General features: G+C 37.4%; 2 protein-coding genes, 1 non-coding gene and 1 pseudogene across 5 annotated transcripts; 3 read left to right on the top strand and 1 right to left on the bottom strand.

The window, feature by feature from the left end:
• Nucleotides 1-29,416: 29,416 nt before the first annotated feature.
• On the top strand, nt 29,417-30,349 carry LOC130957204 (protein FAR-RED IMPAIRED RESPONSE 1-like). The gene has a single exon (XM_057884077.1). The coding sequence runs from the start codon at nt 29,417-29,419 to the stop codon at nt 30,347-30,349; it is 933 nt and encodes a 310-aa protein (XP_057740060.1).
• Nucleotides 30,350-32,424: 2,075 nt separating this feature from the next.
• On the top strand, nt 32,425-39,154 carry LOC130954599 (uncharacterized). Of its 3 annotated transcripts, XM_057881357.1 has the most exons (11): nt 32,425-33,225; nt 36,540-36,678; nt 36,777-36,864; nt 37,020-37,551; nt 37,667-37,773; nt 37,875-37,962; nt 38,050-38,139; nt 38,379-38,468; nt 38,632-38,756; nt 38,856-38,925; nt 39,010-39,152. In XM_057881357.1, exons 5-11 carry the CDS (start codon nt 37,700-37,702, stop codon nt 39,097-39,099), a joined length of 627 nt encoding a protein of 208 aa, XP_057737340.1. In that variant the 5' UTR covers nt 32,425-33,225; nt 36,540-36,678; nt 36,777-36,864; nt 37,020-37,551; nt 37,667-37,699; the 3' UTR covers nt 39,100-39,152. The 3 variants fall into 3 exon arrangements, with proteins under 3 accessions (XP_057737340.1, XP_057737339.1, XP_057737341.1); XM_057881356.1 differs by lacking the exon at nt 32,425-33,225 and having other exon boundaries at nt 36,118-36,678; nt 39,010-39,154; XM_057881358.1 differs by lacking the exons at nt 32,425-33,225; nt 36,540-36,678; nt 36,777-36,864 and having other exon boundaries at nt 36,935-37,551.
• Nucleotides 39,155-43,655: 4,501 nt separating this feature from the next.
• Nucleotides 43,656-44,339, top strand: LOC130957202 (fasciclin-like arabinogalactan protein 11; annotated as a pseudogene).
• An 11,461-nt stretch (nt 44,340-55,800) lies between these two features.
• On the bottom strand, nt 55,801-55,908 carry LOC130959333 (small nucleolar RNA R71). Its single transcript, XR_009078422.1, has one exon. It is a non-coding gene; the product is annotated as a small nucleolar RNA R71 (small nucleolar RNA).
• Between the last annotated feature and the right edge of the window lie 16,181 nt (nt 55,909-72,089).

The raw sequence follows: 72,089 nt of genomic DNA, 5'->3' as shown, positions 1-72,089 counted from the left end.
AAGAAAAATCCAACTAAAAGTATGGAATCTACCATCTAAAGTATCTAAAATATCCAAAATCATCCAAAACATCTAAAATCCAAAATAAGCAGTAAAGGTATCCAAAACGAACCAAAATAGTAAGAGTATCCAAAATAAACTCAAAATGCATCAAATATATACAAAGGTATGCAAAGTAAGATAACTAAGAAAGTGGCCAAAATGTTCACCGGTCCTCTAATGATGCTACCGGTGACCTCCCCACACTTAAGATCGAGCATCGTCCTCGATGCTAAACCGGAGGATCAGGGGAAGGTACAACGGTAGGTGTTGACTCTGTCTGAGACTGTGGGACCGGCTCCTCATGGGGCTGCTGAATCTCTGTGGCGTCAGGAATAGCTGGAGGTGCATCCTGCTGAGTCGGCTCATCAACATCCTCCTCCTAATGATCTTGCTCATCGAAGGCTGGAGAGTCTGGGAGCAGAGGTAACTCGGTGCCCAGGAAGATGAGTGCCTGATCCATCCGATCCAGTAGGCGCATAATCTGGCGCTTTTCGCGCTCCAAAAACCGAAACAAGCGCTGAACCAGTAGGTAAGTCGGCTCAGGTGCTGAAGAAGGGGCTGTCGAAGAAGATGGAGCTGCTGCTGTCGAGGCTGAAGGTCCAGCCGTCCCTACAACTGCTCTAGCCCTAGATCGGCTTCTAGCCGGGGGCTTCTCGTGCACCCAACCACCCCAAGGAATAGTAACCTCCTTGTCATCATCATCTGGGGGTGGTGGTATCACATCATCATCCAACCAGGAGACCTCAGCTAAGGCGGCCATACTGGTAACCAAGGTGGGAAACGGGAGTAGGCCACGAATATGTGCTCGCCACATACACTGCCGAATAAGTCGAGGAAAATAAACATCCTTGCCCTCCATAACACAACCGATCAAAAGTAGCATCTCCATAGGGATCTCAGAAAAGTGAGTGGTGGGTAAGACATAGTGGGCAAATATCATCTGCCAAGTCTTGGCCTTTCTAGTCAGATGAGCAAATAGCATCCCCTTAGGCTTAGTGTTGTTCGCATCCATGACCCAAGGAGCATCTGGTATAGCAATCACGCGCCGAAGCGCCTCATAGTCAAAGGTCATGCTATGAATAGCTATCTCAGCCTGCTGATGAGCGCAGGTGCCATCAGTAAGATGTCGGCACTGCAATGCCTCCTCTATGGCTGACTCAGTGATCATAACCTCTCTACCCCTCAATTGAACTGAATCTAAAGTAGGACGGAAGAAGTTGCAATAGAATTCCTTAACCCAAGAAATGTTGATATCTCCCAAATCTCTATCAACAAAGTCCATACCCAACTCTAGGATGCGACTAGTAATGGCTCGTCTCACATCATTGGGAAGGACAATCTTCTTCTCAGTATTCAGTTCCATCGTCCGATACTTGGGAAGGCGAAGCTCATAGTAAAGATTGGGAAACTTTGTTGGATCGGTAGAAGGTAGCAACTGATTTTCCTTTTCTTCGTCATTCAACGGATTCTTAGCATAATTCTTGTAAATGGAGGAAATAGAGGGTGTAGAATGCTTTCTTTTCTTGGAGGTAGTGGCTATGGCTTTTCCTTTATCTGACATCCTAAAAAGTATGATAGAATATAAACAATGAAGCACTTAGCACGAAGCAAAGAAAGCATGTTCAGGATATCGATTGGCTAATAAACAATCATGATGTGAACTGAACTTGAAAAAAATTGGTAAACAAGTAAGCATAAGTGAACAAGTAAACCAAGAATGCAATGTTCACTAAAGTTAACAAGTCTTACTCATTAAGCAATAATATCATCATACTTTTGAAAGAATGGTTAAAGAGGGTTAAATGTGAGTAGAAGTTAAATGGTTAAAGAAATTAGTAAGTTAGAAAGGTGGATTAGTGGTATGATGATATTTAGGCTCAATAAAAGAAGAGTTGTGGTCAGACATAGAAGTCATGTTCACAATGATTGGTGCAAATCCCGGAAGTCAAAAGGGAAACGAAAATTAGCCCAAATTTGCAATAAAGACTAAAATAGATTTCTTGAAAATTGGGCAGCATCCCAGCTTAAAATTGGACGTTCCCGGATAGCAAAGTAGCACAAATAGCATAGTTACAACATCATTCAAGCATAACAGTAATGGGATAGCATTCAGCAACGCAAAGCAACCCAAAATCAGCATACAACGCCCAAGTAAATAAACAACAAATCATGCACAAACGGAGCACTTATCAGGCCTAGAATCCTCTATCCAGACCTAGCTACCTAACCGCAATTATTTCTATCTAACCTAACATGCAAAATTTCAATTCTAACTAACTGCAGAAGCTAACAGTGATGAAAACTAATGATCATAGAGTTGAAGCATGGAACCTGGGAGCAGAGTTAAAATGGAGGTAGGGCAGGGAAGTGTGGAAGCAGAGGGATTAAACTGGGTAGAACGCTGCCGCGGAGGGTGGCGATCACGGCGGAGCAATGGTGGTGCTCGGTGGAGCAGAGGGCAGAGTTAATGGAGAAGGAGAGATGAGAGATGGAGGGAAATGAGAGAATGAGAGCGAGTGAGAAAGGGTGAATAGAGTTAGTGCTGTGGTGGCGGCGAATGCGGCCGCTGATGGTGGCTGAAGGGAAAGGGGAGGGGGTTGGGAGGAGAAAGAGGCGAGGAGGAAGGGAGATAAGAGGTGCGCGACAGCGCAGTACTCTTCGCGCACTAGGGTTATCCCCTTTTTCGAATTGATACGAGCGCGCACTGTGCGCGTCCGCGTACATTGATAAAATTAGGGACCTACGCGTGCGCATACAGCGCGCTCAAGCGTGGATGGGGAAACTATGCAGAAGCGCGTGCATGTACGGCGCGCGAACGCGTACATGGAGTTGGGCTGGAGGCTTAGAGTGGGCGCAGTGCGCGCCCAACTCTCTGGACAAAGGCCTGGAATGGTGGCATCAGCTAGGGGACGCGCACGCGGCATGTGCGCATTCGCGTTCGTCGGTGGTGTAACATTAAGCGCGCAAGCGCGATGCGTGCGCTCGCGTCCCTTCTTCCTTTTGTAGATGGGCGCGCATGCGGCGAGTGCGCGTCCGCGCGAGATGAGTTGGGCTGGGGCTTAAAGTTGGCCCAGATCCAGCGCAACTCTCTGGATATTGGTTCAGAAGTTGCAGCAGCAGATCGACGCGGACGCGGCAGGTGTGCATCCGCGTGTACTTCCTTGTTCTCGTGATCGGTGCACACGCACGTAGTGCGCGTCAGCGTGGGTTGTGTTGGGCTCAGGGCATAGTGTTTGCCCAAGAGAGGCCCAACTCTCTGGAGTTTGGGTGATGATGCACTTACTCAGGGACGCGTGCGCGTACATCGTGTGCGCGCGTCTAACCCCCTTTTTTTTATATTGCCCTTTAAGCAGAAAAATTGTGCTCAGGTGCTCCCTATACTGCTCACAACTCTTTATTCAATCAACCATCATACAATTCACAAAAATGCAATTTGATATTATTCATCTACTACTAAACACAACATACATGTGACTATGCTAACAATTAAGTTGTACAAACAAATTAATATGAAACATCTACCTACAATGGCAACTCAAATCACTTTATTAAGCAAAATTAAAAGAGAGTGGAAAGAGTTTACCATGGTGGGGTGTCTCCCACCTAGCACTTTTATTTTAAGTCCTTAAGTTGGACATGTTGAGAGACTCATTGTCATGGTGGCTTGTGCTTGTACTAGTCTTGGAACTCCCACCAATTCTTGGTTCTCCATTGTGCCTGATAAACCCATATTTCATGGTTTATCTTGTGCTCAATTGAGTGGTTTTTATAAACTCTTTACCCACTTATTCATAGTATTTGCATGGTTTTACATTTGCCTTCCTAATTATGTGCTTTGATTGAAAACATGTTTCTTTGGACTTGTATTTGCTTATTATTAATCCTCTCTTATTACCATTAGATGCCTTGATGTGTGTGTTAAGTATTTTCAGAGATTACAAGGCAGGAATGACTCAGAGGATGGAAAGGAAGCATGCAAAAGTGGAAGGAATGCAAGAAGTTGGAGAAACTGCTAAGCTGTCCAGCCTGACCTCTTCGCACTCAAACGGTTATAACTTTAGCTACAGAGGTCCAAACGACGCGGTTCCAGTTGCGTTGGAAAGCTAACGTCCGGGGGCTTCGATTTGATATATAATATACCATAGTGGCCCTGAGGCTAGGCGACGCGACCGTGTGCTCCATGCGGCCGCGTCGCAGTGACAGAAATCCAGCGTGGTTGAATTCGAGACCAGCGAATTCTGGGCTGTTTCTGACCCAGTTCTCGGCCCAGAAAACACAGATTAGAGGCTATAAAGTAGAGGAATGCACCCATTCATAGGGATGCCCTTCATAATTCTCTTTCTATTATTTTTAGATGTAGTTTTCAGAGGGAGAGAGGTTCTCTCCTCTCTCTCTTAGGATTTAGGATTTCTCTTAGTTTTAGGAGTAGCTCTCAATCCCAGGTTCTTTATTTTTATTTATTCCAATTTAATTTAAGAATTCTTCCATGTTACAGATTACTCTTTTAATTTAATGTTATTTGAGATATTTCAGATTGATGATTGCTGTCTTTTATTTATATAAATAATTTGGATTTTCCTATTGCCCAATTGGCTTATTAATATTGTTAGTTTTAGATTTTACTGCTTTGAATGAATTGAAGGTATTCCAGATATTTATGATTTTAATTTAGCTTTTTACATTCTTGGCTTTGGTTAAATAATTGGTAACTCTTGAGTTATTAAACTCATTGTTGATTGAAAATTGGAATTCATCCACTTAACTTACCTTCATAGTTAGAGGTTAATAAGGTGGGGGAAGAATCCAATTCTCATCACAGTTGATAAGGATAACTAGGATAGGACCTCCAGTTCTCCATACCTTGCCAAGAGTTTATTTTACATTTATTTATTTATTTTTATTGCTTTGAAAATATGCTTGTGCCCATTGCCTAAATTCTCAAAACCCCCAATTTACAATCTCCATAGCCAATAATAAGAACATACCTCCCTGCAATTCTTTGAAAAGACGACCCGAGGTTTAAATACTCGGTTAACAGTTTTTAAGGGGTTTGTTACTTGTGACAACCAAAACGTTTGTACGAAGGGATTTTTGTCGGTTTAGAGACTATATCTACAACGCGACTATTTTTATGACATTCTTTACCGGCAAAGAGGATCTAATCAACCCTTTAGGCAACAACACCATCCTAGATATCATGGACAAAGACCAGGCTACAATGCATCCCAAGCTGATGGATATGGTGGACCACCTTGTAGCTACCAACAAGCCCCTTCTATGCTCAGAGATCATCCTTTCAACACAACCTCAACCCACCACACTCACAAGCCCCTTTCCGCCATTCACCTCCATATGACCCTAACCCACATCCACCATACCAACCACCTTATGAACCAAATGAACCATACATAGATCCACCCCAAACCTCCATGGAGAAAGCACTTGTCGATCTAAACTCTACTATACAAGCTCTCTTCACCCAAATCAGACCACCAAATACCTTCAACAATCAACCCTCAAGCTCTAGTGCACTTCCTTGTCAACCACAGAATAATCTCTCCATCCCATCACCACCATCCATGGAAGAGCACCCACATCCATCAATCCAAGAGCAAGATGATCCCTGTAAAACCTGGTTAATTAACGGCTAATTAACCCATAAATGAGAATTTATTCTAGAAAGCCTAAAATGTGATTTTTATGGCTAAATGTGATAGAGGAGACTGAGACGAGAATTTCGGTACCAATTTTATAGAAATCGAACCAAGATTGGACCGAACGGGCCAAACCGGGCCAACGGACCCAAAGTGGGCCCTTGGCCCAACATAACTAAACCAAAACCCTAGTTTTCAGCACTCTCTCTCCTCACACAACACCAAACACGCTGAAAAGAGAGGAAATGGGGGAAGAACACTCTCTCAAACCTCTATCTCTCACTTGATCTTCAAACCACCATAACTTTTGATCTAGAGCTCCGATTGCCGCTCCGTTTGCGACCACGCGTTCACCGCGGAGAGCTCTACAAAACCCATACAATTAATCTTGAGATAAGCCACGTGTTTCTGTTCGAAATTCCAGCCCTTAATTTCGAGTTTCATGGGTAAAATGTTGAGATTTTGGGTTCTTTGATGTTATAGGACCCAACTCTCTTGAAGGAGAAGGTTAATCTTGTCTCCTTGAACCTTGGGTGTGGTAAGACTTTCAACCCTAGTGTAATTTGTGATTTTATGATGTTTGGGTTTTGAGATGTTGTGTATGGGTATGATGGTTGTGGCTTAGGTTGTGTATGTGTGGATATTGGAGCCTGATTGGTGACTTTGAAAAGCTTGGAAAGGGTTTGGTGGTGAAAAATCTGTTCTTGGAGGTGTTGAGGCCTTGAGAGCTTGTGAATAAGTGGTTTGGAAGTGCTCCGGGGGAGCTTGGGAAATTCGGCTAAGGTATGGTTTCGGTTTTCCGTATCTAATATGTAATGTGGTAGGAAATACTTAGGCTAGAGGCCCTAAGATAGGCATTGAATTGTTGATGTTGTTGAATGGTTGATATATATGATGTGGTCATATATGTGATCATGATTAATGATGCCTTGATGGTATGATGTATGAGGAATATGCATGTTGTAATATATGCTTGTTGAGTGGTTATGGTTGAATTGTGGGTTGAACCATGTTGATGGTGAGTATGATGTTGATTGTGTACAATAATGATTTATTGGAATTGGTGTTGTTGAGAATTGGCATGAGGAATAGTATATGATATGTCAATGTGTTTGAGTTTGAGCCACTTGGGTGAAGTGGGGTAAAATGATGAGATAGTGATTTTGGTAAATTGTGGTAATGTGTCAATGTGTGAGTTGAGAAGGCTTGATGTTGAATTTGATACATTTTGATTGATTTCAAAGAAAAGGGATGAAAATGGCATGTTTTGATTGATTTTGAAAAGAGTTGAAAATGGCTTGTTTTGAAAATGGCATATTGTGGTTTTGTATGAAAATATGGTTTTTGGGCACACTTTGGCGGGACATAACTTGGACTACGGATCTCCGTTTTGTACCAAATCTGTTTAGAAATGAAATTGGATCCGGGATGTCCATGCCGTTCAAAGAACGGGTGAAAAACGATTTAAAATGAGGAAGTTAGGTCCGTTGGAAGATTGGGGTGTAAATCTGTGAATTCTACAGCTTTTAACTTAGAAAATTTTTAGCAGAATGACCCCTTGCGCGTGGGCGCACCTGGCGCGTACGCGCCGATCTTCCAGAAAGCGCCATCCACGCGTGCGCGTGATGTGCGCGGGCGCGCCGATTGTGCTGCACCCAATGCCCAGCCATTTTCCAGAGAGTGATGCCAGAACTGTGTCAGTGTTGTGCCTGGGGCATGAGAATACCCACGCGTACACGTGGTTGACGCGTGCGCGTCGATTGGCAAATTTTGGAATCCACGCGTTAGCGTGCATGACGCTTGCGCGTCGATGAGTTTTTGAGGCCATCCACGCGTGCGCGTGGAGTGCGCGTACGCGCGGCCCTGTTTTCATCCCAAAGTTGATTTTTGAGTTTTAAAAGCCAAATCTCATACTTCTAAGCCTCCGATCTCACCATTTATGTCTTAAATCATTATGACATGCCTAGCTATTAAAAAGGGGCTAGTGAATGAGGTAACTTGCGAGTGAAGCAAGGGAAAAATGTATGATCAATGAGGATCAAGATGATTATGTGAGATGCGGAGGATGGTGGTGGAAGTGCTTGTTATGACATGGGCCGAAAGGCTATAATTGTTAATGAAACGGCTGGTTATGGATTTAACCGTGAGCCGGATGGCTGGTTATGGATTTAACCGTGAGCCGGAAGGGCTGTGTATGATATGAATATTGGCTGGTTCTGGACTGAACCGTGAGCCGGATGGCTGATATGGATGTTGATCCATGGATGAGAATTCATGCATGTTTATGCTGAATTATTGATAATTGAGATTTGCACTTCCACTATCAGAGGCACGAGATCCCTGGGAGGTAGCAGTGGCTAGCCACCACGTGCTCCAGGTGGAGGCTCGAGACTCTGTTGACCCTATGTCGTAAGTGTGGCCGGGCACTGTGAAAGACCCGGATGAGCTCGCCCCCGAAATATTCACCAGTGAGGGTGATGGATATGGATCATGTTTATGATCAAGTTTATAACGAGTATAACTCGAGTTGGGGATGCGCGACAGAGGGACAGTCCAATGGTTAGCGACCAGGACTTGTCGGGTTGGCTCTATAACCGACAAGATGATATCATCGGCCACTAGGGACAGGCATTCATCATATGCATACTATGTGAATTGTTTGAGATTGCCTATTTGACTGCATATTACTTGCTAATTGTCTAAATGTCTTAACTGCTCCTATTTGTATATTCTTTGTCTGATATAACTGTGTTTGCTATAATATACTCCTGCTGGTGGTTGGGAGGTTTGAAGGAATTGGAAAGGGAAGTATTAGTTAGACTGAAGAATCTTTGGTCAGATGCCCTTATATGGTTTAGCTTGTTTATAAGCTTTGATATTTTCTGGGGGAAGTTCTAGGATTGCCTTTGGCTTTCCTCTATTATTATGTATTATATATGTGGAAGCTGTTACCATGCTGGGGACTTCTGGTTCTCACCCATGCAGATTTTGTGGTTTTCAGATGCAGGACGTGAGGTTTCCCGCTGAAGCATGCTGGAGACTTCTAGATTCGTGAAGATTCCTTGTTCTTGGGGACTCTGTTTAGTTTATATGTTTTGCTTAGATACTTTTATCTCCATTAAATAATACAAACTGTGATGACTCCTCTTATGGGAGATTTTGGAGAATAGGTTTTATGTATTTGTGTCCCTTTGGGTTTCCTTTGGGGTTTTCCTTATTTTATCATATGTATATATTGCTATGCTCGGACCGGTTATCTTCGCAGCCGGATTTTGAGTCTTGATATTCCTATTTTTGACACTCCTTTGTATATATATAATCTCGCGTTGGTTTATCCTTGTTCGTTACGTTATCGGTCGAAGTTTTGCGCTTTTGAGTTACGATTTTTTGTTTACCCCTTTTTCTACAAAGGCTCCTAGTTATAATCAATCATTCATACTACTATACGTACTAATTTTTATTTTAGAGGTCGTAATACCTTGCCATCTCTGAATTATGACTTAAGCATAAGACTCTGTATGGTAGGGTGTTACATTATGGTATCAGAGCAGTTCGTTCCTGTAGAGCCTGAGGGATGGACTGACTATGCTTCTGTGCATTCTCTGTGTGTGTGTTATGTGCTATTAGTATATCTGCTTGATATAATTGGCATAAACGTTCATGAGCATGCATTTGGGACTTTGAAGCACTAGACTTCCGATATTGAGACTGATCAACTTAATATCGATTGTTGGGTATGTATAGGAACCAGATGGCGCCTCGTGGACGCGGTAGAGGTAGTGCGAGAGGTCGTACGAATGCTCGTGCACCGGAGAATAACCCTAATGACCCGGTGAACTTTATGGCTGCATTGGAGAACATGGCTGCTGCTATGCAAGCCACTGCTGAGGCTCTTGGTCAACAGATGAACAACCATGGTAATGATGGAGGTGGAGTTCAGGGTCCGATGACCTTGGCAAACTTTTTGAAGGTTAATCCGCCTAAGTTCAAGGGAACTACTAGCCCGACTGAGGCTGATACATGGTTTCAGGCTATAGAGCGAGCACTGCAAGCACAAGTGGTACCTGAAGGACAGCGTGTCGAGTTTGCCACCTATATGCTCACCGGTGAAGCGTCGCATTGGTGGCAAGGCATCCGACGTTTTCTGCAGCAGGGTGATGACTATATCACCTGGAATGTTTTTCAAGAAGAGTTCTATAAGAAGTACTTTCCGACTTCTGCCAGGACGGCTAAGGAACTTGAATTGTTACAGCTGAAGCAGGGTACTATGTCCATATCAGAGTATACTGACAAGTTTGAGGAGCTGTTCAGGTTCTCTCGTATGTGCCAAGGGACTCCGGTGGAATATGAGGAATGGAAGTGTGTTAAGTATGAAGGAGGACTCCGAAGTGACATCTTCAGTTCAGTGGGACCAATGGAGATTAGGACTTTCTCCGAATTAGTGAACAAGTGTAGGGTTGCTGAGGAGTGTGTGAAAAGGGCAACCGCTGAGAAAGGGAGTCACAAAGGTTCATTTCCACAGAACCGAGGGAAGAGCTTTGCACCTAGAGGTCCGTCTTTCAAGAGGGGAAGCTCTTTCAGGAGGCCCAACAACAACAACAACTTCCAAGGAAAGAAGTTTGGGAAGCAGCCTCAGAATGATCAAGCTTGCACTAGGTGTGGGAATCACCATCCGGGAGTACCATGCAAGGCCGGATGGGGTTTGTGCTACAATTGTGGAAAAGCGGGGCATAAAGCCGCCAGTTGTCCGGAGAGGCAGAAACAAGGTGCTGGGAAGGCACAACAGACTGGTCGGGTGTTCACCACTTCAGCTGTAGGAGCTGAGGGATCCGAGACACTTATTTGAGGTAACTGTGAAATGGCTGGTCAAACTTTAAATGCTTTATTTGATTCGGGAGCATCACATTCATTCATTGCATTTGAGAAAGCCCATGAGTTAGGCTTGAAGATTGTAACCTTAGGTTATGATCTAAGAGTGTACAATGCTACCCATGAAGCCACGGTAACTAGGCTAGGATGCCCGGAAATTTCCTTTAGGTTCAAGCAGCGTGGTTTTGTTCATAATTTAGTCTGCTTACCGATGATCGGCCTTGATCTTATCTTGGGATTGGATTGGTTATCTAAGAACCATGTTCTGCTTGATTGTTCTACAAAGTCGGTGTACTTTATGCCGGAAGATACAGAAGGGCCAGTCGTGGTGAATAATTATTACTTGAATTCAATGATGGTGAACTGTTCTGGAATCGAATGTCAGGGTATCCTGTTGTTAACTGCGGGCGTTTCAGGTGATGATCAAAGGTTGGAACAGATTCCGGTTGTGTGTGAGTTTCCGGAAGTGTTTCCCGATGATATTGATGAGTTTCCACTTAACCGAGAGGTTGAGTTTGCTATTGAATTGGTGCCCGGGGCGGGACCAATCTCAAGTGCTCCTTATAGGATGTCACCGTTAGAGATGAACGAGCTAAAGTCTCAGTTAGAGGATTTGTTGGGAAAGAATTTTATACGGCCAAGTGTCTCTCCGTGGGGCGCTCCAGTGCTATTAGTGAAGAAGAAAGATGGGAGTATGCGGCTCTGTGTGGATTACAGGCAGTTGAACAAGGTTACAATAAAGAATAAGTACCCATTGCCAAGAATTGATGATCTCATGGATCAGTTACAAGGAGCTGGAGTTTTCTCCAAGATGGATTTGCGATCCGGTTATCACCAGATAAGGGTGAGGGGTGAGGATATCCCTAAGACCGCTTTTAGGACTCGTTATGGTCATTACGAGTACACTGTAATGTCTTTTGGGTTGACGAACGCTCCTGCGGTATTCATGGATTACATGAATAGAGTTTTCCGTCCGTTTCTGGATAAATTCGTTGTTGTCTTCATCGATGACATACTGATTTATTCCAAGACCGAGGAAGAGCATGCAGAACACTTGAGGACCGTGTTGCAGATTCTAAAGGAGAAGAAACTCTATGCAAAACTGTCTAAGTGTGAATTTTGGAAGAGTGAGGTGAAGTTTTTGGGTCACGTGGTGAGTAAGAAGGGAATAGCCGTAGACCCAACTAAGGTGGAGGCTGTGATGGATTGGAAACAACCAACCACCGTAACAGAGATAAGGAGTTTTCTGGGTTTAGCTGGCTATTACCGAAGGTTTATCAAGGGCTTTTCACAGATAGCTTTGCCAATGACAAAGTTAACCCGCAAAGACACTCCGTTTGTTTGGACTCCTGAATGCGAGGAGAGCTTTCAGACATTGAAGAAAAAGTTAACCACTGCACCTATGTTAGTGTTACCCGAGCCGAACGAGCCATTTGAGGTGTATTGTGATGCCTCATTAAAGGGTTTAGGGTGCGTGCTGATGCAGCATCGTAATGTGGTGGCGTATGCCTCACGACAGTTGAGACCTCATGAAGTTAGTTACCCTACGCACGATTTGGAACTCGCTGCGGTTGTGTTTGCCTTGAAGGTGTGGAGGCATTATCTCTATGGGGTTAAGTTCCAAGTTTTCTCTGATCATAAGAGCTTGAAGTATCTCTTTGATCAGAAAGAGCTTAATATGAGGCAGAGAAGGTGGATGGAATTGTTGAAGGACTACGACTTCGAGTTGCATTACCATCCGGGAAAGGCAAACGTAGTGGCGGATGCGTTGAGTCAGAAGTCATTATATGCGGCTTGGATGATGCTTCAAGAGGAGAAGTTGCTCAAGGGATTCGAGAGTCTTAAAATTAGTGCTCGAGAAGTATCCGGAACTTTGTGTTTGAGCCGACTAGAAATCTCAAGTGACTTTAAGTCCGAACTCCTAAAGGCTCATCAAGATGATGAAGCGTTATGGAAAGTGTTACCGGCCATTGAGCAAGGAAAACAGTGGAGAGTGTCGGAAGAAAAAGATGGGTTATGGAGATTCAAGGGTAGGATCATTGTGCCGGATGTTGGCACCTTGAGGCATGATATCTTAAAGGAGGCACACAAAAGCGGATTCTCCATTCACCCGGGCAGTACTAAGATGTACCATAATTTAAAGGCGATGTTTTGGTGGCCGGGTATGAAGAATGATGTGGCGGAATATGTTTCAAAGTGCTTAACTTGTCAAAAGGTAAAGATTGAACATCAAAAGCCTGCCGGTATGTTGCAACCTTTAGAGATTCCACAATGGAAGTGGGAAAGTATTGCAATGGACTTTGTGTCAGGATTGCCAAGGACTAGGGCTGGTTTTGATGCTATTTGGGTGATTGTGGACCGACTGACGAAGTCAGCTCACTTTTTGCCCATTTGTATGACTTACACCCTTGAGGAGCTAGCACGGTTATACATAAAGGAGATTGTGAGACTTCAAGGTGTACCTGCTACTATAATCTCTGATAGAGATCCTCGTTTCACTTCAAGGTTTTGGGGTGCATTTCAGAAGGCTTTTGGAACCCGATTAAGCTTGAGCACGGCTTACCATCCTCAAACAGACGGTCAATCTGAGAGGACGATCCAAACACTAGAGGATATGTTGAGAGCTTGTGTTTTGGACCAACCGGCGAGTTGGGATCGGTATATGCCATTGGTGGAGTTTGCATACAATAATAGTTATCATGCGAGCATCGGAATGGCTCCGTATGAGGCCTTGTATGGGAGAAAATGTCAATCTCCGCTATGTTGGTATGAAGCTGGAGAGAAAAGCTTGTTGGGACCGGAAATGATAGCTGAGACTACTGAACAAGTCAAGAAAATCCGAGATAGGATGCTTACGGCGCAGAGTCGTCAAAAGAGTTACGCCGATCAGAGGCGAAAGCCCTTAGAATTTGAGGAAGGAGACCATGTTTTCCTTAAGGTTACTCCAACTACAGGAGTAGGTAGGGCGATTAAGGCAAAGAAGTTGAATCCTCGATACATTGGTCCATTTCAGATCCTGGAGAGGGTTGGACCGGTGGCGTATCGGATGGCTCTACCACCTTATCTCTCGAACCTGCACGACGTGTTTCACGTGTCGCAGCTTCGGAAGTACACTCCTGATGCTAGCCATGTGTTAGAACCTGAGTCGGTTCAGTTAAGGGAAGATTTGACGCTTCCAGTGGCTCCGGTCAGAATTGATGATACTAGTATCAAACGGTTGCGTGGAAAATATGTTTCATTAGTCAAAGTGGCATGGAGTCGAGGCGGTGTTGAGGAACACACTTGGGAACTTGAGTCGGAGATGCGAATGGATTATCCGCATTTATTCTCAGGTAATTGCATTTGAATTTTGTGGGCAAAATTCCCAATTAGGTGGGTAGAATGTAAAACCCGGTTAATTAACGGCTAATTAACCCATAAATGAGAATTTATTCTAGAAAGCCTAAAATGTGATTTTTATGGCTAAATATGATAGAGGAGACTGAGACGAGAATTTCGGTACCAATTTTATAGAAATCGAACCAAGATTGGACCGAACGGGCCAAACCGGGCCAACCGGACCCAAGTGGGCCCTTGGCCCAACATAACTAAACCAACACCCTAGTTTTCAGCACTCTCTCTCCTCACACAACACCAAACACGCTGAAAAGAGAGGAAATGGGGGAAGAACACTCTCTCAAACCTCTATCTCTCACTTGATCTTCAAACCACCATAACTTTTGATCTAGAGCTCCGATTGCGGCCACACGTTCACCGCGGAGAGCTCTACAAAACCCATACAATTAATCTTGAGGTAAGCCACGTGTTTCTGTTCGAAATTCCAGCCCTTAATTTCGAGTTTCATGGGTAAAATGTTGAGATTTTGGGTTCTTTGATGTTATAGGACCCAACTCTCTTGAAGGAGAAGGTTAATCTTGTCTCCTTGAACCTTGGGTGTGGTACGACTTTCAACCCTAGTGTAATTTGTGATTTTATGATGTTTGGGTTTTGAGATGTTGTGTATGGGTATGATGGTTGTGGCTTAGGTTGTGTATGTGTGGATATTGGAGCCTGATTGGTGACTTTGAAAAGCTTGGAAAGGGTTTGGTGGTGAAAAATCTGTTCTTGGAGGTGTTGAGGCCTTGAGAGCTTGTGGATAAGTGGTTTGGAAGTGCTCCGGGGGAGCTTGGGAAATTCGGCTAAGGTATGGTTTCGGTTTCCCATATCTAATATGTAATGTGGTAGGAAATACTTAGGCTAGAGGCCCTAAGATAGGCATTGAATTGTTGATGTTGTTGAATGGTTGATATATATGATGTGGTCATATATGTGATCATGATTAATGATGCCTTGATGGTATGATGTATGAGGAATATGCATGTTGTAATATATGCTTGTTGAGTGGTTATGGTTGAATTGTGGGTTGAACCATGTTGATGGTGAGTATGATGTTGATTGTGTACAATAATGATTTATTGGAATTGGTGTTGTTGAGAATTGGCATGAGGAATAGTATATGATATGTCAATGTGTTTGAGTTTGAGCCACTTGGGTGAAGTGGGGTAAAATGATGAGATAGTGATTTTGGTAAATTGTGGTAATGTGTCAATGTGTGAGTTGAGAAGGCTTGATGTTGAATTTGATACATTTTGATTGATTTCAAAGAAAAGGGATGAAAATGGCATGTTTTGATTGATTTTGAAAAGAGTTGAAAATGGCTTGTTTTGAAAATGGCATATTGTGGTTTTGTATGAAAATATGGTTTTTGGGCACACTTTGGCGGGACATAACTTGGACTACGGATCTCCGTTTTGTACCAAATCTGTTTAGAAATGAAATTGGATCCGGGATGTCCATGCCGTTCGAAGAACGTGTGAAAAACGATTTAAAATGAGGAAGTTAGGTCCGTTGGAAGATTGGGGTGTAAATCTGTGAATTCTACAGCTTTTAACTTAGAAAATTTTTAGCTGAATGACCCCTTGCGCGTGGGCACACCTGGCGCGTACGCACCGATCTTCCAGAAAGCGCCATCCACGCGTGCGCGTGATGTGCGCGGGCGCGCCGATTGTGCTGCACCCAATGCCCAGCCATTTTCCAGAGAGTTATGCCAGAACTGTGCCAGTGTTTTGCCTAGGGCATGAGAACACCCACGCGTACGAATGGTTGACGCGTGCGCGTCGATTGGCAAATTTTGGAATCCACGCGTTAGCGTGGATGACACTTGCGCGTCGATGAGTTTTTGAGGCCATCCACGCGTGCGCGTGGAGTGCGCGTACGCGCGGCCCTGTTTTCATCCCAAAGTTGATTTTTGAGTTTTCAAAGCCAAATTTCATACTTCTAAGCCTCCGATCTCACCATTTATGTCTTAAATCATTATGACATGCCTAGCTATTAAAAAGGGGCTAGTGAATGAGGTAACTTGCGAGTGAAGCAAGGGAAAAATGTATGATCAATGAGGATCAAGATGATTATGTGAGATGCGGAGGATGGTGGTGGAAGTGCTTGTTATGCCATGGGCCGAAAGGCTATAATTGTTAATGAAACGGCTGGTTATGGATTTAACCGTGAGCCGGATGGCTGGTTATGGATTTAACCGTGAGCCGGAAGGGCTGTGTATGATATGAATATTGGCTGGTTCTGGACTGAACCGTGAGCCGGATGGCTGATATGGATGTTGATCCATGGATGAGAATTCATGCATGTTTATGCTGAATTATTGATAATTGAGATTTGCACTTCCACTATCAGAGGAACGAGATCCCTGGGAGGAAGCAGTGGCTAGCCACCACGTGCTCCAGGTGGAGGCTCGAGACTCTGTTGACCCTATGTCGTAAGTGTGGCCGGGCACTGTGAAAGACCCGGATGAGCTCGCCCCCGAAATATTCACCAGTGAGGGTGATGGATATGGATCATGTTTATGATCAAGTTTATAACGAGTATAACTCGAGTTGGGGATGCGCGACAGAGGGACAGTCCAATGGTTAGCGACCAGGACTTGTCGGGTTGGCTCTATAACCGACAAGATGATATCATCGGCTACTAGGGACAGGCATTCATCATATGCATAATATGTGAATTGTTTGAGATTGCCTATTTGACTGCATATTACTTGCTAATTGTCTAAATGTCTTAACTGCTCCTATTTGTATATTCTTTGTCTGATATAACTGTGTTTGCTATAATATACTCCTGCTGGTGGTTGGGAGGTTTGAAGGAATTGGAAAGGGAAGTATTAGTTAGACTGAAGAATCTTTGGTCAGATGCCCTTATATGGTTTAGCTTGTTTATAAGCTTTGATATTTTCTGGGGGAAGTTCTAGGATTGCCTTTGGCTTTCCTCTATTATTATGTATTATATATGTGGAAGTTGTCACCATGCTGGGGACCTCTGGTTCTCACCCATGCGGATTTTGTGGTTTTCAGATGCAGGACGTGAGGTTTCCCGCTGTAGCATGCTGGAGACATCTAGATTCGCGAAGATTCCTTGTTCTTGGGGACTCTGTTTAGTTTATATGTTTTGCTTAGATACTTTTATCTCCATTAAATAATACAAACTGTGATGACTCCTCTTATGGGAGATTTTGGAGAATAGGTTTTATGTATTTGTGTCCCTTTGGGTTTCCTTTGGGGTTTTCCTTATTTTATCATATGTATATATTGCTATGCTCGGACCGGTTATCTTCGCAGCCGGATTTTGAGTCTTGATATTCCTATTTTTGACACTCCTTTGTATATATATAATCTCGCGTTGGTTTATCCTTGTTCGTTACGTTATCGGTCGGAGTGTTGCGCTTTTGAGTTACGATTTTTTGTTTACCCCTTTTTCTACAAAGGCTCCTAGTTATAATCAATCATTCATACTACTATACGTACTAATTTTTATTTTAGAGGTCGTAATACCTTGCCATCTCTGAATTATGACTTAAGCATAAGACTCTGTATGGTAGGGTGTTACAATCCCAATTATGCTATTGATATGGAACAGGAAAGAAGGAATCATCTTCGCGAATCCATACTTCATAAAGAGCTAGAGGAGGCGCTACGGGCAAGGGTAGGACAGACCCTTGAAGATGAAAGAATAGTTGAAGGGAGTTGTCATAAAAAGAAAAAAATCGAGGATGAGTACGATTTTATACTTAAATACCTGGACAAAGCAGCAATTATTAAAAAGGAAGAAGTGGTTGCAGACTTAAGAGATGCTGTACCTCCATTGGAAAGTCCAGTCACAGAGCCTCCTTCCACGGTGTTTGATGTTGATGTTGAGAAGAGCATACAACCTCCAAGGCAGATTATGGTTGAAGATTTTGTAGAGGTTGATCAAGAGGTAGAAGATGTCAAAGAAGAGCACAAGGGAGTGGAGCTTGAAATTACCTTGCCAAAGTTGTTGGAAACACCTCCCCCTAAGTTGCCATCATCCTTAACAACATTCAAGTGGGTAAAATTCATATCCTATAGCTTTCTAATCCCACTTGAATATGGGCTACTGGAGACGGATGGTCAACTTAGTGCTCTTTGTGGCATTAAGAGTAAGAGGAAAATGGTCAGTGGTAAGAATTGTCCTGCAAGGTTCATCATGGTTGGAAGCTTTAAGCTTAAACGTAAGGGTTGGTATAGAGCTCAACTGAATGGGTCTAGGAAGTTGTTTGGCCGCTTTAGTGAGAATTCAGATTGCTTGCTACCCGGATGGAATCATGATAATCAACAAGAAGACGGGTGCAAAGGCAAGGTCTGGGACCCCGGAATTCAATCTAGAAATCAGCACTCTTGGGGCCTTGTCACATGCTTTAACTTACTTGAAGGCTTTCTGCGCCTAGTTTGGGATCCCGGAGGTTATTGGAAATACAAACATTGGTGGGGATTCCTGGATCAGTACAAGCACAAGCCACCATAGTAGGAATATCATCAAATGTCCAACTTAAGGACTATAACTAAAAGTGCTAGGTGGGAGACAACCCACCATGGTATAATCATTCCTTTCTCAATTTTAATTTTATTTAGTTTTGTTTGTTTTTGAATTTTATTTTATTTTGTTATATTGAACCTGGAGTTTTGCATCACATTCATATTAACACTGCATTTTGCATGTTTCAGATTACAAAAAAAAAAAATTTCGCTACGCGACGCGATCGCAAGGATATGAGAGAATAATAAATTGAACAGAAAGTTATGCAGGAGCAGCGCTGGAGGCGTGCCAATGGCACAATTCATCCCACGCGACCGCGTCGCTGACGCGTCCGCGTCACAGGGGAAGACTGGCCTCCCACGCGACCGCGTCACCTATGCGGCCGCGTGACCTGAAAATCGACGTCAAAAGGGTACATGGCCGAAAGTTGTGCTGGAGTTGGGCTGGACTCGTGCTGGAAGCCCAAGCCCTCCCACGCAAACATGTGCCCCACGCGTCCGCGTCATTTTTAAAAGATGGCCACTCACGCGATCGCGTCGACCACGCGATTGCGTCACCCATAATTTTGGCAAAAAGAGTTTCAAACAGAGAGTTGCGCGACCGCGAGGCTGCACTCGTGCTAATCGCACAAAACAGGCCACGCGATCGCGTGACCCACGCGTTCGCGTCACCTGACCTTCTTGCGCACCACGCGACCGCGTCACTCATGCGACCGCGTCACAAGCGGCGCACAGAATATCCAGATTAGCCAATTTTCTTATTCTTTCTTCTCTATTCCTTATTTTTCTTCTCTTTTCTTATTTCTTTCTTCTTCTTTCCTTATTTTCCTTCACCTCCATTCTATTTGCATATTTCATTCATTGCATCTTAATTTTGTGCATATTTTTATTTTATTTTCTAAAATTAATTATTTTTCTCTTGGTGTTAAAATTTTCTTATTTCACTGTTGCAATTTTCTCTTGAATTAATTTGGTTGCTTCATAACTTGTTTTATTCTGATTGGGTAATATTATTTAAATCAATGCTAATTTTTATATCACTGCTATTCCTTTTGCATTGACATGAACTTACATTGTCTTTCATTACCTACTCTCTTCCCTATGTTGCAAATTTTTTGATCTGCCATGTACTTCTATTATTTTCTTACTTGCATGTTGTAGCTACCATGTAATTGAGACCCTTATTATCTGGCATTAACACCCATATTTTATTTATTTTCTATCTTTATTTTTGGGTTACTTTTTCTTTTCCCTCTTCTTTCAGGATGGCCACCACAAAGGGAGAGGAAAAGCTTCTTAATGGGAGAGACAAACAAGCCCATCTGCACAATCCTTAGAGAAAAGCAATAGTTGAAACAACCCATCCACCTGCAAATCTCAACATGCACCGAGGACGGTGCAACCTTTAAGTGTGGGGAGGTCGATACCGATCTCCGTGGGTTAGTACTTTCTTTTCAACACCAATAATCTTATTTTCTTTATTTGTTCATTGTTGCATCTGCATATTTGATTGCATATTTATTTGATTTTGTGCATTTAGTTACTACTTGGTTAAAATAATAAATCTCTTTTTAAAGATCCTATTTTTGAAAAAAATTTCACTAATTTAAATAAAAAAATTTTAAATTTTTTTTTTGTGTTAAACTTGTTTGGAAGTTGTATTTGGAACATGGTTTTTGAGCTAAAGAACACACAACCTGTGAGATTTTGAGCTTATTTACATGGTTACATTATTTAACCATAAATTTTTATTCCTGTGTGTTTTCTTCTCTATGATTGTAATCTATATTTTGTTCCAACCTATATGTCCATTATTTAATGTATTTACATGTTTGCATATGATTGAGGCCATTACTTGTTTTAAGCTCACTTATCCCAAATAAGCCTACCCTTTAAATCACCCTTGTCAGCCACTTTGAGCCTTTTAATCCCCTCTTGTTCTGTATTTTACCACATCACTAGGCTTAAAGCAGAAAAATAATTAAATATCCCAATTGAATCTTTGGTTAGCTTAAGATAGGGATTGTGCATCAACTAAGTGTGGGAAAATTGTGGGAACTTGGGTTAATAAGGGAATGTGTCATGTTTATAACTTATTTGAATATTGAGAATTTGGGAACCTACTCATGAAAAACCAAAATAGAAAAATAATAAAAAATCCATGTGCATTGATAAGTTATGTTTATTTCTCCAAAAAAAAAAAAATATATATATATATATATATATATAATAAATAAGGGGACAAAATTACCCCAATGTTAAGTTAATGAAAAAAAAAATCAATGCATATGTAATAAATTAAAAAGAAAAGTTTGGTACATGAGTATAGGAATCATACAAAAGTGGGAATTATGGGTAGCTAGGTATGATTTTAAAGTTATATAGAATGTATGTATGTTAGGTGAGAGCTTGGCTAGTCAAAGATTCAATTTATAGCTCACTTAGCCATATATATACCTTTACCCTTACCTTAGCCCCATTACAACCTTGAAAAAGACCTCATGATGTTTGCATTGGTACACTAAATTTTTGTTGATTGGTTAGATGAAGAACAAGGTTTAGAAAGCATGACTAGGGAAGAGTATAGTGATTTACCCTATACACTTGAGAGACTAGAGTGATATACACTACCAGTGAGGGTTCAGTGCTTAATTCTATGTTCCTTGCTTTCATGAGCTGTCTTCTTACAAGTTTACTTGATTTTTATGATTTGAATTAGTGAAATCTGATTTATGTCTGTCTTGGAGAACTTATTTATTTTATACCAAGTAGGTAGAAACATTTTGCATGTAGTTGCATTCATATAGATAGGATTGCATTTCATACATCCTACCATTCCTCTTCATCTTTATAGCTTCTCTTGAGCTTAGCATGAGGACATGCTAGTGTTTAAGTGTGGGGAGGTTGATAAACCCATATTTCATGGTTTATCTTGTGCTCAATTGAGTGGTTTTTATCAACTCTTTACCCACTTATTCATACTATTTGCATGGTTTTACATCTGCCTTCCTAATTATGTGCTTTGATTGAAAACATGTTTCTTTGGACTTATATTTGCTTATTATTAATCCTCTCTTATTACCATTAGATGCCTTGATGTGTGTGTTAAGTATTTTCAGAGATTACAAGGCAGGAATAACTCAGAGGATGGAAAGGAAGCATGCAAAAGTGGAAAGAATGCAAGAAGTTGGAGAAACTGCTAAGCTGTCCAGTCTGACCTCTTTGCACTCAAACGGTTATAACTTTAGCTACAGAGGTCCAAACGACGCGGTTCCAGTTGCGTTGGAAAGCTAACGTCAGAGGCTTCGATTTGATATATAATATGTCATAGTAGCCTTGACGCTAGGTGACGCGACCGCGTGCTCCATGCGGCCGCGTCGCAGTGACGAAAATCCAGCGTGGTTGAATTCGAGACCAGCGAATTCTGGGCTGTTTCTGACCTAGTTCTCGGCCCAGAAAACACAGATTAGAGGCTATAAAGTGGAGGAATGCACCCATTCATAAGGATGCCATTCTTAATTCTCTTTCTATTATTTTTAGATGTAGTTTTCAGAGGGAGAGATATTCTCTCCTCTCTCTCTTAGGATTTAGGATTTCTCTTAGTTTTAGGAGTAGCTCTCAATCCCAGGTTCTTTATTTTTATTTATTCCAATTTAATTTAAGAATTCTTCCATGTTACAGATTACTCTTTTAATTTAATGTTATTTGAGATATTTCAGATTGATGATTGCTGTCTTTTATTTAAATAATTTGGATTTTCCTATTGCCCAATTGGCTTATTAATATTGTTAGTTTTAGATTTTACTGCTTTGAATGAATTGAAGGTATTCCAGATATTTATGATTTTAATTTAGCTTTTTACATTCTTGGCTTTGGTTAAATAATTGGTAACTCTTGAGTTATTAAACTCATTGTTGATTGAAAATTGGAATTCATCCACTTAACTTACCTTCATAGTTAGAGGTTAATAAGGTGGGGGAAGAATCCAATTCTCATCACAGTTGATAAGGATAACTAGGATAGGACCTCCAGTTCTCCATACCTTGCCAAGAGTTTATTTTACATTTATTTATTTATTTTTATTGCTTTGAAAATATGCTTGTGCCCATTGCCTAAATTCTCAAAACCCCCAATTTACAATCTCCATAGCCAATAATAAGAACATACCTCCCTGCAATTCCTTGAGAAGACGACCCGAGGTTTAAATACTCGGTTAACAATTTTTAAGGGGTTTGTTACTTGTGACAACCAAAACGTTTGTACGAAGGGATTTTTGTTGGTTTAGAGACTATATCTACAACGCGACTGTTTTTATGACATTCTTTAGTGGCAAAAATCCTAACGTCAGTGCCCCAAGATTTCTCATGGATTGATCCAAGTGTTGATGGAGTTCTTCACAAGCTTGGGGCTCCAAAAGTTGATCATCGTTTTCTAATCCGGGGTCCCACACTTTATCTTCACACCCGTCTTGAAGTTGATCATCATTATTGGTCCATCCGAGTGGTGAGTAAGGTGAATTCTCTATGAAGTGCCCAACAATCCTCCTAGACCCATATATTTGAGCACTATTCCCACCTTTGTATTCAACCCTTGAAGTATCAACCAAAGTGAGCCTTGATTTACAATGCCAACCACGAAACATCTTTCGCTTACGCTTCATCCCACAAAGAATCCTAAGTTGACCATCTGTTTCAAGCAAGCCCTACTCGAGTGGTACAATAAAGCTAATAGAAATGAATTTTACCCACTCAAATGAAGGTGTAGATGGTAACCTAGGCAAAGATGCTTCCAACGATCTTGACAAAGCGTATTCCACTCCCATCCTTTTATTTCTAAGGACTTCCACCTCTTCACAAGATCTCTTAATCCCAATCCTTTGTTCAACAACTTTATCTAAACCTTTTCCCTTACTCAAATCATAATAGGGAGGGTGAGAAAAATTTACCTCCTCAATGCTTTCAAATCCAACGGGAGAAGGTTCTTCAAGTTCAAAGGATTCTCTACCACTAGGACTTGATGCTTGATCTTCATCACCAAGGGAACTTAATTCTTTCTTTATCCCATCCAAATCTTCATATGGAATATGCCTTGGAAGGTGTGCACTTTCCTCCCTAGCATCAAATTCAATCATCTTGGAGGGGTTTTCTTCAACTCTATGTTCCCATGGAGGCTCCGCATCTCCTAAGTCTTCTACCACTTCTTCCTTGTCTTCAACAATTAAAGCTTCCTCCAATTGTTCCAATACAAAGCAACTTTCCTCATTTCCCACCGGAGTTTCCAATCTCTCCTTCATGCTATGTTCTTCATTTGATTCTCCACATGTAGCCATGGGAGTTCCTTGAGTGTTCAAGCATTGGGAGGTTAATTGATTTGTTACCGCATCCAAGGCGGCCATGAAATTTTGCACATCCCTTTTCATCTCTTCTTGCCCTTGAACAAGAACACAAAGGGTTTCATCCATTAGAGATTGGGGTGGGTGGAAGGGTTCCTCATTTTGGGGAAAGGGTTCATAATAAAAAGGTGGTTCTTCTTGGTAGAGTTGTGGTGGTTCAATATTTTCCATTCTTTCCACTTGTTGCACAACACACTCCATGGTTGCTTGAAATTGATCCAATGCTTCCTTGAGATGATCCCTTGACTCTTGTTCCTCTTGGATAATATGATTAGGATCATGTGGCTCTTGGTTCAATGGATATGAGTATTCTTCCATGGGAGGTTGTGGTGGAAGGTAGAATTCGTCTTGTGGTTGGAAATTTTCATTTATTGGAGGTGGTTCATCTTTGTAATAATATGGAGGAGGTGGCTCTATATGTGGTTCATATGGCTCATATGGTTGTTGGTAGGATAGATATGGATTAGGGTCATATGAAGGTGGTTGGTAAGAAGGGGCTTGTGAGTATGGTTGAGAGTTATGTTGAGGATATGGTTCATAGGCATATGGTGGTGGTTCTTGAAAGTCACAAGGTGATTCACCATAGCCATTGGATTGATATGCATCATAGAATGGCTCTTCTTCATAGTGCATTGGTGGAGGTTGTTGCCATGAAGATTGATCATATGCATATAGCTCTTCCCACCTTTGGTTGTCCCATCCTTGATACACATTCTCATTGAAGCTCTCATTTCCTACAACATAATTAGAACCAAAATCATAGCCAAAGTGAGAATTCATAATGGAAAAGCAAAATAAAACTAACAAAAACTAGAAAATAAAGCAAAAAGCAAGATATTCACACTATTCACATATATACAATAACCAATAACACGACACCATTGCAAATCCCCGGCAACGGCGCCATTTTGATGATTGGATTTTTGACGGTTTAGAATTTCACAAATGAATTCTCATTGCAAGTATAGTTTCTAAACCAATCACTAATCCTTTCATGCAAAAAGTTGTTTGTCACTAAAACAAACCCCTAAAATTTATAAACCGAAGTATTCAAACCTCGGGTCGTTCTCCCTAGGAATTACAATAAAGTGTCTTGTTATTGGTTGAGTTATTTTGGGGTTTTTGAGATTTTAGACAAGAAATATAAATGGCAAAGAAAATAAACTAACAACTAATAAAGCTCTTGGCAAGATATGAGAACTAGAAGTCCTATCCTAATTATCCTCCTCAATTGTGATAACAAATTGTCCATTACTCCCACTTAGTTAACCTCTAACCATGGAGGAAAGTCAAGTGGACAAATCAATTTGATTCCTCAAGTCTTAATCAACTCCTAAAGGAAAGACTAGCTTTAGAGGCATTCAAATCAATTAGCAACTTCTAATTATCAATCAACAAAGGAATTAGATAACTCCAGAGTCACTAATTACTCTACCTAGGCCAAGAAGAACAAAATCTATACTAAAATCCAACCAAGCATTTCATCAAACACTTGGAAGGCACAAAAGAAAAGCAAAGCAAATTGACAACAAAAATATAATCTAACAACATTTATTGCAATGAATTAACAACAACAATTAAAAGAAACATATTTATTATGAATTACCTTTTATTGAATTGGAAGAAAGTAGAAGGAACAATACTAGATCTACAACAAAATATAAGAACAACCTAAAGGAAATTACAACAAAAGAGTAGAAGAAGATGAATGTAGCAACAAAAAGTTGAGAGATAGAAGTGGAAGAAAGCAAAGATTAAAACCTAGATCTAAGAACTAAACCTAATCCTAATCCTAATCCTAGAGAGAAGTGAGAGCTTCTCTCTCTAGAAACTAACTCTAACTACTAAAACTAAGCCAAACTAAACTAATGGTAACTAACTTGTGTTTCTCTCTTCACTCCTTGGGTTAAATAGCATCAGAAATGAGTTGGATTGGGCCCACAAGGCTTGAGAATTCGCTGGCCCACGGATTGCATTAAGTGAACCAGGTGGCACAACGACGCGTGCGCGTACTATGCGCATACGCATCACCATGCGTAGTTCAACCATAGCAAATCTTATATCGTTTCGAAGCCCCTGATGTTAGCTTTCCAACCTAACTGGAACCGCATCATTTGGACCTTTGTAGCTCAAGTTATAGTCGTTTAAGTGCGAAGAGGTTGGCTTGACAGCTTTCCGGTTCTTTCATTTCTTCATGAGTTCTCCAACTTTACATGCTTTTTCTTCATTCCCTTGATCTAATCTTTGCCTCCTAAATCTGAAACCACTTAACAAACATATCAAGGCATCTAATGGAATCAAGGTAAATTATATTTATCTATTTTAAGACCTAAAAAGCATGTTTTCACTCTTAAGCACAATTAAAGGAGAATATACAAAACCATGCTATTTCATTGAATAAATGTGGGTAAAAGGTGATAAAATCCCCAAAATCAATACAAGATAAACCCTACAAATGGGGTTTATCAAGCAGCTATAACAAATTATATATCGTTGCGAAGCCCCAGATGTTAGCTTTCTAACGCAACTGAAACCGCGTCATTTGGACATCTATAGCTCAAGTTATGATCGTTTGAGTGCAAAGAGGTCAGGTTGGACAGCTTAGCAGTTTCTTCAACTTCTTGTATTCCTTCCACTTTTGCATGCTTCCTTTCCATCCTCTGAGCCATTCATGTCCTGTAATCCCTGAAATCACTTAACACACATATCAAGACATCGAACGATAATAAGAGAGGATTTAAATAAAAGAAAATAAAAGGCAAAGAAGCATGTTTTCAATCATAGCACAAAATCAGGAAGGAGAATGTAAAACCATGCAAATCATATGAATAAGTGTATAAAAGATTGATAAAATCCACTCAATTAAGCATAAGATAAACCATAAAATAGTGGTTTATCAGTAATATAGTCTCAAACTCTGCCGAGATGATTTAATCGATAGCCATATAAAAAGTTGTAACGTTCAAAAAAATTAAACATACTTGCTGTGCTTTCAAGATGCTAAAGCAAACACTCCCTTAATGGATAGATGCATAAAATTGAATCTGTCATGTGATTTGCTACAATTCGGATGATTCAATTATTAACATATAAGTATTTGTTTTACGGGGCACTCTACTGTACAGATTAAGATTGTATAGAGAGAGAATTAAAATTCTTTTATAGTTATTTTTTATTATTTTATTAATGTTCAAAATGTAGATCCTATTATTTTTAATCTCTCTTTCATCACATAAAAAGAAAGATATGTAAACTTACATCTTTACCATATAATTCACCTTGTTTTACATGTGACCAAACAAATCGAGTAGTTTGACTTATTTGCATCACATGTGGGTGAAAGTGTGAAACACATCAGATTTACATGACTTTGAACAACACACTTCTCTTCCCAATATATTACTTAATAAGTGTAAAAAGATAAATATAGTATGTTACATATTTATTTTGCTTTTTCTATTTTTGAAATAAAAAAACTCATACATTATGTTCTTGCATGCAATAATCCATTTCCCTTTGCATACTCTCTCTTATGCTTATCCTTATGCAAAACAGGACAATTGTAAAAAGTAAAGAGAAGCATTTTTCTTTTCAAAGGCAAGTATTAATAAAATTATAAATAGGATAAATTAACAATAATAACAAAAAAAATCCTAAGAAAACTAAATTACAACCAACATCCAAATCCTAAATATGAGAGAAGAAAAAAAGAAAACTAATTATTGTATATTCATGTACTCTTGTCTACAATGCTTTTTAATTTCTTTTAGAAAAATGAAATGCCGTCACTGCCATCACAGAAGATCCCACCCAGTTTATAGTCACTGGCTATGTTTTGTTGTTGATCCTCTGTGACTTCCTCATAGTCAGAGAGTATAGGTTTTGTAAGTACTTGTTTGGATTTGTTTGCATGCCTCTGATTGTTATTTGGTGTATGATTTATATAGAAAATGAAATTGGCTGAAAATTAGATTGCACATTTGATGACTTATACTATTGATGTTGACATGTTCATGTCTGGAAAGTGCTAAGATCAGAACTTAAGAGTAGGTAACAACTAACAATTAACAAGTGCATGTGATCACAGTCCCTCTATAGTCTATATTCTATACTCTATTATACACTTCATTTTTACTGTTTATGTGGCCCTTTTGTCATGACAAGTTGAGATGCTTATTGTGGATTATTGATTATACACACATTTTACGGTTTATCTGATAGTTAGGCTGACGATAACTTAGCATAATTTAGTTATATAGATCAGATTATATTTTTTTATGGGTTAATTATCTTGTTATAAGTTTGTATCATTTTAGAATTTGTAATTAATTGGCTCTTATTGCGCTAAAATTATGTTGTTGCCCAGTTTATTTTATATTTGGTGTTTTAGATTACGTGGCTGTTTAAAATTCATTATATTTTTCTAGTAGAATAAACTTAAGGATTGTTAAGAAGTTGGAGACACTTGAAAATGAATTTGGGATAGGCCAAGTACGAAGAAGAAATATTCAAGCACATTATATGTGTACTTTTGGCAAACATGGATTATTATTTTGTTTTGAGAATTATTAGCAAATATGATTATATGTATTTGAAACGCTAGATGAACCTTATAATATTTATTTTAATTAGAAATTTATTAGTTATTAAGATTTTGTCTATTCTATTGATATTTATTACTTTTGGCAAACATGGATTATTATATAGTTTTTAATGGGAAGTTTTGAAAAATTTAAGCTGCTGTTTTATAACTTTGAAAACTAAATATTGCTTAAAACTATCATCATAAACTTATAAACACCTTAAAATTAACTAATACATAGGTGTGTTTATTCAAATTTTTCTTATGTATATCTACATTTGTTTACTATTAGTTAATAATTTTTTTATTACATTGATTGATTGTGTATTATTATTTATTGTGATAATTTTTTTTACTATGCAAATTTCCTTAGATGCAATTGAATAGTATTGTGTTCATACATTTTTTTTACATTTTATGTTAATAATAAACTTACAACACAAGTATGGGGAGTGTTCACAAAAATTCAACAAAGAGTTCTGTTGAATTTGATGATTTGAGTTTTGAGTATAGTAGTTCTAGTGAAGAGAATGATATCAATATATCTTAAAAGAAGGATACAATTGATGAAGCTATGAAAATGGTTGATCCTGGAGATGGATTTGGTGAAGTTGAGAAGAAGTTAACTGAGTTGACCAAGGATGACATTTGGGGTATTGAGCATGATAGTGTAGAGCAGCGTGTTCAATTCTACAAAAATTATGCCAAAGTACATGGTTTTGTTGCAATGTGTGATGAAAAGGATTATGATTTCAACGGCAACCTTAACATGAGACAAATGGTTTGTAATAGAGAGGGTACACGGAGAAAGAAGTATTTGGAGATGGAGAATAGGAAAAGAGACCACAGGCCGATAACACGTGTAATGTGTCAAGCCAGAATTAGATTTCACTATGATATGAAATTGAGGAAGTGGAAAGTCACTGCATTTTAAGAGACTCACAATCATGACCTTATTCCACCTAAATATGTACAATTTGTCCCTGCATATCACGTAATGACCGAGGCCGACAAAGCACAAGCCAACAGTCTGCATGATTATGGTGTGAGAACATGTCATATAATGGGTTTCATGTTAAAGCAAAAGGGAGGACCTGGAAAAATTGGTTTTACAAAGAAGAATTTGTATAATCATTTTGACAAATCAAGGCGTGCTAAAGTGAAAGATGGTGATGCATATGCAGCATTGAGTTACTTGATTTCTAAGGCCGATGAGGATCCATTGTTGCAAGGAAAATTTTCTCTGAAAGATAATAAACTTGAAAATTTAGTATGGGCTGACGGAGCTAGCATAATCGATTATCAATGTTTTAGCGATGTACTAGCATTTGACACAACATACCAGAAGAATAAATATAACAAGCCATTGGTTGTCTTCTCAGGAACTAACCATCACGGTCAGATATGCATATTTGGTTGTGGCTTGCTAGCAGATGAGAAGCATGAGACATATGTATTAGTTTTGAAGATTTTTCTTGAAATAATGGGTAATAAACTTCCAACAGCAGTGGTGACAGATGGTGATCTTGCAATGAGAGGAGCAATTAGAGAGGTGATGCCAAATGCAACGCACCGACTTTGTGCGTGGCATTTACATCGCAATGCGTATGAAGCTATCAAAAATTCTGAGTTTCTTCATGGATTAAAGCACCTTATGTACGGGAATTTTTTTCCGGATGAGTTTGAAGATAAATGGCATCGCTTAGTATCAAAATTCAAACTTTCTAAAAACGAATGGGTGAAAAAAACATACGAGATCAAAAGGATGTGGGCTTCTGCATATTTGAACGACACGGTTTTTGGTCGAATTAGGACTACGTCAAAATGTGAAGGAATTCATTCGTTGATAAAGCACTATATTAGTGAAAAATGTTATCTTTTGGATTTGATGCATAATCTTAACGAGGCAGTGAGGCAATATCGGACATGAACTATTATTTGATTTTAAGTCATTGTTCTCAAGTCCAGTTTTAACATGTTTCGAAGACATCAAAAAGGAAGCAGCAAATATTTTTATCCATAATATGTTTAAAGAGGTAAGGAATGAGATACTAGAAGCGAGTAAACTAAACGTTGTCGGCCATTCAAATAATACTAACAAAATTGAGGTGAGAATGAACAAATATCAAGAGCCAGCTATTGAATATAAGGTTCGGTATGATAGAAGCACTAACAACTTTGCTTGTGATTGTCGATTATTTGAGAGCTGTGGTATCCCTTGTTCCCATATTTTTTGTACTATGAGACATGACCATATTAGCAGTATTCCCAATACTCTTATTCACAAGAGGTGGACGAAAGATGCTAAAAAAGAATACATTAGTTCACTTACTGCCGAGGATATTGAATCTGAAAAGGTTGCTAGTGTTAGGTACGGTGCTCTAGCGACGCTTTGTTTTTCACTATGTGATAAAGCATCGAAACATCGAGATGACTTCATGGAAATCAGAGAAGACATTTTTGGATTGATTATGAAACTCCATAAAAGACACAATCCAAATGAGAAGCTTCCTTCTACCGCCAACTTGGTAGGTGACCCAAGTGTTGTGAAGACAAAAGGAGCCCCATGACAAACAACCAAGACTGCTAAGGCCCGTAAGTGTTCGCACTGTAAACGGATTGGTCATACGATTCGTAGGTGTCCAAAACTATACGGTGGATAATGCTCACTAAGTTTGAACGAAGATAAGTTGAATACTGACAATGACCAATCAAGTACAGAATCAAATGGTGTTACGGTAATATCTATTATAAATTTTTCTTTGTTTAGAGTACATTCTTTTCTGTACTACTTATTTCTTTTAAAATTTATGTGTTGTTCGAATATATTGTATTACAGGATATGTCTGATGAGGAAATAATACACCAATGTAACGAAAAACGTAGTGATTTATTTGAAAATATCTAGAAAAAAAGTGAATAAGCCTCATGTCCAATCTACAGAAGTTCAAAGCAACCACTTCAACGATAGTAGAACAGAAAAGCCTAGTCCACAAACAAAAATAAATGCACCCGAAGCTGCTTTTGAGGTATATAATAATGTATTATAATATAATTTGAACTGCTAGAGATTTTTTGATAGTTTTTATAATTTTGCATGTAGGACACAAAGAATGATAGAATTTCAAGTGTCCAAAAGAGTAATAAAAGAAAGTGGTTAGATAATAATCGCATCAAAAAGGTTAGTTTGACATGTTGTATTCTTATGTATTGATGCAATAATGTATAAAAAATATTTTTAATAATTTATTTTTTTTATATTTATTTAGCAGAGTAGAAAACCAAATAAAGAAGATCATCAAGAAGTGTCCACGAAAATTGGAACTTATGGTGCTATATCCTCTACAAAGGGTATTGAGAACTTTCAATACATGAATGGATTACCTATGTATCCCAATTTTAATGGATATCCCATGCCACCTTGTTATTTATTAAGTGGAGGTGAAATACCCATGTTCCAGATAAATCTATCACACGCTAATGTACCAAATTACTACTATTATTGGAATGCAAGAGTTCAAGATTTTAACAAGAAAAACAATTAATGCATTCGTCAATAATTATAAATTGTGACTTGTGTTCGCTATAGAAGTGTATTAGTGTACTCCAAACAAATTTTATGTATAAGACCTCGGATTTATGAAAATTAAATAATACATTATTTTACGATTTATTCTATTTAATCAAGAATATATTTTTAGAGATTTTTACATAAAAAACGAGTACTTTTTTAATTATAATTTAAAGTTCTAGTAATTGAAAAATAATGAAAATTTTATATAACGTATTTTGAATATTTAGTTTCGAACTTATTTTATAAACAAAGAAAAATTTATTTATTTATCTATAATTTTAAAATAGAGTATTTAATTAAAAATAATTTACAAAAAAAAAATGTATATAATATTCTTAAAATTAATTTTATTGATTAAGTTTAGTTTTCAACTCATATTCTATTTCAATCTCTAAATTCCCAATTCAAACCCTAATTTCACTTACCTTAACCCCTATTACTCAACTCACACACACGTAACCCCCAGCTGTTTACCCCTTAGTGAGCCACGCTCTCTTTCGACATGCCACTCACTCACCACGCTATTCCCCTTTCCCTCTTACCCACACCCACACAACACACACAGGTTGAAGGAGGAAGGAGGGTGAAGCTACTGCTGTGCCGTCGCGTCCAGCTCGCCATCGCCCGTCGCCGCACCGCATCACCGTCGAGAGTAGAAACGCGAGAGAGGAACGCGAGCCCATGGCCGAGGAGGGAAGCCCACTGCTGCGACGCCGGAGATGCGGGTCAGGGCCGAGAAGGGGAAGGACGCCGCTGAGGCAAGGAGCTCGACGCCATCGCCAAGGCTCTCTCATCGCCTCCATGCCGTGACCCCGTCGCCACTACCGAAGGCTCTAGTGCTAGCCACCATTGTCTGTTGCATGTGCGAAAGGAGAGATGGGACTTGAGTACAAGGAAAGGAGTCGTGTGAGGCTGGTGCCGAGAGACAGAGGGCTGTTCAACCGCCACCGCTGCTGCATCGTCAACGTTGCGGTTTCAGTAAAAAAAGGGGATGCCGTCGAAGTACCTCTGATATGGTCTAGGTCCCTTCCTCTAATTTGCTCTGTTTCCATTCTTGCTCTGCTGCTATTTTATTTGTTACCCTATTCTCGTTTTATTTCGTTTCAGCCCATATAACTATGATTTTTGATAATGTTACTGCTGTTGCTACTGCTGGTTCTAAGCAGCTGCTGCTGTGAATTTAGAGTAAGAGGGTTTATCGCGTTTAAATTCTGCGGTGTCGACTAACTGAGGTAGGGGATTTGTTTTAAAAATAAAGGTTTTAAATTATGAATGCCAATATAATTAAATGAGTAATTGTAAATAGTTTATGGTTGGTTGTGTGAATAATTGTTGGAATTGAGTTGAATCATAGCTGTGATTGATGATGTTGTGTATTTTGAAGTTATACTTGCTGTTAGTACTTGTTGATGATGATTTTGAGCATGGAATATTGAGATGGCTGCTGGAAATTTATTTGATGAATCATAACTTGAGATGCTAAAGAATGGATGATGTGATAATATGGTTATGTTGCACCTATGATGTGAAATCGTGATACATTGAATTAAGAGTTCTTGGGCAACTTTGGTTAGTCATAAGAAAGTTAGAAATGTGGTTTTACATGAATCCTAGGCTTGAATATATGATTTGGTATGTGAGGTTGTTGGAAAATATTTTGTTCAGAATTTCTGCAGAAATCTGCACAACTGGAAGCAGAACGAATGACGTTTTGGGAGCAGTCCAGACCTAATTTTTAGATGAAATAATTTTTCTGTATAATTTTAGTGTGTCTTAAATATTCCATAAAAATTTCACGGAATTTGGTCAAGTGGTTTGGAAGATATGATTTTTTGAAGTTTAGTGGTTGCTGCAGATTTTTCTGGTTTTCTGGTTCTGCAGTACTAACTTACAGACGCTATAACTTTTAATTTAAATAGAATTTTGAGTTGATTTCAAAATAATTTTAAAGATCTATTAGTCTATTTTAAGTGAGTACAAGTTTTATGTTCATATCAATTTTGTAGACTTAGATAAATCACTTGGAAGCTCGGTTGTTTGCTGGAAACTCTGAACTGGTTTATGAAAACAGGGCTCCACTTCCAATTCATAATTAATTAATTAAATGATTTGATATGAACCTGAAACTTTTGGATTCTGAAACTTAGGGATGTTGACTGTAATCTCATCAAAATTTAGAAGCAACGGATTAGAATTGAAATTATTATGGAATTTATATTTAACATGGCAGCTTTCTGGTTTCCGAATTTTTGTAAATGCAACAGCAGAATTTTAAAGCTTGTATAAAAATCAATTTCTACTGAGAACGTGTGGCTTTGTTCTCACCCCAAGGTTTTTAGAAAACCTTTTTAGAGATACAGACAGGATGGCTAATCAAAAAGCTACAGACGAATAGAAGGCTTAAGGCTTGTTTGGCTAGTTGCTTCTAGGTTTAATATTAATTACGTGAGTATATGTTTATCTGACATTAGTTGAGTTGAAATAAATACGAAACTAAAATGAATTTCGTTTTTCTTAAAATCTATCGACCAATTAACGTGTAGAGGCTCAATATTAAATAGTAAATAACGAAAACATGTTAGTAACTCCTTACTTTTGGTTCGATCATGACGTGCTAAAAGTTAAGCTGTTACATTATGTTTTGCCCCCAACTTATTAACCCTCAATATTCTCTACCTTACTCTCTGTCTTTTCTACATAATTTCATTTGGTTGGAACCTTTTGTGTATGGCAGCTAGTTCAATTGCATGTTGAAAAACATGTTCAATGAAAAAATTCATTTTTTTTGACATAAATAATAGATCTTTAAGATTGAATCCATATCTTATCTATCAATACGATAATTTTTATATTGATTTGTGGTTTATCACTAAAAATAATTTTTTTTATTTTCATAATAGGAAAAACTACCAAAAGTACCCATGAAGTTTACGAAAGCTGACAAAAATACCCATAAACTAAGAAAATTAATGATGTACCCATGGAAAATGGGTTTCGTATGACAAAAGTATCCAAATTCTAATTTTTTTGTTAATTTTTTAATAAAATTTCCAAACTACCCTCACTCTCAACCTCAACTCACTTTTTCAACCTTCCATAATCTAACTTGTACCTTTAAAACCTTTGTCATGGAGTCCAAAACTATTCATATAATAGACCAGGCCAAAATCAATGGTGGTGGTGGTAGAGGACTTCGACCGATTCCTAGCAGATAAATTTAGTATGGTGAACTCTTTTCCATTTTTTTCGCCAATACCTTCGCACAAAGAAAGCCCTCAAATTAAGAAAAAAAAAAGGAAATGAAACGATTAAAAACTGTTCCTTTATGATTCTTTATCTGATTCTTCATCGGTATTGATTTATTCTTTTGTTAATCTCGCCGCTGCAATCTTCTGTTGCATTATTATCCAAAATTTCCACCATAAAAGATTCATTTCATCTGTTGTAGGAGTAGTTTTGGACTCCATAGCAAGTTTTAAAGGTGCATGTTGAATTATGAAAGATTAAAAAAGTGAGTTGAGGTTGAGGGTGGGGATAGTTTGGGAATTTTATTAAAAAAATTAACAAAAAATTAGGATTTGGATACTTTTGTCATATGAAACTCATCTTCCCTGGGTACATCATTAATTTCCTTAGTTTATCGGTACTTTTGTCCGTGTTCGTAAATTTCATAGGTACTTTTGGTAGTTTTTCCTTCATAATATAAGTGAAATAGTAAAAACTTAGAGATGGTCATATGAAGAAAATAAAGAAATGCTTAAAAAATGTTATTAATCCCATGGCGAGAAAGCTTTAATAATTAATTCACAATAAACTAAAAATATGAAAAAGATTATAAATGGATAATATATTTTATTAGTGAGGATTAAAAATACAACCTTATATGATATAACATAAAAGTAATAAAACCAGGAAAACTTGCTATGTGGGTAAAGTTTTAAAGAGCATTGATGTAAATTATATTTCAAATTTTATGAGCTTAATTTCTTTTATTATTGATGTAATTATTAACTAATGTTTTAAAATACTATGATACTTGGGCTTCTGGCCGTTTAAAAGTAAACTAAAATTATTTCTAAATTATTTAATTATATTTAATAGAATATTATTTTTTAATTAGACGGTATAAAAATGTATGCTGAATACCTTAATCACAAATAAATGAAGAGAATGCAACTTTTGGACGCCTCTTCTCACCCTATAGTAAGTTTTCTACATTTAACCCATCCCTTTCATCTTTCATCTTTTATCCCATAGTAAATTTTCCATCTTGTAATCACTCCTTTCATCTTCCGTCTTTCCTTTTTCTTGTTACAGAAATATGAGAAGTCAGGCTTTATGAAAAATTACTTCAAAAATAATTGATGCGAAACCCATATACATGATGACCTTTCATGTATCCAGTTTTCAAATTTTCTATAAATGGATGAAATTATTTTCAGTTATCACCGTAGAATTCGAATGTCTTACATTCATATATGCATATTGCTTTTTCTACTTGTAATTATGTCTTCAAGAGGAACTAACAACTCCAGTTCAAAAAAAGCTAAAGCTGAAAGCAATCACACACCTCAATCACCGTCTGATGTCATTGGGGAAAACCTTGGCAGCGCTCAACAAAAATCAAATGTAACAAAAGCACAAGTGAAGAACACTCTGATAGAGGCCATTGAAATTTTGTCTAGGTTGGAATACACTTCAATTGATTCTATGAATTTTAAATTTTTTTCGTATTTTTCTTAAGAATTATGATATTTACTTATTTATTTATAATGGTTTTCAGTCTCAATGAGGGCATCAAGATGGTAGAAAATAATGTGGAATTAAAATCTAAAGAAGTGGATGTGCCAGTTGGAACCATCTTTAATAAGGTGATCTCTAATCTCTTCTCAGATTGTTATGTTGAATTCACTAAGTATTGATCAGTCTTCAATTAATTCATCTGACAATTAGTTGATTAAACGTCAATAGCATTTCGTGGAATAGTAATGTAATCATTTTCTAATCATTTCCAAATATTTTTTAGGAGAATAAAAGTGAAAAATATGATGCGCTCAACTCACAAATCATAAAGATGCTAGAAGTTGTCACTAACTTGCAAAACATGGCCTCTGTCAATCAATCTATGATGCCAATGATGCCTTACTTTCACCCCATGCCGTCACAATTTTATAATCATTTGGGAGGATTTAACCTAAGCTCACCTCTTTATCCATCGCTTTCAATGCCAATGACCATGTCTCCATATGCAAGTCCCTTTGAAAACCTTTCTTCTGAGCAAGCCGTGACAGACACGATAATGAAAAAGTTGGCCACTCTCCCGGTTAAAAAACCTTCTTTTGACAGAAAAAAATCTATTCTCGGTGTGAAGAAGACTAATCCTAAAATTTCTGGAGCCCAGTCATCCAAAAAAACACATGATAAACAATTTTGTGTAGCAGATACTCCATCAACTGATATTGTCAAATCATTGCTGAGTAATGCATCTCCTACTGGTTATCATATAAATCAGAGGATTCCAGGGTATACTGAGAAATCTTGGGGTTGAAGCTCCATTTGTGAGTGTCAATTGCTTAAGTTTTATTCGTCGAAACACTTTTGAAGATTTTCTAATTCTTGAGTTATTTTAAATTTCGAGGCTTAATTTTTGTTACCTTTTATTTTTCTTAATAGTGGCTACCAGTATTGTTTGCACCGCCAACTACCATGGAATTAGATGACACTGAAATCATAGTTGCAACCTACATATTTGGAACAAATAAAGATAATGAGTTTGGGAGGTAACTTATTTTGAAAAAATATTATCTTTGTACTTTGTCATCTTATGATCGTATTAGAAGAACAATGATAAATTATTTTTTTTATATTTAATCAATTGTAGGCAAGAGATATTAGCAAAAGGATACAAATTTGATGCAACCAGGGATTCTTTTTTTAACTTAATTCCAAAGGGTTGGATTGACCAAACTGTAAGTTATTTCAGTTGATTTAATTTTGGATACCAATCCAATCTCATGATTATTATCATTATCTAACCATGTCTAATATGCATTTAGATACTCGACGTATATGCTCATATGCTAAATGATGAGGAGAAGACTACTTCCAAAGTTTTAAGACATTGGTATATGTCCACAGTCTTTTTGGTAAGCCACGTGTAATTTATAATAAATTTTTTTTAATCAACATATCAATAATTGTTAATATTTGTCACACTTGCTTGTATAACGTAATATAAGCGCTCCAAATGCTTATATTATATAAATAAATTGAAATTTTGCACCAGAAGAAATATATAATTTTCATCCTCATTCTGTTCAATATTTATATGTAATTTAGTTTGGCAATTTAACATTGACAAAATTATATTCTTCACATTGTATAGCAAATGGCATTGTCGGGAACTATCCCGAGTAGTCAAGTTCAAGAGGATTATAAAGAGGCATTTATGGGCAAAGTGGAAGTCCTTAGAAAGGTAAAATCATGTGACATAATTTCAACTCTACTAAATAAATATCTGTTCCTCTATTTGGTATATCATTTCTGTATTCAAACATTTATGGCATCAATTTTACATCTTCATTTATACTATTTTTACAATTTATAAAAACACTAATTCAATGTTAACCACTTATTAGGCTTTGTACCTTAAAGGGATGCTTCAACATGACTCTTTCTATGATTTTGAGAGTACGATTAGGTCTAAGGTGTCTGGGTTTCCCATTTTGGAAGCTCTCGGAATAAGAAGACAAAGAAATGACTCGTAATTTTCTAGTTCTTTATTTGGTTTGTCAAGCAATCTTTTTTCTTTTGTCACATTGTCTAACTAGTACTTTTTTTTTCCATATAAAATTTAACATAGCTTTGATTGCGGTATTTGGGTAGCAACTTGGATGAAGAACTGCATTTGGATTGATGATTACAACATTTATGTAAGTTACATTACATGATAAAGTTCTAATTGTTTAATTTCTAATTACATAAGTGTGACTTACTACTGTTCTTATCATTTGAAGGTTGATGATGCAACTAGGATGCGCATTGCTATAGATTTGATCATGAAGCCATACAATCTGAAAAAAAAACACCATTATCAAGGTTGCTAAGAAGAACTACAAAAAATTTGAGGAAAAGAACAATAATTTAGTTAAAAAATAAGAGTATATGTTACTTCTGATTGCATCAGTTGGAAAAATTCTAAATAAATTATGTTAACTATAAATGATATAAATAAGTCATTTTGGTGCTAGTACTTTAGTAATGCGACTTTTTTTTGTGGTAGCTATCTATTGTTATAGAATCTTTCTATATATAAATTAAAATCTATAACAATCCTATATATTTATATTTTGGAATATTGATTTTTCCTTCTTTTTGTAAGAATGGATTTTGTTATGACATATTTTTTTATAGAATGTTTCAACCATTTTAATTCAAAGAAATTTCTATTGATTAAAGACTATATAAAAATCAACAACAAATAAGAGTATGTTTACAAATTTTTAATGTATATATCACTTTAAATACATATAGAAAAGTAATCCCTAATTACATTATTTATAAATGAAATTTCAACAGCAGTTGACTTTTCAAACATTGCAAAACAATGCATCCTTTTCTTATACAACTAATTGAAGGAGTGACTAATTTTTAACAAATCACATTTATAACTTCTTCATTACATGCATGTCATGAAACTATCATTAAATAAAAATAAAGAAACCTCAAAGATATAATTTTGTATCACAAGTAATTACAAAAGATCATATCTATAATAATTTTAACTCAACAATGATCATTATTACATAACTAATTTAAATCCGTATGTTCAAAGCAAATTTTATTCAAGTAAACATTACAAAATGCTTCAAATTAAGTGCTCTGTTTCTGGTAAATTTGTGTAACAATTTTTATTGATTGGTTAAGCCACTCGAAATAAACATCACATATATAATCAAGTATAAACTAATAAATCATAAACAGTATATTATAATCATCAATAACCGAAATTTAATATGAACTAGAACCTGTGTTTATGTTGTATGATTATTAAGAATTATTACTATTAATTTTTTTTCTACTACTCTTTGAAGTACTCTTTGTTTCTGTAATTCTAAATTAATGAAATAGTATTGCTACCGAAGGAGAAAAAATTGGAAAAAGAAAATCAAATGGAACTAGGGACAATGGATATGTTTATGCATTCAATGAATTGGTTATTCCATCAATCCAGAAGTTTGGACCTGATATGATTGTTTTGACAATTGGACTAGACTCTAGTGCAGTAAGTTCTATTTATCATTTTCTTTTAGGTTCATGATTTATACTCTTGCCATAGTTAGAATTTTCACCTATTTTTAACCCCTCAACCAAATATACCCTTAGAAATGATCTGTTTCATTTCAATCACAAAAAAGATTGTTCTCATCAATTACAGCAGAAGTTAAGTCAGTTTTCTTTCACAATCGAATCCTTTAAATAAGATATTAAAAAAAATATTTCTTGTGTAAAATTTCCTTCTACAGACTTCAATTGAATGGAACATGACAATGTTAACAATAGTCAAATCACATTATCTTTACTTTTCCCTCATTATCTAACAATAAAGAATCTTTACTTACTTTAGGTGCCTCAGTTTGATCCAAATGGAAGGCAATGCTTAACAATGGAGGGTTATAGAAAAATTGGGAAGATTTTTCATGATCTTGCAAAACAGCAGAGTGATGGACGCCTTGTAATTGTTCAAGAAGGTGGATACCATGTTACATATTCAGCATACTGTTTACATGCATTTCTGGAGAGTGTTCTCAGCCTAGCATCATTGCCTCCATTACCAGATCCTATTGTTTATTACCCTGAGGATGACACATTTTCATCAAAGGTTATAGATGCCATTAAAAACTATCAAAAAGATAAACTTCCTTTTTAGAGAGAACTCCTTAACTTTGGAGATACTTCATCTGGAAAAAAAAATTTCTTATGTCAAGAAGGTTTAATTATATCTTCTAAGTAAGAAGAAAGAAGGAAGGAATTTGTTGTAACTTTCACTAAGCATATCACTGGAAGAAAAAGAGGAATATAGCTTATTCTCAAGTATAAATTTACTATTTCATTTGTAAAGCTCTAGAGTAATGACTTATGGAAAATCTACATTTTAAAATTTCCCTGGAGCTGAATTGTCTCATGCAATAGTAGTAGATATTATGATTGTACTTTTGCCATGGTTTCATAATTATTAAAAAACTACAATATTCTGCTACTAATGGATGAATAGTGTTAAAGCTTAGAACATCTGCATAAACAATTGCTTTTATTCTCAATCATACCTCATAATTATGTGATATTTTTCAATTATACACCACTATGACCTGCGAGGCAGCAGTGACAGAGAGGAAGCGATGACAGCACCGACAGAGCAAGGAGCTGCGATGAAGAAGACGACCTGCGAGTCTGCGAGCCAAAACGCGACGTGCAGGGAGGTCATCAGAGCCGCACCATGTCCGGCGAGACAAAGACGACGAGACGGCTGGCGTGGTTGGAGCCTGGAGGGGTTGTTGGCTTGCTACCTCACTGGGAAATTGGTGCCGTTGAGGGGATTAGGGTTAGGAAAGAAGAGGAAAACTAATTTTTACTTTTTCTTTTTTTTTTTTTAAATAATTTATTTAAAGTTTACCATGTATGGTAATTTGATTTAACCAGAGTTAAAACGTGTGTACAGTGTATTAAGTTATGTATATATAAAGTATTTAATACATGTATTAAATTTATTATTTTTAATTTTTAAAAATTTAAAATTTATTTGCTTATTGGAATTAATAATTACACTTGTCATCAATTAATTGGAACACATAAGAAGGGTATGTAATACCCTCAAATTAGATGGGTATCGAAGAAATCACCTAACTAATTATATTCATGAGGAAAAAGACGTAACTGATGATATAAAAAAGAACTTGTATATTTATCAATTAAAATTAACATTAAAATTAAATTAAATTATAATTCCAACATACTTTTTTTAAATTTCAAATCATGATTTGAACTTTAGACCTACATATCAAAAGGATAATATTCATTTTTATTTTTTTTTTCAACGAGAAACCACAACAAATAAAAGTCTTATCATGAATATAATTTATACTTTCACCATGAATGGTTTACACAAACAAGCATATATAAGTAAGTATAAATAAGTATGCATAATAATTTAACAGAGATAATAAAGATGAAGATAAATTAAAAAAATGTCTGATAGCAATGCTACATGCTTTACCTTGTCTGCATATGCCTCAGTATAATGATGTGCCGTATCATAAGATGATACAAACCCTTGCGACCTTAGGAACTTGTAAACATGTCCAAGTTTTCTTCCATTCCAATCACTGAGTAATAAGAAGTTGTAAATAAAATATGCTTAAAAGTCTTAAACTAAAAATAAATGGAAGTCCATTCGGTATTTACCTGCATAACATAATTGGCATGGGCTTGAGGTGGAAATCTCTTTGATAGGATTCTATATATTGAAGTATCTTATAGACCTGCAGAATTGAAATAGCTTAAGGAACCTCTCAGTTAAGATACTAGGCCTAACAGTTGGTGAGTGCTTATATACATCATATCTAAATGCTAAATTACCTGATTTAGTCTTACAAGGGACATGGTTGAATCATGAGGAAATAGTAGGTGAGTGTTTACAATCAGAATTTCTTGCCTAACATCACTGTTTTTCCACTGTGAACATGGAAGAGCCAGCTCAACATCTAACAACTGAGCTATACGATCACCACAATCATTGAAGTGTAACTCCTTATAATTAAGAATATTAAATAATTCCTTTTGCACTGCTATTAGAAGACCTGCGGATCCCATAGGAAGGAAAACAATATTGAGAATTCAGACTTTTTACATAAATAGTCAGCAATAGTTAAAAGAAATCCAGAACAAAACTTATGGGGCAAAAAAGAAAAGCGACAACCTAGCACGTGATGTTTAACAAACAGAGCATGTTTTCTAAACCTGTCATGTACTGTTCCAATTTACAGAATTCAATAAGAAAAATATAAAATCTTAGAACCAAGTTAAAAGAGCAAATCTTTGCGAATTGGATTAGTATTTCAAGGTGTTCCTTGGGGAAAAAGGTAACTATCCACTTAAATTCTGGAATTGACATAAGATTACGCTACAACTATTGTAACGATAAATATACAGAATATGGCATACCATCACCAAAGTTGTTGGTCCTCCCAAGCCTGAAACTAACATAACCAGCATCTCCAAGTCTATTCTCATACAAGTTAACAAGCTCTTCGTTTCCAACCCAAAACTCTAAGTCTCAACTAACTTGATCTGTATTAATCATCATCGATGTTCTTAGAGTTTATTCAGTACTTCTCTGGAGCATGTGTATTAATTGTTGGTCCCATACTCAAACCATATTCCTTGTACTAACATATAAAAAATAGTATGTTAATCTATTCTACTGTACATGTTTGAATCTAATATCTATTCCTATTTATGTGATCTAAAGCATAGGTTAAGGTTTGGAATAAATGGCACTACTAATATTCACCTACCCCAAATCTCTATAATTTCTTTGGCCTTCTATAATATCATTTAAATCTTCTTTCTAAAACACCAAATTAAAAGCCTTCATTACCAATAATTAAGTAGAAGATGAAGCAAGCTCTATTTTCCTTGTCCCTACTTCTAGTCCTCTTGATTTCTTCCTTGAATTCTTCAGTCACAATGGCACAGGCACCTGCATCAGCACCATCACCTCAGGCTCCAGATTGTTGTAACTCAACCTTAGATGACATAACCAGAATCCTTGAAAAGGAAAAAACATTCATAGTCCTAACCATGCTGTTGAAAATAATAGAGATCATGAAGAGCATCAACAAAGAGCTCATAGCAGCAAAGAGTAGTAATGGCCTAACAATCCTTGCAGCAGATGACAATGCCTTCTCAAAAGATAAAGCTCTTGCAATTCCACATCCTACCCGAGTGTGTTTCAAGCTCATCAGGCTTTGGTTCTCTAAGCAACTCTGTGGAAACAATGACAGGTAAAGGCACCAAAAGGCTTCTGCTGAGAGTGACAAAACATGGTAAGATGATCAGTGTCAACATTTCCACTGGGGTAGTGAATGCTACAGTCACAGGAAAGGTTTATTCTGATAAGAAGGTTGCTATATATTGTGTGGACAAGGTCTTGATTCCTTTGTATCCTCCACTGCTCCAGCTTCAGCTCCTGCTCCTAAATCTGATAAGGAAACACACACCAGTTGAGTCATATAATGTTGAAATGTCCCACTCTTGCATTCAACAATTCAACATCGAACCAGAATAAACCTGATGACCATGATTTCTAGATTTAAAAAATAGGATATTACAATTAGATCATAGTTTACACTTGAAATAGGGGATTTCCAATTGAAACTGAAGTTGACTTTGAAAACATACCTGGTTCTTGTGATCTCGATTGAGAGAGAACGGAGAAGGTCCAAAGTAGGAGGAGCCACGGCGGCAACAGAGAGAAGGAGCGACGGCGGCGCGGCAGCAGCGGAGCGACAGGCAGCAGTAGCAAGAGGAGCGACAAGCGGCGCGAGTAAGAGGACAGCGACACGGTAGCAACAAAGCGCGATGGCGGCGCGAGAAAACCGAGTGACAGCGGTGCAACCGTGATCCCGGCAGAAGAGAATGAGGGTTGTTTCAGAACTTGGTGGCGGATTGGTGAGGAATGCAGAAAATAAAAGGATAAAATGAGGGTTGGTAAGGAATTTGGAGGCAAAATGGTGTTTCTAGACTTGGAGGTGGGGAGTGGGCGGAGGATGGTGTTTTTAGCAATAAAATCGATGGTGCTATTGTCGATTTTAATTTAAAAAAAAGCGACGGCTTCTGTGTCTATGATGAGCGGATAATTTATACGCTTTTTGGCATTGTTTTTATATAGTTTTTAGTATGATTTAGTTAGTTTTTAGTATATTTTTATTAGTTTTTAAGCAAAATTCACATTTCTAGACTTTACTATGAGTTTGTGTGGGTTTCTATGATTTCAGGTATTTTCTGGCTGAAATTGAGGGACCTGAGCAAAAATCTGATTCAGAGGCTGACAAAGGACTGCATATGTTGTTGGATTCTGACCTCCCTGCACTCGAAGTGGATTTTCTGGAGTTATTAACTCCAAATGGCGTGCTCTCAATTGCGTTGAAAAGTAGACATCCAGGGCTTTCTAGAAATATATAATAGTTCATACTTTGCGCGAGTTTTGACGACATAAAATAGCGTCAAAACGCCAGTTCTCTGCCCTTTTCTGGCGTTAAAAATGCCAGAACTGGCATAAAAGTTGGAGTTAAACACCCAAACTGGCACCAAAGCTAGTGTTTAACTCCAAGAAAGACCTCTACACGTGAAAGCTTCAATGCTCAGCCCAAGCACACACCAAGTGGGCCCAGAAGTGGATTTCTGCATCACTTACTTATTTCTGTAAACCCTAGTAACTAGTTTAGTATAAATAGAACTTTTGACTATTGTACTAGAAGTATTTTTCCCTATTTTGGATATCATATTTTCATATTTGGAGAGGTTGGCCATTCGGCCATGCCTGGACCTCCAGACCACTTATGTATTTTCAATGGTGGAGTTTTTACACACCATAGATTAAAGTGTGGAGCTCTGCTATTCCTCGAGTGTTAATGCAATTAGTACTATTTTCTATTCAATTCAAGCTTATTCTTGTTCTAAGATATTCACTCGCACTTCAACCTGATGAATGTGATGATCCGTGACACTCATCATCATTCTCACCTATGAACGCGTGCCTGACATCTACTTTCGTTCTACTTAAGATTGAGTGTATATCTCTTAGCCTCCATTCCGAAAGATCGGAGTCTTCGTGGTATAAGCTAGAATTATTGGTGGCCATTCCTGAGATCCGAAAAGTCTAAACCTTGACTGTGGTATTCCGAGTAGGATCTGGGAAGGGATGACTGTGACGAGCTTAAAACTCACGAGTGTTGGGCGTAGTGACAAACACAAAAGGATCACTGGATTCTATTCCAACATGATCGAGAACGGACAGATGATTAGTCGTGCGGTGACAGCGCATTTGGACCATTTTCACTGAGAGGACGGGAAGTAGCCATTGACAACGGTGATTCCCAACATATAGCTTGCCATGGAAAGGAGTATGAAGGATTGGATGAAGGCAGTAGGAAAGTAGAAATTCAAGAGGGATGAAGCATCTCCATACGCTTATCTGAAATTCCCACCAATGAATTACATAAGTATCTCTATCTTTATTTTATGTTTTATTTATCTTTTAATTATGAAAACTCCATAACCCATTTGAATCCGCCTGACTGAGATTTACAAGGTGACCATAGCTTACTTCAACCCGAGAATCTCTGTCGGATCGACCCTTACTCACGTAAGGTTTATTACTTGGACGACCCAGTGCGCTTGCTGGTTAGTTGTGCGAAGTTGTGAAAAAGATTTGAGATTACAATTGTGTGTACCAAGTTGTTGGCACCATTGTGTATCACAATTTCGTGCACCAAATTTTTGGCGCCGTTGCCGGGGATTGTTCGAGTTTTGACAACTGACGGTTCATCTTGTTGTTCAGATTAGGTAATTTTCTTCTTATTTTATTTTCAAAAATTTTTCAAAAATCTTTCAAAATTTTTTTATTTGTTTGCGTCTTTCCAAAATTAATTTTTGAAAAATCCAAAAAAATTCATAAAATCATAAAAACTAAAAAATATTTCATGGTTCTTGTTTGAATCTAGGACTAAATTTTAAGTTTGGTGTCAATTACATGATTTTAATTATCTTACAATTTTCGAAACACATGCATTGTGTTTTTGATTATCTTCAATTCGTTGTTGATGAATTGCTTTGTTTAATCTTCATGATTTATTGATTTGCACTGCATGATGTTCTACATATGCATTCTTGCATTCATATGGCCCAAACATGAGAAAGTTCTAAGTTTGGTGTCCTCCATGTTCTCTTTTATTAAGAAAAATGAGTTCTTGATGTTCATTTTGGTCTTCAAGACTGTTCTTGGTGTTCATCTTGACGTTCATAATATTCTTGCATATATCTTGTGTTTTGATCCAAGAATTATATGTTTTGACTCATTTTGTTGTTTTTCAAAATTGAAAACATATCTTCTTGAATAAAGGATTTAGCAGAATGAAGATCCAAGAACATAAAGCAGAGGAATTACAGAAAAAAGCTAGGCGTTCAAAACACCCAGTGAAGAAGGAAAACTGGCGTTTAAACACCAGCCAGGGTACCTGGCTGGGCGTTTAAATGCCCGAACCATGCAGCAATTGGGCATTAAACGCCCAAAACATGCAGCTCCTGGGCGTTTAACGCCAGGATGACACAAGGAGAGGAATTTTGTTTTCAAATCAAATCTTTTTCAAATCTTCATACTTTTTTTTTTCAAAATCAAATCTTTTTAAAATCAAATATTTTCAATCATATTTTTTTCAAAATCATATCTTTTCAAACATATCTTTTTTAAAAATTCAAATCTTTTACTCATATTTTCAAAAATCTTGATTCAAAAATTCCAAGTTTGTTACTTTCTTGTTAAGAGAGATTCCATATTTGAAATTTAGAATCATATCTTTTAGTTTCTTTTTAATCAAGTCATTAATTTTAAAAATCAAATCTTTTTAATTTGTTTTTCAAAAATATCTTTTTTAAATCATATCTTCTTTTTAAAAATCCTTGATTTCAAAATCTTGCTCTAACTTATTATCTTTTTCAAATTTATTTCTTATCTTTTTCAAAACCACCTTTTCACTCTTAATTTTCGAAAAATATTAACTTTTTTTAAATCCCTTTTAATTAAGTAATTATTTTAACTTTTAATTTTCGAAAATTTCTTCCCTTCTCTCATCTTTTTCTATTTAAACACTAAGATTCCTCTTCCATTGTTAATTCGAACTCCATCTCTCTTTGAGTGTTCGAATTCTTTCTTACCTACCTCATCTTCCATTCTTGTTTTCCTCGGACACCTCAAGGAATCTCTATACTGTGACATAGAGGATTCCATATTTTCTTTGTTTTCTTCTCTTTTATATGAGCAGGAACAAAGATAAAGGCATACTTGTTGAAGCAGATCCTGAACCTGAAAGGACTCTGAAGAGGAAGCTAAGAGCAGCTAAAGCACAAAACTCTAAAGAAGACCTCACTGAAATTTTTGAAAAGGAAGTAGGAAAAGAAACAATTATGGCCGAACCAAACAATAATGCAAGGAAGATGCTTGGTGATTTTACTACACCAATTTCCAACTTCTATGGAAGAAGCATCTCAATCCCTGCCATAGGAGCAAACAATTTTGAGCTAAAGTCTCAATTAGTTTCTCTACTGCAACAGAACTGCAAGTTTCATAGACTTCCATCAGAAGACCCTTATCAGTTCTTAACTGAGTTCTTGTAGATCTGTCATACTGTTAAGACCAATGGAGTTAATCCTGAAGTCTACAAGCTTATGCTTTTCCCTTTTGCTGTAAGAGACAGAGCTAGAACATGGTTGGACTCACAACCTAGAGATAGCCTGGACTCTTGGGATATGCTGGTCACGGCTTTCTTAGCCATGTTCTTTCCTTCTCAAAAGATGAGCAAGCTTAGAGTGGATGTTCAGACCTTCAGACAAAAAGTTGGTGAGTCCCTCTATGAAGCTTGGGAAAGATACAAGCAACTGACCAAAAAGTGTCCTTCTGACATGCTTTCAGAATGGACCACATTAGAGATATTCTATAATGGTCTGTCTGAATTTTCCAAGTTGTCACTGGACCACTCTGCAGGTGGATCCATTCACCTAAAGAAAACACCTGCAGAAGCTCAGGAACTTATTGAAATGGTTGCAAATAACCAGTTCATGTATACCTATGAAAGTAATCCTGTGAGTAATGGGATGCCTCAAAAGAGAGGAGTTCTTGAAATTGATGCTCTGAATGCCATACTGGCTCAGAACAAAATATTGACCCAACAAGTCAATATGATCTCTCAAAGTCTGAATGGATTGTGAAACGTATCCAACAGTACTAAAGAAGCATCTTCTGAAGAAGAAGCTTATGATCCTGAGAACCCTGCAATGGCAAAGGTGAATTACATGGGTGAAGCCTTTGGCAACACCTATAATCCTTCATGGAAAAATCATCCAAATTTTTCATGGAAGGATCAACAAAAGCAAGGCTTCAATAATAACAATGGTGGAAGAAATAGGTTTAGCAATAGCAAACCTTTCCCATCATCATCTCAGCAACAGACAGAGCATTCTGAGCAGAATCCTTCTAGCTTAGCAAACATAGTCTCTGATCTATCTAAGGCCACTCTTAGTTTTATGACTGAAACAAGATCCTCCATTAGAAATTTGGAGGCACAAGTGGGCCAGCTGAGTAAAAGGGTTACTGAAACTCCTCCTAGCACTCTGCCAAGCAATACAGAAGAGAATCCCAAAGGAGAGTGCAAGGCCATTGATATAATCAACATGGCCGAAACCTTAGAGGAGGAGGAGGACGTGAATCCCATTGAGGAAGACCTCAGGGGACGTCCAATGGTCAGTACGGAATCCCCTAATGAGGAATCAAAGGAATCTGAGGCTCATACAGAGACCATAGAGATTTCCTTGGACCTCTTTTTACCATTCATGAGCTTTGATGACTATTCATCTTCTGAAGAGGATGAAGACATTGTTGAAGGGCAAGTTGCACAGTATTTAGGAGCAATCATGAAGCTGAATACCAAGCTGTTTGGTAATGAGACTTGGGAGGAAGAACCTCCCTGGCTCACCAATGAACTGAATACATTGGTTCAGCAAAATTTACCTCAAAAGAAATAGAATCCTGGTAAATTCTTAATACCCTGTACCATAGGCACCATGACCTTTGAAAAAGCTCTATGTGACCTGGGGTCAGGGTTAAATATGATGTCCCTCTCTATAATGGAGAGACTGGGAATCTGTGAGGTACAGGCTGCCAAATTCTCATTGGAGATGGCAGATAAATCTGTGAAAAAGGCTTATGGACTATTAGAGGACGTGCTAGTGAAGGTTGAAGGCCTTTACTTTCCTGCTGATTTCATAATCCTAGACATTAGGAGGAATGAAGATGAATCCATCATCCTTGGAAGACCCTTCCTAGCCATAACAAGAGTTGTGATTGACGTTAATAGAGGAGAGTTGATCCTTCATGTGAATGAAGAATGCCTTGTAGTAAAGACTCAAGGTTCTCCATCTGTAACCATGGAGAGTAAGCATGAAGAGCTTCTCTCAATACAGAGTCAAACAGAGCCCCCACATTCAAACTCTAAGTTTGGTGTTGGGAGGCCACAGCCAAACTCTAAGTTTGGTGTTGAGAGATCTCAACCATACTCTGATCATCTGTGAGACTCCATGAGAGCTCACTGTCAAGCTATTGACATTAAAGAAGCGCTTATTGGGAGGCAAACCAATTTTATTTTAATCTATATTATTTTGTTTTCTTTTAGGTTGATGATCATGTGAAGTCACAAAGACAATTACAAAAATAAAGAAAAATCAAAAACATCATTGAAAATAGCACACCCTGGAGGAAGGACTTACTGGCGTTTAAACGAGAGTAAGGGTAGTGAAATGGGCGTTTAAACGCCCAATCTGGCACCTTTCTGGGCGTTTAAACGCCAGAATAGGGCACCAGACTGGCGTTTAAACGCCAAAACAGGGCAACAAACTGGCATTTAGACGCCAGAACAGAAAGGAAAGCTGGCGTTTAAACGCCAGAACAGGGCAGCAAACTGGCGTTTAAACGCCAGAATTGCACTCTAAGGCATTTTGAACGCCCAATTGGAGCAGGGATGAGAATTCCTTGACCCCTCAGGATCTGTGAACCCCACAGGATCCCCACTAACCTCAACTCACTCTCTCTCCTCTTCATACCTTTCCACAACACTCTTTCCCAACTACCCTTCACCAATCACCTCCACATCTCTTTCCCAAATACCCTTCACCAATCACTTCCTTAACTCTTCCCCAAAAACCCCCACCCACCTTCAAAATTCAAAACTATTTTTCTCCCAAACCCACCCAAACCTTTCGGCCACTCCCCCCTTTTTCCCTATAAATACCCCCCTTCACTCCTTTATTTTCACACATCACAACCACCTTCTTCTACCCTTGGCTAAACCCTATACACCCTCTATCTCCTCTATTTTCTTCTTCTTCTACATCTTTCTTTCTTCTTTTGCTCGGGGACGAGCAAATATTTTAAGTTTGATGTGGTAAAAGCACTGCTTTTTGTTTTTCCATAACCATTTATAGTACCTAAGGCCAGAGAAGCCTCTAGAAAGAGGAAAGGGAAGGCAACTGCCTCCACCTCTGAGTCATGAAAAATAGAGAGATTCATCTCAAAGGTCCATCAAGACCACTTCTATGAAGTTGTGGCCAAGAAGAAGATGATCCCTGAGGTCCCTTTTAGGCTCAAAAAGGGCGAATATCTGGAGATCCGACAAGAGATCCGAAGAAGAGGTTGGGAAGTTCTTGCCAACCCCATTCAACAAGTCGAAATCTTAATGGTTCAAGAGTTCTATGCAAACGCATGGACCACTAGGAACCATGATCAAAGTATGAACCCAAACCCAAATAATTGGCTTATAATGGTTCGGGGGAAATACTTAGATTTCAGTCCAGAAAACGTGAGGCTAGCATTCAACTTGCCAATGATGGAAGAAAATGCACGCCCCTACACTAGAAGGGTCAACTTTGATCAAAGGTTGGACCAAGTCTTCATGGACATACGTATAGAAGGAGCTCAATGGAAAAGAGACTCAAGAGGCAATCCGGTTCAATTGAGAAGACCGAATCTTAAGCCTGTGGCTAGAGGATGGTTGGAGTTCATCCAACGCTCTATCATTCCCACTAGCAACCGATCTGAGGTAATTATGAATCGGGCCATCATGATCCATAGTATCGTGATTGGAGAGGAAGTAGAAGTTCACGAAATCATACATCTAGAACTCTACAAGGTGGCTGACAAGTCCTCACCTTTGCCAAGATTAGCCTTTCCTCATCTTATATGTCACCTTTGCTATTCAGCTGGGATTGTCATAGAGGGATACATCCTCATTGAAGAGGACAAGCCCATCACTAAGAAGAGGATGGAGCAAATGATGAGCGGATAATTTGTACGCTTTTTGGCATTGTTTTTAGTATGTTTTTGGTAGTTTTAGTTGAGTTCTTAGTATATTTTTATTAGTTTTTAATTAAAATTCACTTTTCTGGACTTTACTATGAGTTTGTGTGTTTTTCTGTGATTTCAGGTATTTTCTGGCTGAAATTGAGGGACCTGAGCAAAAATCTGATTCAGAGACTGAAAAGGACTGCAGATGCTGTTGGATTCTGACCTCCCTGCACTCGAAGTGGATTTTCTGGAGCTACAGAAGCCCAATTGGCGCGCTCTCAACGGCGTTGGAAAGTAGACATCCTGGGCTTTCCAGCAATATATGATAGTCCATACTTTGCCCAAGATTTGATGGCCCAAACCGGCGTTCAAAGTCACCTACAGAAATTCCAGCGTTAAACGCCGGAACTGGCACCTAAATGGGAGTTAAACGCCCAAACTGGCATAAAAGCTGGCGTTTAACTCCAAGAAGAGTCTCTACACGAAAATGCTTCATTGCTCAGCCCAAGCACACACCAAGTGGGCCCGGAAGTGGATTTTTATGTCATTTACTCATCTCTGTACACCCTAGGCTACTAGTTCTCTATATAGGACCTTTTACCATTGTATTTATCATCTTCGGACATCTAGTTCTTAGATCATTTGAGGGCTGGCCTCACGGCCATGCCTAGACCTTGTTCTTATGTATTTTCAACGGTGGAGTTTCTACACACCATAGATTAAGGTGTGGAGCTCTGCTGTACCTCGAGTATTAATGCAATTACTATTGTTCTTCTATTCAATTCCGCTTGTTCTTGTTCCAAGATATCACTTGTTCTTCAACTTGATGAAGGTGATGATTGACACTCATCATCATTCTCACTCATGAACAAGGTGACTGACAACCATTCTTGTTCTACAAGCATCCGAGGCTTAGTGAATATCTCTTGGATTTCTGATTGCATGATGCATGGTTGATCGCCTGACAACCGAGTGCTCGCCTGACAAACGAGCCAACCATTCCGTGAGATCAGAGTCTTCGTGGTATAGGCAAGAACTGATGGCGGCATTCAAGAGAATCCGGAAGGTCTAACCTTGTCTGTGGTATTCTGAGTAGGATTCAATGATTGAATGACTGTGACGTGCTTCAAACTCCGAAAGGCGGGGCGTTAGTGACAAACGCAAAAGAATCACTGGATTCTATTCCGCGCCTGACCGAGAACCGACAGATGATTAGCCTATGCTGTGACAGAGCATCAGGGACGTATTTTCACTGAGAGGATGGGAGGTAGCCATTGACAACGGTGAAACCCTACACGAGCTTGCCATGGAAAGGAGTAAGAAGGATTGGATGAAGACAGTAGGAAAGCAGAGAGACGGAAGGGAAGGCATCTTCATACGCTTATCTGAAGCTCTTACCAATGATATACATAAGTATCTCTATCTTTATCTTTATGTTATTTTCGTTCATCACCATTATACATTTGAGTCTGCCTGACTGAGATTTACAAGGTGACCATAGCTTGCTTCATACCACCAATCTCCGTGGGATCGACCCTTACTCACGTAAGGTATTACTTGGACGACCCAGTGCACTTGCTGGTTAGTTGTGCGAAGTTGTAGTGATCACAATTTTGTGCACCAAGTTTTTGGCGCCGTTGCCGGGGATTGTTCTTGTGTATGGACAACTGACGGTTCATCTTGTTGCTTAGATTAGGTATTTTTTCTTCAGAGTTCTTAAGAATGAATTCTAGTGTTTCAAGGTGATGTTCTTATCATCACCAAAGCTGATTGATTCTCATCAATTTAGCTCTTGAATGCAATGTCCTGCTGAAGCTTAGCTAGCTATGTCTAATTCCTTTAGACTAAAGCTTTAGACTAACATTGCATGATTCCTGGAATTCTCATTAAGAATTTTGATACCTTTATTTTTCTTTTCCATATAATTTTCGAAAAAAAAAGCACAAAAAATTTACAAAAGCATAAAATCCAAAAATATTTCTTGAGTCTAGAGTCTCATCTTAAGTTTAGTGTCAATTGCATGTTTCTGTTCTTACTGCATTCATGCATGTGTCTTCATTAATCTTCAAGTTATTCTTGATGATTTTCTTGTTTTAATCTTTGAATTCTATTGACTTGAGGGTTTTGTTGTTTCCCATATATACAAACTGCTAAGTTTGGTGTCTTGCATGCATTGTTATTTGATTTTAGTTGCATTTTGATTATTCCTCATTATTAAAAATCTAAAAATATTTTTTATTTGTGTCTTTTCAAGTCAATAATACAGAGAATTGAAGATTCAGAACATACTGCAGAGGAATCACACAGAAAAAGCTGGGCATTCAAAAATGCCCAGTGAAGAAGACAGACTGGCGTTTAAACGCCAGCCAGGGTGCCTGGTTGGGCGTTTAACGCCCAAAAGGGTAGTAGTTTGGGCGTTTAACGCCAGGATGGCAAAGAGGGAAGATTTTGTTTTCAAAATCAATTTTTTCTCAAGTTTTCAAAGTTTTTCAAAATCAAATCTTTTTCAAATCATATATTTTCAATCAAATGTTTTCAAAATCAATTTCTTTCCTTTTTCAAAGATACTTACTAACAATTAATGATTTGATTGAACATTTTTTGCCTTTTCTGTTGAGGAAGGTTTTATGTTTGAATCATATCTTTTCTTGTTAGGCAAGTCATTAATTTTTAAAATCATATCTTTTCAAATTGTTTTCAAATCATATCTTTTAAAATTGTTTTCAAATCATATCTTTTTAATCACATCTTTTTCAAAATAAGTTTTCAATCAAATCTTTTTAATTTCTAATTTCAAAATCTTTTTCAAAAATCACTTGATTTCTTTTCCACTCTTATTTTCGAAAATCAATTAAGTGTTTTTCAAAATGTTTTCAAAATCTTTTACTTAAATTTTCGAAAATTACTTCCCTTCTTCTCACATCCTTCTATTTATGGACTAACACTATTCCTTAATGCAAAATTCGAACTCCATCTTCTTTGATAAGTTCGAATTTTCTACCTCTGTCTTCCATTTTTCTTCCTCTGACACCTCAAGGAATCTCTATACTGTGACATAGAGGATTCCATATTTTCTTGTTTTCTTCTCTTTCATATGAGCAGGAACAAAGACAAAGGCATTCTTGTTGAAGCTGACCCTGAACCTAAAAGGACCTTGAAGCGGAAGCTAAGAGAAGCTAAGGCACAACTCTCTGTTGAGGACCTGACCGAATTCTTCAAAGAAGAAGAACCCATGGCAGCCGAAAACAACAACAATGCCAACAATGCAAGGAAGGTGCTGGGTGACTTTACTGCACCTACTCCCGACTTCTATGGGAGAAGCATCTCTATCCCTGCCATTGGAGCAAACAACTTTGAGCTTAAGCCTCAATTAGTTTCTCTAATGCAACAGAATTGCAAGTTCCATGGACTTCCATTGGAAGATCCTCATCAGTTCTTAGCTGAATTCTTGCAAATCTGTGACACTATCAAGACTAAGGGGGTAGACCCTGAGGTCTATAGACTTATGCTATTCCCTTTTGCTGTAAGAGACAGAGCTAGGACATGGTTGGACTCTCAACCTAAAGAAAGCCTGGACTCTTGGGAAAAGCTAGTCAATGCCTTCTTGGCAAAGTTCTTTCCACCTCAAAAATTGAGTAAGCTTAGAGTGGAAGTCCAAACCTTCAGACAGAAGGATGGAGAATCCCTCTATGAAGCTTGGGAAAGATACAAACAATTAATCAGAAAGTGTCCTTCTGATATGCTTTCTGAATGGAGCATCATAGGTATTTTCTATGATGGTCTCTCTGAACTATCCAAGATGTCTTTGGATAGCTCTGCTGGAGGATCTCTTCATCTGAAGAAGACGCCTACAGAAGCTCAAGAACTAATTGAAATGGTTGCAAATAACCAATTCATGTACACTTCTGAAAGGAATCCTGTGAACAATGGGACAAGTCAGAAGAAAGGAGTTCTTGAGATTGATACTCTGAATGCCATTTTGGCTCAGAACAAGATATTGACTCAACAAGTCAATTTGATTTCTCAAAGTCTGTCTGGAATGCAAAATGCACCAAGCAGTACTAAGGATGCTTCATCTGAAGAAGAAGCTTATGATCCTGAGAATCCTTCAATGGAAGAGGTGAATTACCTAGGAGAACCCTATGGAAACACCTATAATTCTTCATGGAGAAATCACCCAAATTTCTCATGGAAGAATCAAGAGAGACCTCAACAAGGTTTCAATAACAACAATGGTGGAAGAAACAGGTTTAGCAATGGCAAGCCTTTTCCATCATCTTCTCAGCAACAGACAGAGAATTCTAAGCAGAACCCCTCTGACTTAGCAACCATGGTCTCTGATCTAATCAAAACCACTCAAAGTTTCATGACTGAAACAAGGTCTTCCATTAGGAATTTGGGAGCACAAGTGGGATAGCTGAGCAAGAAAATTACTGAACTCCCTCCTAGTACTCTCCCAAGTAATACAGAAGAAAATCCAAAAGGAGAGTGCAAAGCCATAACCATGGCCGAATCTGGAGAGGAAAGAGAGGAGGTGGACGCCACTGAGGAAAGCCTCAATGGGCGTGCACTGACCTCCATAGAGTTCCCCAATGAGGAACCATGGGAATCTGAGGCTCAAAATGAGACCATAGAGATTCCATTGGACTTACTTATGCCTTTCATGAGCTCTGATGAGTATTCTTCCTCTGAAGAGGATGAGTATGTCACTGAAGAGCAAGTTGCTAAATACCTTGGAGCAATCATGAAGCTAAATGACAAGTTATTTGGAAATGAGACTTGGGAGAATGAACCTCCTTTGCTCACCAAAGAACTGGATGACTTGTCTAGGCAGAAATTACCTCAAAAGAAATAAGATCCTGGGAAATTTTCAATACCTTGTACCATAGGCACCATGACCTTCAAGAAGGCTCTGTGTGACTTAGGGTCAAGTGTAAACCTCATGCCTCTCTCTGTGATAGAGAAGCTAGGGATCTTTGAGGTACAAGCTGCAAGAATCTCACTAGAGATGGCAGACAACTCAAGAAAACAAGCTCATGGACTTGTAGAGAATGTTTTGGTGAAAGTAGAAGACCATTACATCCCTACTGATTTCATAGTCCTAGAGACTGGGAAGTGCATGGATGAATCCATCATCCTTGGCAGACCCTTCTTAGCCACAGCAAAGGCTGTGATTGATGTTGATGGAGGTGAACTGATCATTCAAGTGAATGAAGAATCCTATGTGTTTAAGGCTCAAGGATATCCCTCTGTCACCATGAATAAGAAGCATGAAGAGCTTCTCTCAAATCAGAGACAAACAGAGCCCCCACAGTCAAACTCTAAGTTTGGTGTTGGGAGGCCACAACCAAACTCTAAGTTTGGTGTTGAACCCCCACATTCAAACTCTAAGTTTGGTGTTGAACCCCCACATTCAAACTCTAAGTTTGGTGTTGGGAGATTCCAACATTGCTCTGAGTATCTGTGAGGCTCCATGAGAGCTCTCTGTCAAGCTACTGACATTAAAGAAGCGCTTGTTGGGAGGCAACCCAATGATCATATTTTATATATTTTCCTTTGTTATTTTATGTTTTTTTGTAGGTTGATGATCATAAGAAGTCACAAAATCAATTGAAAAAGCAAAAACAGAACGAAAAACAGGAAGAAAAACAGCACACCCTGGAGGAAGATGCTGCTGGCGTTCAAACGCCAGTAAGCCTAGCAGTTGGGCGTTTAACGCCCAGTCTGGCACCATTCTGGGCGTTTAACGCCAGAAAGGGGCACCAGACTGGCGTTAAACGCCAGGAAAGGGCTAGAACCTGGCGTTAAACGCCAGAAATGGGCACCAGCCCGGCGTTTAACGCCAGAATTGGCTCAAAACGTGTTTTTGAATGCCATTTGGTGCAGGGATGACTTTTTCTTGACACCTAAGGATCTGTGGACCCCACAGGATCCCCACAAACCCCTCACCTATCAAATCCCATCTTTCTATTCACCACTCACCTCCATAAAACCCCACTCACCTCACCATCCAAATTCAAACCACTACTTCTTCCCCTTTTGGCCGAACCACAAAGCCATCTTCCTCTCCTCCATTTCTTCTTCTTCTACTCTCTTCTTTCTTCTTTTGCTCGAGGACGAGCAAACCTTTTAAGTTTGGTGTGGTAAAAGCATTGCTTTTTGTTTTTCCATAACCATTTATGGCATCCAAAGCCGGTTCAACTGAGAAGGTATGACCTCAAGCCCATCACTAAGAAGAAGATGGAGCAAACAAGAGATCCCTCTCATCAAGAGATCCCTGAGATACCTCAAGGGATGCACTTTCCTCCACAAGACTATTGGGAGCAAATTAACACCTCCATAGGAGAGTTGAGTTCCAATATGGGACAACCAAGGGTGGAGCATCAAGAACACTCCATCATCATTAGAGAAGATCAAAGAATCATGAGAGAGGAGCAACAAAGACAAGGAAGAGACATTGAGGAGCTCAAGCACTCCATAGGATCTTCAAGAGGAAGAACAAGCCGCCATCACTAAGGTGGACCCGTTCTTTAATCTCCTTGTTCTTTACTTTCTTGGTTTTTCGAATTTTCATGCTTATGTTTATCTATGTTTGTGTCTTATGATCATTAGTGTCTTAGTGTCTATGCCTAAAAGCTATGCATATGAATCCATCACCTTTCTTAAAAGAAAACTGTTTTTATTACAAAAGAACAAGAAGTACAGGATTTCAAATTCATCTTTAAAACTAGCTTAATTAGTTTGATGTGGTGACAATACTTTTTGTTTTCTGAATGTATGCTTGAACAGTGCATATGTCTTTTGAATTTGTGGTTCATGAATGTTAAAATTGTTGGCTCTTGAAAGAATGATGGAAAAGGAGACATGTTACTGAGGATCTGAAAAATCATAAAAATGATTCTTGAAGCAAGAAAAAGCAGTGAATACAAAAAAAAAACGAAAAAAGGGGGAGAAAAAGAAAAAGAAAGAAAGAGAAAGAAAAAGAAAGAAATAAAGTTGTGATCCAAGGCAAAAAGAGTGTGCTTAAGAACCCTGGACACCTCTAATTGGGGACTCTAGCAAAGCTGGGTCACAATCTGAAAAGGTTCACCCAATTATGTGTCTGTGGCATGTATGTATCCGGTGGTAATACTGGAAGACAGAGTGCTTTGGGCCACAGCCAAGACTCAATAAGTAGCTGTGTTCAAGAATCATCATACTTAACTAGGAGAATCAATAACACTATCTGGATTCTGAGTTCCTAAAGAAGCCAATCATTCTGGATTTCAAGGGATAAAGTGAGATGCCAAAACTGTTCGGAGGCAAAAAGCTACTAGTCCCGCTCATCTAATTTAGAGCTAAGTTTCATTGATAGTTTGGAGTCTATAGTATATTCTCTTCTTTTTATCTTATTTGATTTTCAGTTGCTTGGGGACAAGCAACAATTTAAGTTTGGTGTTGTGATGAGCGGATAATTTGTACGCTTTTTGGCATTGTTTTTAGTATGTTTTTGGTAGTTTTAGTTGAGTTCTTAGTATATTTTTATTAGTTTTTAATTAAAATTCACTTTTCTGGACTTTACTATGAGTTTGTGTGTTTTTCTGTGATTTCAGGTATTTTCTGGCTGAAATTGAGGGACCTGAGCAAAAATCTGATTCAGAGACTGAAAAGGACTGCAGATGCTGTTGGATTCTGACCTCCCTGTACTCGAAGTGGATTTTCTGGAGCTACAGGAGTCCAATTGGCGCGCTCTCAACGGCGTTGGAAAGTAGACATCCTGGGCTTTCCAGCAATATATGATAGTCCATACTTTGCTCAAGATTTGATGGCCCAAACCGGCGTTCAAAGTCACCTACAGAAATTCCAGCGTTAAACGCCGGAACTGGCACCTAAATGGGAGTTAAACGCCCAAACTGGCATAAAAGCTGGCGTTTAACTCCAAGAAGAGTCTCTACACGAAAATGCTTCATTGCTCAGCCCAAGCACACACCAAGTGGGCCCGGAAGTGGATTTTTATGTCATTTACTCATCTCTGTACACCCTAGGCTACTAGTTCTCTATATATAGGACCTTTTACCATTGTATTTATCATCTTCGGACATCTAGTTCTTAGATCATTTGAGGGCTGGCCTCACGGCCATGCCTAGACCTTGTTCTTATGTATTTTCAACGGTGGAGTTTCTACACACCATAGATTAAGGTGTGGAGCTCTGCTGTACCTCGAGTATTAATGCAATTACTATTGTTCTTCTATTCAATTCCGCTTGTTCTTGTTCCAAGATATCACTTGTTCTTCAACTTGATGAAGGTGATGATTGACACTCATCATCATTCTCACTCATGAACAAGGTGACTGACAACCATTCTTGTTCTACAAGCATCCGAGGCTTAGTGAATATCTCTTGGATTTCTGATTGCATGATGCATGGTTGATCGCCTGACAACCGAGTGCTCGCCTGACAAACGAGCCAACCATTCCGTGAGATCAGAGTCTTCGTGGTATAGGCAAGAACTGATGGCGGCATTCAAGAGAATCCGGAAGGTCTAACCTTGTCTGTGGTATTCTGAGTAGGATTCAATGATTGAATGACTGTGACGTGCTTCAAACTCCGAAAGGCGGGGCGTTAGTGACAAACGCAAAAGAATCACTGGATTCTATTCCGCGCCTGACCGAGAACCGACAGATGATTAGCCTATGCTGTGACAGAGCATCAGGGACGTATTTTCACTGAGAGGATGGGAGGTAGCCATTGACAACGGTGAAACCCTACACGAGCTTGCCATGGAAAGGAGTAAGAAGGATTGGATGAAGACAGTAGGAAAGCAGAGAGACGGAAGGGAAGGCATCTTCTTACGCTTATCTGAAGCTCTTACCAATGATATACATAAGTATCTCTATCTTTATCTTTATGTTATTTTCGTTCATCACCATTATACATTTGAGTCTGCCTGACTGAGATTTACAAGGTGACCATAGCTTGCTTCATACCACCAATCTCCGTGGGATCGACCCTTACTCACGTAAGGTATTACTTGGACGACCCAGTGCACTTGCTGGTTAGTTGTGCGAAGTTGTAGTGATCACAATTTCGTGCACCAGCAAACTAGAGAGCCCATTCATGACTCTCAACAAGAGCATAAGGAAGTCCCTCATCAAGAAATCCCTGAGATGCCTCAAGGGATGCAATTTTCTCTACACAATTTTTGGGAGCAACTCAACACTTCTTTGGAAAGCTTGAGTTATAACATGGACCAATTAAGGGTGGAACACCAAAAGCACTCCATCATTCTCCATGAGATTAGAGAAGATCAAAGAGCTATGAGGGAGGAGCAACAAAGGCAAGAAAGAGACATAGAGGAGCTCAAGAGCACCATCGGTTCTTCAAGAGGAGGAAGATGCCACCCTTACTAAGGTGGACTCATTCCTTAATCTCCTTGTCTATTTATTTTTCTATTTTTTGGCTTTATGCTGTATGTTCTATCTATGTTTGTGTCTTCACTACATGATCATTAGTGTCTAGTGTCTATGTCTTAAAGCTATGAATAACTCCATGAATCCTTCACCTCTGTTAAATGAAAAATGTGCTTAATTACAAAAGAACAAGAAGTACTTGGATTTCAAATTTTATCTTGAAACTAGTTTAATTATTTTGATGTGGTGGCAATACTTTTTGTTCTCTGAATGAATGCTTGAACAGTGCATATTTTTTATCTTGTTGTTTATGAATGTTAAAGTTATTGGCTCTTGAAAGAATGATGAACAAAGAGAAATGTTATTGATAATCTGAAAAATTATGAAATTGATTCTTGAAGCAAGAAAAAGCAATGAAAAAAAATGGCGAAAAAAAAGAGAGAAAAGAAAAAGAAAAAGCCAATAGCCCTTTAAACCAAAAGGCAAGGGTAAAAAGGATCCAAGGCTTTGAGCATTAATGGATAGGAGGGCCCAAGGAAATAAAATCCAGGCCTAAGCGGCTAAATCAAGCTGTCCCTAACCATGTGCTTGTGGCATGCAGGTCCAAGTGAAAAGCTTGAGACTGAGTGGTTAAAGTCGTGATCCAAAGCAAAAGAGTGTGCTTAAGAACTCTGGACACCTTTAACTGGGGACTTTAGTAAAGCTGAGTCACAATCTGAAAAGGTTCACCTAGTTATGTGTCTGTGGCATTCATGTATCCGGTGGTAATACTGGAAAACAAAGTGCTTAGGGTCACGACCAAGACTCATAAAATAGCTGTGTTCAAGAATCAACGTACTGAACTAGGAGAATCAATAACACTATCTAAAATTCTAAGTTCCTATAGATGCCAATCATTCTGAATTTCATAGGAAAAAGTGAGATGCCAAAATTCTTTAGAAGCAAAAAGCTACAAGCCCCACTCATCTAATTAGAACTAAGTTTCATTGATACTGTGGGATTCATTGTATATTCTCTTCTTTTTATCCTATTTTATTTTCAGTTGCTTGGGGACAAGCAACAATTTAAGTTTGGTGTTGTGATGAGCGGATAATTTATACGCTTTTTGGCATTATTTTTATATAGTTTTTAGTATGATTTAGTTAGTTTTTAGTATATTTTTATTAGTTTTTAAGTAAAATTCACATTTCTGGACTTTACTATTAGTTTGTGTGTTTTTTTGTGATTTCAAGTATTTTCTGGCTGAAATTGAGGGACCTGAGCAAAAATCTGATTCAGAGGCTGACAAAGGACTGCAGATGCTGTTGGATTCTGACCTCCCTGCACTCGAAGTGGATTTTTTGGAGCTACTGAACTCCAAATGGTGCGCTCTTAATTGCGTTGGAAAGTAGACATCCAGGGCTTTCCATAAATATATATTAGTCCATACTTTGCGCGAGTTTTGACGATGTAAAATGGCGTCAAAACGCCAGCTCTCTTCCCTTTTCTGGCGTCAAAACGCCAGAACTGGCATAAAAGTTGGAGTTAAACGCCCAAACTGGCACCAAAGCTGGTGTTTAAATCCAAAGAAGACCTCTAGACGTGAAAGCTTCAATGCTCAGCCCAAGCACACACCAAGTGGATATCATATTGACTACTGTACTAGGAGTCTTTTCCCTATTCTGGATATTATATTTTCATATTTGGGGAGGCTGGCCATTCGGCCATGCCTGGACCTCCAGACCACTTATGTATTTTCAACGGTGGAGTTTCTACACACCATAGATTAAGGTGTGGAGCTCTGCTCTTCCTCGGGTGTTAATGCAATTACTACTATTTTCTATTCAATTCAAACATATTCTTGTTCTAAGATATTCACTCGCACTTCAACCTGATGAATGTGATGATCCGTGACACTCATCATCATTCTCACCTATGAATGCGTGCCTGACAACCACTTTCGTTCTACTTAAGATTGAGCGTATATCTCTTAGCCTCCATTTCGAAAGATTGGAGTCTTCGTGGTATAAGATAGAATTATTGGCGGCCTTCCCTGAGATCCAGAAAGTCTAAACCTTGTCTGTGGTATTCCGAGTAGGATCTGGGAAGGGATGACTGACAAAGGATCATTGGATTCTATTCCAACATGATCGAGAACCGACAAATGATTAGTCGTGCGGTGACAATGCATTTGGACCATTTTCACTGAGAGAACGGGAAGTAGCCATTGACAACGGTGATGCCTAACATACAGCTTGCCATGGAAAGGAGTATGAAGGATTGGATGAAGGCAGTAGGAAAGCAGAGATTCAAGAGGGATGAATCGTCTTCATACACTTATCTGAAATTCCCACCAATGAATTACATAAGTATCTCTATCTTTATTTTAGGTTTTATTTATCTTTTAATTATGAAAACTCCATAACCCATTTGAATTCACCTGACTGAGATTTACAAGGTGACCATAGCTTGCTTCAAGCCGACAATCTCCGTGGGATCGACCCTTACTCACGTAAGGTTTATTACTTGGACGACCCAGTACACTTGCTGGTTAGTTGTGCGAAGTTGTGAAAAAGAGTTGAGATTACAATTGTGCATACCAAGTTGTTGGCGCCAGTGTGTATCACAATTTCGTGTACCAGTCTATTTTACACATTAAATCCACATCATTTATTTGATTTTAGAAAACATTCTAAACCGTTCAAATTTATCGACGAGAACTTCGTCGATATTTTAAAGATAAAAATAGACATCAGGTCCGTCGATTTTAGAATAAAAGTATTTTCTTCCTCCGATTCGTCGACACTATGACGATAGGTAGAGAAAGTTTAATGCAACATAAAAAATTCGACGGCTAAACTGTCGATTTTATTAGTTTATTTTTAATTATTATTTTTTTTAAAATATCGACAGTAAGCCGTCGAAAAATATCGACGGGAGATAGCCGTCGATTTTTTTTTGTTGAAAAATACATTTTTTATGGTAGTGAAATAAATCTTATGATTCGTACAAATTTTAACTTTGATTCCCATTTCTACAAATTTTGAAATAAAACAAAGATAAATTATAGAGTAAAAATGTAAGTTTGAGATCCGATTAAATATTTCTTATAACTTTTGGAGCATTGAAACTCCACAAAAAAAAAATAGTAAAAAAGTTGTATTTTATTTGTTTTTATTATTGTTATTATTATTTTTATTTATTTTTATGTTGGACTAGTATAAAAAAACGAAATGAATTTGGGCTAAGGCATTTTCATATTTTTGTCCGATAAAAAAATTGGGCCATTCTCAAATTAAATTACATTACTTTATTTTGAATTGATATTAGATTACATAAAATTATTAAAAAGCATAAAAATTTTAAAAATAAAAAGACAAGAATATTCTTTTAGAAATAATATTAAAAGATTAAAATATCTTTTAAAAGTAACTAAAAATTTAATTTAATTTCAAAAAGAGTAAAACAAGTTTGTAATAAATTTTAAAAAGACAAAAATACTTTTTTAAGATTGGAGTTATTCAATTATTTCAAAAATTAAAAATTTATTTATATTGAATTTAAAAAGATAAAAGTATTCTTTTTGAAGAGTATTAATGGTCTTTAAATGCTTTAAAAATTAGAAATTCGTCCTGGATATTAAAAAAAAAATATATACTATTTAAGATTAATTTTGAAAAAACAAAAATATATTTTTAAGACTATTGTTGTTTAATTAAATTATAATGTTAAAATTCAAATTTAATTTTAAAAAGAATACGATACACTTTTACATAATTTTAAAATGACAAAAATACTAGTTATTGGAGGAAATTTTTTTAAATAAATAATTTAGTTAGTTTAATTACCAAAATATGTAATTTGTAGCATATTTTATAACACTCCAAGTTTTTAAAAAGCAAATAATAAGTTATTCATAACTTATTATTTTATTTTAAAAAAATTATCTTCTTAAAAGTAATTAAATTAAATTTTATGATACTTTGATTTTAAAATTTATTAAAATTTTTAAATAATTTTTTTATTATAATGAAATATTCCAAAAAAATAAAATAATAATAATAATAATAATAATAATAATAATAATAATAATAATAATAATATTATTATTATTATTATTATTATTATTATTATTATTATTATTATTATTATTATTATTATTATTATTATTTACTTACTGGCCGAAACCATTAAGGGAACAAGGAAAAGAAATAAAATGCGGTTGCATGTATATATATATAATCATAATTTACCTATACCGTCACCATCTAATATTATCACCATAACCTTTATTTCTCTTCTCAAGTAACCGAACCAAATGAAGAAAGAAAAAAGAGAGGGAGCTTGTGACACATAATCTAATGAACTAAGACCCACGGCTCCATTTCCTAATCACCACTAATTACCATCTTTATTTTTCATTTCATTCACCGAGCCTTCGGTGAAAAGAAAAGAGAGAGACCGAAGCTTGCAAGAGAGAACCGTGAAAAACCTCTAACCTTTCGGTTTTGAAGTCTAATAAAAATTCTAATTCGATAAAAGTGTTTGTATTTTTCTCTTTTATGTGTTGGTGTCATTTTTGTTCGGTAGAAATTAATAGTGATGTAGTTCCTCTTTCTCTTAAGTTTGGCCAATTAAAATTTTAAGAAGTATAAGCGATTTTTTATATTTTCTTCTTCAGCAACTCGGTCAGAAAGTTTTTCGAAGCTTCCATTGTTTTGATTTTGTATGGAGGTAAAGTCTGGTAACTTTATAATAATTAAATGTGAATTTGATAAGTGAATATTGATTTAGTTGATTATTGTTTGAATTTGAATGAGTTTATGTTGATTTATTATTGTTGCTTGTGATTTGTTATTAGTTTGGATATGAGGAACAGCTCAACTGTGGTTTAATGGTTTTGGGACTGTTGTGATGTGGTATTTTGAGAAAATTGATGAGATTTGGTAGTTGAAAGATTAAATTAAAAGTTGAGAAAAATCGGTAACCAAATAACTCGAAAACAGATTAAAATACAAGTGATATTTGGAAAGGGAAGGGCTAAGGGTTTCGGTTTTGGTATAAGAGGAAGATTAATATTTAAACTTTTTTTTTGAAAGGTAACATTGTAGTTGTATATAAGAATCGAGGTACAATTTGTAATTATATAAGTTTTCGGTTTTTTTAGATAATAAATAAAGTACGGGAGTAAAAATGGATATTTTATAAAAGTTTAGGGTTATTTTTATAAATATGAAAATAAGTAAGGTTCCAAACATATTTTTATAAAATATTAAAGTTAAAAATAGAATATTAAAAAGTTCGTGATTTAGAAAGTAATTATTAATAAAAGTTTAAAAATAAGGTTTTATAAACCAAATTTTAAAAGAAGATTATAAATATTATTTTAAATACTTCTTTAAAATTACTCATTTATATTAAAATAAATCATTATTATAATTAGTATTTATCAAAGTTATTTTTTTTGTAAAAATTATATAATGTGTAATATTAATGAGAAAGCAAGCAAGCAGAGTAATCTTAAAAGCTTTAGAGAATGCAGATTTAATAAAAGTACTTTATAATTCTTTTCATAAGACATTTAGGGAAAGACGAGAGAATAATGCGAATATAAATTATATTATGGAATGATAGAAAAGAAAAGAAAAGGAAAGAAAAATATTAAAAGAATCTAAAGAATCTCAGGAGAGCAGAGAGAGCGGAAAATAAAAGAATGTATTAACTAAAGTGATCTTTGCCACAGGAGAGAAGAGGGCAAAGATAAAGAAAAAGCTTTAAAAGACTATTTGCCACAGGTGAGTAGATGCCACCTTCTTTGGGACTTAGTGTCAAACGTATAGTAGGGACGCTCACACATTGAGAACTGTTTTCTAGATGTAAGCATATTGAAGTACACTTAAAAGTCACACTGATGTGGCCTGGCCGTAAGACTTATATGCACACTGTATGAATCTAGAAAGCCATATCTGAGACTTGTGCCCAGGTAATGTCGAGAGCGGGTAAGAAACCGACACATGAGATCATGGCCTGCGATAGGAATAGACATACATCACGCTTGTTTGGGCATATTTGTTTGTAAGTGTGTTTCCTGTGACTGTGGGTGTGCTAAATGGTTGTTCGAATTCTATGTTCTATAATTGTTAGATTGGATTGTCCTTTGTTGGCTGTTATTGTTGACCAAGTACATATGAAATGAACTAAACTTCTAACTCCGTCCCTATTAAGAACTTCCCAATTCTTACCCCTTATTTCTACTCATTTCAGCTACAAGTGCGAATGCTTAGTGCAAAACTACAAGAGCATAGAAGATTCTGTTTACAAGTTGAATTGTTAGATTTTATTTTCCCTTCATCATTTACTGTTTTAGTTTTTAGAGGGGTAGGAATTGTATTTGAGGATCTTTGAGTAAGTCTATGTATATAATGCTACATGGATATATAATTCTGTGATTAAATTATTTAAAGTATCACTCTTCGTTTCTGGGTGAAACTTTCGGTTCGTATTCGCGAAGGCTCAATATTAAATAAAAATAGTATAGAATAAAAAGGTTTAGAGGTAAGTAACGCCTGAGCGTTTAGTACGATAATGAGGTGTGGTGGGCGAAATTGTGATCATCAACAGTGGCTCCAAAGACTTGGTGCTCTCAAACATGAATTACACTTTGTCACAACTCCGCAAAACTAACCAGCAAGTGTACTGGGTCGTTCAAGTAAGGGTCGATCCCACAGAGATTGTTGGTATGAAGCAGCTATGGTCATCTTGTAAATCCCAGTCAGGCGGATTCAACTGTATTAAGAAATTATTGGTTTTTCGAATAATAATAATAATTAAATAGAAAATAAAGATGAAATTACTCATGTAATTCAATAGTGGGAATTTCAGATAAGTGCATGAAGATGCTGTGTCCCTGTTGGATCTCTGCTTTCCTACTGCTTTCATTAAATCCTTCTTACTCCTTTCCATGGCAAGCTGTATGTAGGGCATCACCGTTGTCAATGGCTACATCCCATCCTCTCAGTGAAAATGGTCCAAATGCTCTGTCACAACATGGCTAATCATCTGTCGGTTCTCGATCATGTTGGAATAGAATCCCTTGATTCTTTTGCGTTTGTCATCACGCCCAGCAATTGCGAGTTTGAAGCTTGTCACAGTCATTCAATTCCGGAATCCTACTCGGAATACCACAGACAAGGTTAGACTTTTCGGATTCCCATGAATGCCGCCATCAATTCTAGCTTATACCACGAAGATTCTGATCTCACGGAATGGAAGGCTCGGTTGTCAGGCGAGGGGCAACCATGCGTCGTGTATCAGGAATCCAAGAGATACGCATCCTAGCTCTCGCTTGTAGAACGGAAGTGGTTGTCAGGCACGCGTTCATAAGGATGGATGATGATGAGTGTCACGGATCATCACATCTATCAGGTTGAAGTACGAATGGTATCTTAGAACAGGAATAAATCGAATTGAATAGAAAATAGTAGTAATTGCATTAAAACTTGAGGTACAGCAGAGTTTCACACCATTAATCTATGGTGTGTAGAAACTCCACCATTGAAAATACATAAGTGATGAAGGTCCAGGCATGGCCGAATGACCAGCCCCCAAAATATGATGTGAAATTCGAATAATAGGAAAGGGACCAGAGATGTGGTCAAAAGACAACTAGTATAATAGTAAAATGTCCTATTTATACTAGACTAGCTACTAGGGTTTATAGAAGTAAGTAATTGATGCATAAATCCGCTTCCGGGGCCCACTTGGTATGTGCTTGGGCTGAGCTTGATCTATCCACGAGCTGTGGCTTCTCTTGAAGTTGAACGCCAAGTTGTAACGTGTTTTGGACGTTCAACTCTGGTTCGTGACGTGTTTCTGGCGTTTGACTCCAGAATGCAGCATGAAACTGGCGTTGAGCGCCAGTTTACGTCATCAAATCTTGAATAAAGTATGGACTATTATATATTGCTGGAAAGCTCTAGATGTCTACTTTCCAACGCCGTTGAGAGCGAACCATTTGGAGTTCTGTAGCTCTAGAAAATTTATTTCGAGTACAGGGAGGTCAGATTCCAACAACATCAGCAGTCCTTTGTCAGCCTCCTATCAGAGTTTTGCTCAGGTCCCACAATTTCAGCTAGAAAATACCTGAAATCACAGAAAAACACACAGACTCAGTAAAGTCCAGAAATGTGAATTTAGCATAAAAACTAATGAAAACATCCCTAAAAGTAACTAGATCATACTAAAAACTACCTAAAAACAATGCCAAAAAGCGTATAAATTATCCGCTCATCAAGGTGCTAAAAGTTAGGGTGTTACATTATGGTAACAGAGCCATTCGTTCCGATTAGACCCTTGGGAATAGACTGACTATGCTTCACTACGTACTCTGAGTGTTTGTCATGTAATAGGACTTGTCCTAGTGACAAGAATTTGAGTTTTAGATGCATGGTATTAGGTCTGGCCAACTTAATAATGATGATTTGTGTATATGAAAATACTAATGGATTATCATAAACGAAATAGAAGTAATAAGTAATGTGAATTATGGGGTTTAAGAATGTTAGGAGTTACGTTTTAAGGATTTGTTTCGAAGTATACCCTTCATTAGTGCTACACGAACTCGTTCCATCTCTTCTTTCATTATCCTCATTGGAATTCTTGCTTTGGACCTTCTCAAAATATGATTTGATTATTTTTCAATCATACTTTATTGTTCCTGTGAAGCATTGTTTGCCTCTCTTCATAGATCCTATTTTTCATTGATTTGAATTTAGATTTGTTCCAATAAATTTTTTAGAGCAAAAATTTTTGTAAGGTGGGTGGGATATAACACCTAGAGTTTTTGAAAAATTAAATAATAAGTTATTCATAATTTATTATTTTTTTAAAGAAAATTATTTTCCTAAAAGTAATTAAATTAAATTTTATGATACTTTGCAATTGTATCTGTTATGTTCTCAAAACAATTTAGGATTTTATTACAGTGACAAATATGGCAAGCTTTTTGTGAAGGAACTCCCTTCATTCTTTTCTTCCTTGTTTCTTTACTATGACTGTGTAACCCTTTCTAGTCTCTGCCATTTATTCGATACATAATTTCAGAGATATATATAATTCAAAAAGTAATTATTTTCTTGCTTGGATGGATTCTACTTGATCTTATTGTCTCCATAGTTATTTGAAGGGTCAAAACTTTTTTCTCTCGAAAATTCTTCTTTGGCTGAGTAGCATGACAAGGATTTCATAGAATTAAGTTTACAAGACAGTGAGAAAGTGAGTATAAATGTTAATTTTCTAGGTCTGATAGAAAATTTTAGTGTCATAACACAGTACTGAAGTAGTATATTTGGTTGTTCTTGTTGATGAACAGATAGAAGATATTGTGCTGTGTGAAGGTGTTCAAAAGGGCCTCCAATCCCCAGATTGTTGTATTTTTGCTGAAAAGCAAACTAGTGTAAGTGACATGTACACTCTAAATGTATTTTTGTTTTTTTGTTTTTTCTAAAAATTAAACTGTTTGATCATCTTGTATATTTGATTAAATAGTTTAGTATAATATTTATCTAAATCTTAGTTATTTTCATTTTCATGTGAATAAATTCTTTTAAATACTGTCTAAGAAATGTGGTGGATATACTATTGTCCTATCTCTTGGTTTTTAACTTTTGCCTACATATTCCATCTATGAAATCTAACTTATTATTTTGAATTATAGTGATCAATTACACATTGAGGCAAACCAATCTCTAAGGATTGTTTCAAATATTGTTGTGGCTGTTGTGGTAAGTCTTAATGGGAGAATAGATGAACTTATAAATGAAATTCTTCTATTCATTGGGTCTGTTCTAAGCGTGAAATCCTCTGAACTCATAGACTTGATAGCAAAGGTATGTATTAAAGCACTTTATCTATCCATTGAAGCAATCTATGCTATAATATAATATCTTTGCCAAGAGTGACACTCTGAAGTTCATTTTGTTTTATGTTTTTAAAAGAGATGGAAGGTTGCACACACGCACACATCTATACTAAGAAATTAAACACCAACACAATGGAATCTTCTTTTTCTTTTTCTGTGTGTTTATGTAAAATTAAGAAGAGGAGAGGAAGTTAATATGATTATATATCTCCAAAGGCTACTGTTATGTTCTGGATATCCTTGAAAAAGGTCTCTTAGCATTTCCTTAGTAGTATATCTCTTAGCATTTCCTTTCGTTGTGCTGCAAAATATCCCTCGCCTGGCATCGTCAGCCACTACTTCTGTGAACAGTGGGTTTTTACTCAACATCGGTTCACCTGGTCAGAGAATCTGGCTGGAGGGCAAGGATATGGTTAAGGCAATACAAGAAGACATGAAAAAATACATTAAGATCCTTGTGGAGGTAAATTTATCTTAAGAGTTTAACTCATACGTTGAATTTCTTTTAGTGACTGTTTGAAGTAATAGATATTCATTTCTAGTCAAATGCTCGGAAAATATTAACTGCTTTTAAATTTTCAAGTGGGTGTGCCTATTATTATCAACTTGTGAGTAAAGGACTTTTGGAAGGTTATTT

Source organism: Arachis stenosperma, chromosome 10 (genome assembly GCF_014773155.1).
Source record: "Arachis stenosperma cultivar V10309 chromosome 10, arast.V10309.gnm1.PFL2, whole genome shotgun sequence".
Lineage (NCBI taxonomy): Eukaryota > Viridiplantae > Streptophyta > Magnoliopsida > Fabales > Fabaceae > Arachis > Arachis stenosperma.
Note: the sequence above shows the minus strand (reverse complement) of the source record. Positions and strands in the feature narration are given on the sequence as shown.

Coding starts and splice junctions, on each gene's coding strand:
- LOC130957204 (XM_057884077.1), top strand. CDS start 29,417: ATGACCGAGGCCGACAAAGCACAAGCCAACAGTCTGCATGATTATGGT.
- LOC130954599 (XM_057881356.1), top strand. CDS start 37,700: ATGGAATTAGATGACACTGAAATCATAGTTGCAACCTACATATTTGGA. Junction 37,774..37,874: donor AAAGATAATGAGTTTGGGAG/GTAACTTATTTT, acceptor AATCAATTGTAG/GCAAGAGATATTAGCAAAAG. Junction 37,963..38,049: donor AGGGTTGGATTGACCAAACT/GTAAGTTATTTC, acceptor ATATGCATTTAG/ATACTCGACGTATATGCTCA.